The sequence below is a fragment of the Pezoporus wallicus genome, unplaced genomic scaffold (genome assembly GCF_028554395.1).
Source record: "Pezoporus wallicus isolate ANWC-B61680 ecotype Strahan unplaced genomic scaffold, APGP_CSIRO_Pwel_v1 contig_14074, whole genome shotgun sequence".
Classification (NCBI taxonomy): domain Eukaryota; kingdom Metazoa; phylum Chordata; class Aves; order Psittaciformes; family Psittacidae; genus Pezoporus; species Pezoporus wallicus.
Window position 1 is genome coordinate 256 of NW_026641436.1, and position 72,089 is coordinate 72,344.

Consider the following 72,089-nt stretch of genomic DNA (forward strand, 5'->3'; position numbering starts at 1 on the left):
AGGATCAGAAGAAGTTGGATTCAAATGCCGTTTTAGGCATGAAAGTGAGGAGCGACCGCAATGACGATGATACCGTTGGAAAGGTGTTTTTTTGCAGAAGACGAGGAGCACGAGCTTTTCCTCCTGGCTCTTGGTTGGGGGAGCAGAGGGGAAATGTTAGTGCTTTACACTAGGTTCTGATGCGCAGCCTAGAGGAAGCTCGGAGAGGTTGCTTTGGAATGGACTGTAAGGTATGAAACCGAAGTGGGACAGCAATAATTTAGACACTGTTGCAAAGATGACTGTGTGCTGAAGAGAAGCAACAAAAGCTTTCCCTCCTGGCTCTTCGGCTGTGAAAGCAGAAGCCAAATGTTCCTGCTTTGCTCACCTGCTGCTTGGCAGGCGAGGGAAGACTCCGGAGACGTTGGATTCAAATGCACTTTCAGGCGAGAAAGTGAGGGGCCACAGCAATGGTCGTGATGGCGTTGCAAACGTGTTTTTTCTGCAGAAGACAAGGAGCACAATCTTTCCCTCCTGGCTCTAATGCTGTGGGAACAGTAGCCAAGCATTCAGGCTGCACTGACCTGCTGCTTGACAGCCGAGAGTCGTCTCCGGAGAGGTTGTATTCAAATGCACCTTTTGGCCCTGACATTCAGGAGCTACGGCAATGAGGGTGACACGGTTGCAAAGGTGACTGTGTGCTGAAGAGGAGTAATACCAGCTTTTCTTCCTGGCTTATCGGTTGTGGCAGCACAGAGGAAATGTTAGCGCTCTACTCTTTGTGCTGATGTGCATCTAGTGGGAGCTCGGAGAGGGTCCATTCCAATGGACTTTCAGGTATTGAAACCGAAGTGGGAAAACATGATAGTGACACCTTTGCAAAGATGACTGTGTGCTCAAGAGAAGCAACAAAAACTTTCCCTCCTGGCTCTTCGGCTGCGAGAACAGAAGATAAAGGTTCCTGCTCTACTGACCTGCTGCTTGGCAGCCGAGAGAAGACTCCGGAGACGTTGGATTCAAAAGCACTTTCAGGCATGAAAGTGAGGGGCCACAGCCATGATCGTCATAGCGTTGCAAACGTGTTTTTTCTGCCGAAGACGAGAAACACCATCTTTCCCTCCTGGCTCTTCGGCTGTGGGAACAGTAGCCAAACGTTCAGGCTGTACTGACCTGCTGCTTGGCAGCGGAGCGATGTCTCCGGAGAGGGTGGATTCAAATGCACTTTTTTGGCCCTGACATTCAGGAGCTACGGCAATTATGGTGACACGGTTGCAAAGGTGACTCTGGGCTGAAGAATAGCAACAAAAGCTTTCCCTCCTGCTTCTTCGTCTGTGGGAGCAGAATCCAAAGGTTCTTGCACTCAACACTATGCTACTTGTCAGAAAAGAGTAAGCTCCGGACAGTTTGGACTCAAAAGCGCTTTGGGGAATGAAATGAGCAGCGACATGAATGTGGGTGATGCAAAGGTGATTGTGTGCTGAAGAGGAGCAGCACTAGCTTTCCCTCCTGCCTCTTCGGCTGTGGGAGCACAGACGAAATGCTGGGGCTTCACTCACTGGGCATAGGAAAGCAAGCTCCGGAGAGGTTGCATTCAAATGCACTTTTAGGCTTGAAAGTGAGGAGCGACGATGATGAAACCATTGCAAAGGTGATTGTGTAGGTAAGAGGAGCAGAGCCAGCTTTCCGTCCTTTCTCTTCTGTTGTAGGAGCAGAGGGGAAATTTAACTGCTTTAGTCACTGTTATTCTGCGCTGATGAGACCAAGCTCCGGAGATTTTGCATTCAAATGGACTTTTAGGTGTGAAACCGAGGAGCGACACCGTTGAAAAGATAAGTGTGTGCTGAAGAGTCCTAGCACCATCTTTCCTCCCCGGCTGTGGGAGCAGGGGCCAACAGTCTGTGCTGTACTCACTGTGCTGCTTCGTAGCCAAGACAGACTACCATTTATTCAAATGGAGTTTTTTGTATGAAGCCAAGGAGAGACTCCAATGACGGTGACACTTGATAGCTGACTGTGTGCTGAAGAGGCCCAGCAGCAGCTTTCATTCCTTTCTCTTCTGCTGTGGGAGCAGAGCCAAACATTCTCTCTCTACTCACTGTGCTGCTGAGCAGCCTAGAGCAAGATCCGGAGATGTTGCATTCAAATGGACTTTAAGGCATGAATCCAAGGATCGATATCACTAATGTTGGAATCTCTACAAAGCTGACTGTATGCTGAAGAGGCCAGGTACCTTCTTTCCCTCTTGGCTCATTGGCTGTGCAAGAGCAGAATGCTGTTCCTGGACTTTCAAAGGAAGGAAGGCTCCATCCTCTTCTCCCACAGTTGAGGTGGCAGGGCAGAAACCTGGAGTGGTCATCACCTTCACAGAGTGATCTCGGCCCATTTTCAAGCAATATGGCAATGTTTATGACCTTTGTAATATAAAGTACATCTTTTTATAGTTGATGTTCTCTCGCCAGATCCAGGGACAGGTCTCACAGACTCAGAACGTCCAGGTAATGCATACAGAAACAAAGAGCCAGAACAGATAGATGCTGTTCATAGTCATAAGAAATCAGGGATCTCTGCAGCAGTGTCACCAGCATGTCAAGGAACACCAGGTTTCCTTCTCAAAAGGGTAGAGAGAATCTCTTACACAGTGAGCTGTGCTCCTGTTTCAACTACATGCAATGTGCACTACCTTTTTTATGTAAAGAGTTAAACCTTGATTTTCCATCACCCGATCCAGTCGCAGTACTCACAGACTAAAAATGTCCAGGTAATGCAGACAGATCCGAAGATCCCGAGCAGAAAGATGCTGTTCATAGTCAGAAGCAAGAACGGATCTCTGAAGCAGTGTCACCATCATGTCAAGGGACACCAGGTTTCCTTCTCAAAACACTAGAGAGAGGCTCTCAGAGTGCCAACATACAGCTCTGCTGTTTCAGTGCTTGAGCCAGAGCAGAAAGCTTCTCCTGGTCCTTAAACTGAAAGCTCCATCCCCTGTTCCTAAAGTGGAAGTGGCATGGCAGAAACCTGGTGCTGGGAATCACGTGCACAAAGTGAGCTGTTCTCCAGTTTCAGAAACATGGCAATGTGCAAAATATTTATAATATAAAGTCAATCTTCTTAATGTTCCTCTTTGATGTTCCCTCGCCAGATGCAGGGGCAGTGCTCACAGACTCAGAGTGTCCAGCTAATGCATACATATCCGAGGATCCACTGCAGAAAGATGCTGTTCATAGTCAGAAGCAAGCAGGGATCTCTACAGCAGAGTCAACAGCATGTCAATGTACCTCAGCTTCTGCTAAAAAGTTTAAACTCTAGGCTCTCAAAGTGCAAACATACAGATCTGCTTCTCCAGTGGAGGAGCCAGAACAGAAAGCTGCTGCTGGACACTCAAAGGAAGGAAGGTTTCATCCCCTACTCCCACAGTGGAGGTGGCTGTGCAGAAAGCTGGTGCTGGGAAACACCTGCACAGAGTGAGCTGTGCTCCAGTCTGAGCAACATGGAATTGCGCATTACCTTTTTAATGTAAAGTCCATTTTCTTACAGTTTTTTGATGTTCCCTTGCCAGATCCAGGCGCAGTGCTCACAGATTCAGTACTTCCAGCTAATGCATACAGATGTGAAGGTCCACTGCACATAGATGCTGCTTATCGTCAGAAGCAAGCAGATTGTTCTGCAGCAGAGTCACCATTATGTCAATGCTCCTCAGCTTTCTACAAAAAGTGTAGAAACTAGGTTCTCAAAGTGCAAAAATACAGGTCTTCTCCAGTGGTGGATCCAGAACAGATAACTGTTTCTGGGCATTGAATAGAAGGCTCCATCCCCTGCTCCCACATTGGAGGTGGGAGGCCAGAAAGCTGGTGCTGGGAATCAGCTGCACAGAGTGCGCTTTGTTCCCGTGTATGCAAAATGCCATGTGTCTACTTTTTCAATGTAAAGACCATCGCCTTACAGTTCCTCTTCGGTGTTCCCTCGTCAGATCCGTTCACAGTGCTCACACACTCAGAAGTTCCATGTAATGCATACAGATTCGAGCATCTGTTGCAGAAAGCTGCTGGTGATCATCAGAAGTAACCAGGGAGCTCTGCAGCAGAGTCACCAGCATTTCAAAGCTCCTCAGCTTCCAGCCAAAAAGTGTAGAAGCAAGGCTCTCAGAGTTTGCACAGACAGCATCTGCTTCTCCAGTGTAGGAGCAAGAGCAGAAAGCTGCTGCTGGACATTCAACAGAAGGTTCCATCCCCTGCTCCCACGTTGGAGGTATCAGGGCATAAAGTTGGTGCTGGGAATCACCTGCACAGAGTGAGCTTTTCTCCAGTGTCAGCAATATGGCAATGTGCATGCCCTTTGTACTGTAAAGTCCATCTTCCTACAGAGATTGGTGTTGCTTTGCAAGATCCAGGCTCAGTGCTCACAGGCTCAGAACTTCCAGCTAATGCATACACATCGGAGGAGACTGATTAGGAAGATGCTGTTCGTAGTCAGAAGCAAACAGGCACCTCTGCAGCAGTGTCACCAAAATTTCAATGCACCTCAGCTTCCTGTCTAAAATGGTAGAAGCAAGGCACCCTACGTGCCTACATACAGCTTCTGTGTGTCCTGTGGAGGAGAATGCTGCTGGGCATTCAGCTGAAGGCTCCATCCCTTGCTCCCACAGTGCAGCTGTCAGGACAGAAAGCTGGTGCTGGGAATCACCTACACAGAGTGAGCTGTTCTGCAGTGTCAGCAACATGGCAATGTACACTACCTTTTTGATGTAAAGTCAATCTTCCTACACTTCCTCTTTGAGGTTCCGTTGCCAGATCTATTCGCAGTGCTCAAAGACTCCAAAAAGCCAGCTAATGCATATCGAGCCGAGGAGCCAGAGCACAGATCTGCTCCTGGCTATCAGAAGAAACCAGGGAGCTCTGCAGCAGTTACCAGCATGTATTTAGAGCTGAGGAGCCAGAGCAGAAATCATCTGTTGTGTCTCAGCAGCAACCAGGGAACTTTGTAGCTGTGTCATTAGCACGTCAATGCTCTTCAGCTTCCTGCCTATAACAGTTTTAACAAGCTCTCAAAATGGGAACATACAGCTTCTATTTCTCCAGAGAAGGAAACTCTTCAGAAGGCTTCTGCTGGGCATTCAGCTGAAAGCTCCATCCCCTGCTCCCACAGTGGAGGTGGCCGGGCAGAATTCTCATCATGCGAATCACCTGCACAAAGTGAGCTGTGTTCCCGTGGCAGACCAATGCAATATACACTACCTTTTCATATAAGGTCCATCTTCCTACAGTTCCTCTTTTATGTTCACTGTCCCCACCCAGGCGCAGGACTCATAGACTCCGTACGACCAGCTAATGCATATACAGCCTAGAAGCCAGAGTAGAAGGAGCTGGAGGGCAGCAGCAGCCAGGGAGCTCTGCAGCAGTATCACCAGCATTTCAACCCACCCCAACTTTCCTGCCTTAAACGGTAAAAGCAAGCCTTTCAAAGTGTGAACGTATGGCTTCTGTTTCTCCATAGTTGGTGCAAGACCAGAAAGCTGCTGCTGGGCTTTCAGCTGAAGGCTCCATCTCCTGCTCCCCCAGTGGACTTGGGAGGCCGGAAAGCTGGTGCTGGCAATCACCTGAAGGCAGTGAACTGTACTCCAGGGTCAGCAACATGGAAATCTTCACTGCCTTTGGCATGTAAAGTCCATCTTCCCACTGTGATTCTTTAATGTTCCCTCACCTGATCCAGGCACAGTGCTTATAGACTCATAATGTCCAGCTAGTGCATATAGATCTGAAAAGTCAGAGCAAAAAGCTCCTGCTGATTGTAAGCAGCAACCAAGAAGCTCTGCAGCAGTGTCACCAGCATGTGAATACACATCAGCTTACAGCCTTAAACGGTAGGACCAAGGCTCTCAAAGTGCGAACATACAGCTTCTGCTTCTCCAGTGGAGGATCCAGAGCAAAAAGCTGCTGCTGGGCATTCAGCTATAAACTGAGAGCTTCTCAACTACAGCAGAGCACCCTGGATGTAGGTGATTGCTAGCAGCACCTTTCTGACCTGGCATCTCCACTGTGGAAGCAAGGGATGGAGCCCTCACTTTGTGAACAGGAAGCCTGAGAGAGGGCCACAAAAAGAGAGTATGCAGAACAGTGTTTAATTAAAAAAAGGGAAAGTGTACTGCACTTTTGGTGAGACCCTGGTGGAGCTAACAGGTTAAATCTTTATGCAAAGCAGCAGCTTTCTGATCAGAATCCTTCATAGTATAAGCTAGAGCTCTATGCTCTCACTGAGACATGCCCCTATATCCTTAGGCGGAAAAGTGACATGTTGGTGATGCCATTGCAAAGCTCACTGGTTTTTAGTGATGGCCATCACAAGCTTTGTGCTTTGGCACATCGGTAGTATATGCATTAGCTGGAGGCATTAGTCTGTGAGCATTGCTCCTGGAACTCACAAGGGATCACCAAAGAGGCACTGTAGGAAGATGTTCTTTACTTTGCAAAGTAGAGCACACTGCCATTTTGCTGACACTACATCAGAGTTCCTTGTGTGTAGGTGATGGTTAGCACCAGATTTCTGTCCTGGCTCCTAATATGTGGGAGCAGGGGATGAAGCCCTCACTCTGTGAAGAAGATACCTGAGAGAGTGCCCTAGAAATGTATGCAAACTAGCTTTTTATTTTAAAAAGCTAAGGTGAGCTGTCCTGTTGGTGGGAACCTGGTGGAGCTCACAGTGTAAAGCCGAATGCAAAGCAGCAGCTTTCTGATCTGGCTCCTCCCTATTGTAAGCCGTTTTATGTTCACACTGAGAGCCATGCTTCTACTTTAGGCAGGAAAGCTAGGGTAGAGTGACATAGTGAGCTCACTGGTTGTTGGTGATGCCCAGAACCAGCTTTCTGCTCTGGATCCTCAGTTTTATATGCATTAGCTGGAGGTTGACAGTCTGAATATTGCTGCTGGATGTGGCGAGGGAACATCTAAGAGGCACTGAAGGAAGATGGACATTACATTGCAAAGGTAGTGAGCATTGCCATGCTGCTGGCACTACAGCAGATCTCCCTGCTTCTAGGTTTTTGTATCAACTTTCACTCCTGGCACCTCCACTGCGGGAGCAGGGGATGGAGCCCTCACATTGTGAACAGGACGCCTAAGAGAGGGCCCCAGAAAAACAGTGTGCAAAATAGCGTTTAGTTAAAAAAGTGAAAGTGTATTGCCCTGTTGGTGGTACCATTACGGAGGTCACATTGTACAGTTGAATGCCCAACAGCAGCTTTCTGGTCTGGCTCTTACACAGTCACACTGGGAGCCTTGCATCTACATTCTTAGGCAGGAAAGCTAGGGTGGGCTGACATGTTGGTCATACTGTTGCAAAGATCACTCATTGTTGGTGATGCCCAGATGCAGCTTTCTGCTCTGGCTCCTGTATATGCTTTAGCTGGACGTCTGCAGTCTGTAAGCGTTGTTCCTGGATCTCACAGGGAAAAAAGAGGCCCTGTAGGGAGGTAGATTTTGTGTTGCAAAGTAGTACACTTTGCCATGTTGCTGACACTACAGCAGAGCTCCATGTGAGCAGGTGATCGCCAGTACCAGATTTCCATCCTGGCACTTCCACTGTGGGAGAAGGGGATGGAAATTTCACTTTGTAAACCGGATGCCTGAGAGAGTGCACCAGAAAGAGAATAGGATGAATAGCGGCTTAGTTAAAGACGTGAAGCCTGATTGCCCTGTTGGTGGGACCCTGGCAAAGCTCACAATATACAGCCGAAAGCCCAGCAGCAGCTTTTTGATTTGGCTATTCCTCCGTATAAGCAGGAGCTGTACGTTCACACTGTGAGCCTTGCTTCTACGCTTTTAGGCAGAAAAGCTAAGGAGGGATGACATGTTGGTGACACTGTTGCAGAGGTCACTCTTTGTTGGTGAATCTTTTGCTTTGTCAAGTTACAAAGGATGCACAGGTTGCTACCAGAGTCAGACCCACAGCCTGGGATGCACCATGAACCAACAATAAGGCTGACTGTGAACAGCTGTCCTGGCCACCCATTTCATGGCTCCAGACATTCTAGTTATAGTAATGTGATGAGCATGTGCAATCCCCTGGTCTGTGTTTGAGGAAGGGAGGGAAGCACTGTAGACATTACTCCATCACACGGCATTTACTCTGCTGTGCAACCCCTGACATCCAGAAGCAAGGTCTGACTCCTGCAAGTGAGAGAACACATAAGTAGAACTTACTGCTGACAAGTCACTAGCTTCAGATGCACAATGCCATGTAGAATACACAGCTGGTGAACATGTACACATGTACTCTCATATCCAGCAAGTGAATCATCCAGTACAGATCCCACACTGATCTTTTGCCCTTACATTACTTACAATTAGCATTTGAATTAACAGAATCATTATTTTTATTCACTACAATCTGGACAAGAAAAAAGGGCTCTCTGCTGTAGAGAGTAACCTGTGATCACAGTCATCACTCCAGTTCACTAATTCCCTTTCATAAGGTAAAAATAACCCAAAAAAAACTCGTCAAAACCAAACAAAATAAAAACCCCAAAATAAAACACAAATTGTGCTTATTCCTCAAAACAGCTACTGAACAGACAGATGTTACCATTTGCTAACATTAATGAAGTTCACTGAATAGAGGCAGCACTCATCTTGAATCATGGGACAAGGGACAAGCACCGAAGGGAAAACTGTCACAAGCTCAGGTATTGCCACACCCACTCTGAGCAGTCCTATTAATGGACATCATTCAGACTCTACATCTTGATGGAAAATATTGTGAATTTCTGGCAGGAACATGGGGCCTCTCCAGGGTCATTTTGCAGCCCAGTGTGGAAGACAGTGTTCTCATGGGAGAATGGATAATTAGTACATAAACTCTGAATAATCCTGAAAGATACAGCAAGGCCGTGAGAGGCCCAAGGAAGCTTAAGCAAGCAAGATAAGAAGAAGCTAGATTTCACTGAGGTAATGAGAACTTTGGACTGTTGTCAAGCTTTCGAGGTCAAGTTCCCACACTTGTGCTTAACCAATTATATGCTAGTTGCAAAGGGTCTTCAAGACATGTATCCAATCATAATATGCCAAATCACTGGAAGTGCATGTAAGAAATAGTATTTAAGGGGTTAAGGCTTTGTAATAAACGGCTTTTTGTCTGATCATATTGATCTCTGACTGAGTCCATATATTTTCTGTGGCAGCCAGGTAAAGGGACGGAAAACATGCTGAAGCAAGCTTTTTAATTTTTTTTTAATTTTTTTTTTTTTTTTTTTTTTACTTTTTATTTGATTAATGCAAAACAAGCAAGTTAGATAACCCCACCTCTGAGACCTAGAGTCTAAACAAGAGAAAGCCGGTTCTATACAGAGAATGAAATGCCTGGAATAGTAAATAATAATGTGATGGCTTTCAGGCTAGGATACTGTATGCCTGGAGATGAATAGTTTAACAGGGCAAGGCTGATGCTTCTGCCATGTTTGTGGAGCCTAAGAGATAAAGAATAAGAAACATGCCTGCCAAATGAAGTTGAAAGTGTGATTTACTTCCAGCTTTCCTTACCAAAGCCTGTTTCTCAAATATCAGTTGAATTTATCCCAAGCACTGGCGTACACAGCTCCAGTTGGATATGTCATTTATTTCTTCCAAAGACAGGAACCCAGGATGTGTTTTCACCTCTTTGCAGGTATATTAAGTTCTACTGGGTTTAGACCTAGCTTAAAGTCTCACTCTGTTTCTTTCCTTTCTGCCCCCAGTCTCAGTCACAGACCTAAGAATGCCTCAGTGCACAGTTTTTACCTACAGAAACCTGAACTCTGTGCAAAAAGATTTAAACACATGTAATGGACACCCCTAATACAAGTGATATTGTTAGCAGAACCACTGTTCTTCTAGTAATTCTGTTTCACTCACCAGCTCTAAGACCCCCATTATGTATCTATCTGGCCAGAGTTCCTTTATCCAAAGTGTCTTCTTAATTCGCTACTCCATTTAAACTTTAGTATCTCAAGTGCAAGAAGCCCCTGACCACTGCATGCAATTTATATTTTCCATCCATTCCCGCTTCCCTCTCAACCTAACATCCTGCCCTTCAGAGAAGGGTGCAATCATCATGCACATTCACCCAAATTCTGACCAGCCTGTTTCTTGTGAGATCACAATTTATGGCCTCCACATGTTCCTAAATACTGGCATACTTCTTTTAAACAAACCCGGATGGGGATGTTTTTACAGTCGGTCCTCTCCCTGTTAGAAATATTTGGTCAGTCTGGCTCAAGTTTTCACCTCCCCCAAACACCATTCATAAAGCATTCCCATGTCAGATGGGCAAATGAATAACCCCATTTTCAGATACCATTTTCCACTTATGACTCTCCATAGGGCTTTACAAAGGAGATAGAGGTGTTTATCTCATTTAATGAGTGATGGAGACAAATACATTCAGTCCACAGCAAGATAGTAATGACTCCTTCAGATGACTGGGAACTCTGTTCACTAACACTACTGGTGTGGGATTTCACTTTCACACACAGTACTTTTCACGTGAGGAAAACCTACACAAAGATCACCTGGTTCTTCACAAAGAAATTTGAACTAACATAAGAAAACCATTTGACACAATACGTTATTGTGTAAAAGTATGCTATTTTAGTGGGCTACCCAGCCCTCAACAGTTTTGGCCAGGTAGTTGTTAATTACCATAAATTTCTTTTCTCTGTATAAGCAACAGTTTCCAGAAACAGAGAAATTAAAACATACGAAGGATGATAATGACTATCTCCATAGCTGGAAACTTACAGCTAAAGCTGCTGGTTATGAAGTAGTAATTACATTAATGGAATTTCTGTGGTTGTCTTTACAAGTAAATTAAAATAGATTATCTGAATTTACTTATCTCCAGACTGGGATATAAATCTCCAGAGTTTATTGACCTCCATTAAAGACCAGTAAAACTATACCTATATTGATTTATCCCATATATTGAAAGCTCTAACCAAACTGAGTTAAAAATTCCAGTTCCGTTTTCATCTTTGTAGAATGAAGTCACTAAAAGCAAGTACACAAAACTGTAAAAATTTGACAGGAGGAGGAACAGTTCAGACAATGCATTTGTTCTGAAATATTTCAAACAATTTTATTAATCATGTTTTACATGTAATCAGACCTAACCCCTGAAGTGCAAAAATGTTTCTGAGGTATTAAGACTGGAGGAAAACAGGCACAGTGTTGGTCATAAGGGATACCACAACGCAGTGGACTTTGTGAACAATAGGCATTTGCAGGATCAGAGAAAATTGAGAACAAGTCTGCATTTATCTTTAGCCTCGAGAGACAAAATCCCTGATCAATAGCCAGTAGCATCACATCAATGAAATTACAGACATGGTTAACACGGAATGATAAATATCAATGAGGTGTTCCTAGGCACATATGTACAGTATATGAAAAACGAAATTAAACTGGTGTAAGTGTAGCCAAAATCCCAGTCATCTAGACAGTCCAGCTTAATATATGTTGTATCTACAGCAGCCTCTAATACCAGTATTTTTGTCTGTTCTACATAGAACTGACTGCCCTGTTTTCCTGTTTGAGGGACCTGGTCACTCACTCCAGTTAAGTGTGCTTTATTAGATTAACGAGTCAATAGTACAGTACTGCTTACGACTTGTTATCCCTCTAGTTGCTTTCTCCCCCTCATCCATGCAGTGAAGTCTAATTCATGCAGGAAATCTGCTAAAGAAATAAGCACTGATTTACATCTCTACATGTAGAAAGCAAAGCCTTATCCAAAAACTGCAAAGCTCATGGGGCAGAAGTGGCCCTTACAGATTAGGATATTGAGACTTTTTCTCAACTGCCAAGTTTTGCTCCAAAAATAGTTGTGTATGAGGAAAGTACAGGCATTACTTGCTTGTATTAGCTTGCCTGCTCAAGGAGTTGAGTAGGGGAAGGAATACTTTTCCCCTTGAAGCAGTTCCTGAGGTTAGAATTTGACTGAAGGCTGTAGATGTGGCAGTTCTTTGCAGAAGTAACTTGATGCTAAACATCATTTAGATTTAAAGTCCTCACTGAGTCTCACTCAATGATTTTGCTGGGAAAAGATTTTTCCACCTCAAGAACTGCAGCATTGTTCCCTGGGACCAACTGCAGTTTGTCTCAAACTATGTGACTTAAAGATACCCAACCAAATTATGCCCTTCATATGATATCATCACAATTCAGTGGAAGATACATCTAAGAAAACATTTCTAAATGAACAATAAGCAAAAATCACTTGGTTCTAACTCTCTCTCGAGATACTTTTAGCCAAGATAAACTAAAACAAAGTCCTCTTGAGACATAAGTGCCTTCAGATCTGTGAAAAATACCATGACAAAATAAAAGTTATCCTTTTAGTAGGTGTGTATGGACTTAAGAAAGTTTCTGAATGTGTCAGCTTTATTGCAAGCATGACATGCTCGTAAAGATTCTCACCTTGAGTATTTTCAGCTTTGAGACCTCACTGGGAAGCTGGAGACACAAGCTTTATTGTCAGCACACCCATGGGCATGATGTTATACAGTCTGATCACAAACACAGTTGAGATTCTCGTAATTTTCTAGGATTGTTACCAATGTTACTGCTGCTTACCTACACATCATCTAGCAAAACAAAAATACAGAATAGCTGGAATAGAAGCTGGATACAGCTGGACTATTGCCTTAATATTATTTTTTAATGGAATGATATTTCATGGACAAGAAAGGCAGCCCCAAAGAAAAAGTGCAAGTAAATCATCAGTTTCAGTTGAAAACTGGGTTTTGGATGCCAGTCAAGACTGAAAGGTTGGGCCACTTTCTGTGCAGAAGGGTTACGGAGCATACAAAAAAGAAAATGCTTGTGATTCCTAGGATGACAATGCCTGAAATCAGTGCAGTGGTGATTGAGTTCAGCTGGAAAGGAAGTCCATCTGGATGAGCTGCAAGGAGAACAGAAAGGCACAGGTAAATTCTGGTTACAATCCCTCAGCAGTGCCAAACACTCCTGTCTCTTCATCACCACACCCTACATACAGAAGAATTACAATGAAGGGAATAAAACTGTACTTCAGAATGAGCAAATGTTGAAAGTAGTTATTAGTTCTTTCAATATCCATGATATTGAGTTATAAAGAGAGTAAGGGTACTTATAAAACATAATCCTTGGTATGCTAGTGACTGACCTTAATCTGCACTATTTAAGACAAGACTACTGGCGTCCAAGAACTATCAAAACAGAGGTATAAGGATCTGTGGCCTAAACAAGTTAATGAAAGGGTTTCTTCCCTCATTATCAGTATTCGCATCTCAATTCAAATTGTGTATAAACCCTAAACAAGCATATCTAGCAGCAAATAGCTGAGATACTTCAAGTTAATCTGTATACCTTCACAGAAGGCTTCTAAACACATCAATTCTCAGAAGAAGTAACGTATTTACTATTCAGCATAGCTCAGCAGGCTATGAACCAATCCTGGGATGCTGGAATACACACATTCAGCCTGTACCATCTTTTCCAACAGGAGGCGAAAAACACATGTGAGTGGTATGTGCTACCTGAAGCACCAATGTGCATTTGCCTAAGAGAGCAATTACCAGTGCTGGACAGTGAGAAGAAACAACAACACAGCTTCTCCATGGGAAACCAGACTGCTTCTCCCAGAAACATCAACTTCCCCTCAGCGTCATCAAGGATGATGGTAAGGAAAGGTAGCAGCCAGTAACACAGCAAGCTGTGTGCAGCAAATGAAGAGTTTGGGTTTTATTATTTTAATGATATCCATGGGTAGGAGCACATCATGTAGCAGCTCATTATAGGGAGAACTTTGTTTCTATGCCAGGAAAGAAAGGTAGCTGCTTTTATGCAGTCTAAGTTGAGAAAAGAAGGGAATAAATAGTATTGCAGTTCACAGGACAGGATAGGTTGGTTGGACCAGTCCTGTTATGAACAAGTGAAAGGTGGAATGGTCCAACGAACCACCTGGTTACCTTGACTATCTTTTCTTGCTGTCAGCTACTCCTTGTTATGAGCAGAGAAGAGTAGCAGGATGAAACAAGTCATCAAAGTGCCCAAAGGAAAAGCAACCTAAAAAAAGACCTGATCTCCCCTACAGCCTATTTCCTTCATTGCCCTAGCAGACAGCAAGTTGCAAACAAGCTTCTCCATAGGCTCTTTGTGTGGTTAAATGCTAGGAAAACAGAAGCTGAAACAGGGGTTTTCTTACTTTGAACTCTAAACTGAGCTAGACTGCACCAGTTTGCTGCTCTACTCCTGCATGACATGAGCAGAATTTACTGTTTAAGTCTGATATTCCACCTGGCAGTTGCAATGTTCCCTCACCATCATATGTCCTAGCAGAAGATTTTCAATTCAATTCCATCATAAGAATTACAAATTTCTATGTTGGTGGGGCTAGGTACACAAATCAAACTGAGCATTTCAAATTCACCAATTGATTTCTTTACAGCATGTCATTATTGACTCATTAAACTGAAGGAAAAAAAAAAAGCAGATAGAAAAGCATTCCAGCTAAGTACATAGAGCTCAATCAAAATGGTTTATTTCCTCAGTTCTGTTTCAGTCATAAACCCTCTTTTATGTTTCTTGAAGTCTGGTTAACTTACCAAGCTGTGAATTGTTGGTTGTTGTCTCATCTACAGAAAACAAAAACAGGATGCATTATATTTTACAAATACCTCTGCCTACTGCTCCCCTCCTTGCAATACAAAAGCCAATAGTCCTAGCTATACTTGCAACACTGACTAGTAGTTTTTAGCATCTCTCGTAGAGTAAGGAGAACTCCACCAAATACATGAAATTGCTTTGTTTGTAATGTGAGCACACCCATGTGAAGTTGCTTAATAGTCTGTTGAGGAAAAAAACCCAAATTACCAGCCACCAAAGAAAATTCACCTGGCTAACCTAAGGTGCCTCTGCAGACACTGATGTGCATGGCACCAGCCCCAGACAGATGCAGCACTAGGCTATGAGGGAAGTGAAGAGTCCATGGAACTGCAGACTTAACACTGGCACAAATACCATGGTGAGTGAGGTGCAGCATTGATGGGCTCTGTACAAATGTATTTGTACTAAAGTTGGACCAGAGCTGGCCTTGAAAATAGTATAAGTATCTCCATTCAACACTGCACCAGAGTAAGCCAGCACTCCTCATTCAAAAATCAGATCATCCTGTTTAAGTTCTCTCGTGACCTTTCCTCTTTTCTTTTCTTGACTATAATATTCATGAACCTCATGTCTTCACAATGGGAAGGGAAAATGTGAAGAAATATTAATTCCCTCTTTCTGCTCCAGAAGGAAAAGTGAAGTGCAAGTCAGATTAAGGGACTTCCATAATGCCACTCAGGAAATTTGTGATAGAGTTCAGAACTGCATCCCATTTTTTAAAGATTTCTTTCCATCAAACCATCCTCCTGACACCAGTAGTGGGATGCTCCAAGAGCATAACATGGAGATGCAGAAATATGTTTAACCTAAAAAGCTTTAGCCACATACCTCAAGTAGGTGACACCTAAAAAAAATTATTTTCCTTTTCCAGCCTTATTCATGTTTTCATTTAAAAAAACCTCAACAGTTATAATTAAATCATTTACCCTTTCTTTGGGTAATTAAAGAGCCACAGACAGATTTTTCTTGAAATTATGCAGAATTTTAAGGTAATTGATAAATAACCTTATTTTTTTCCAATTGTAAAAATAGAATTCACAGCCTTTGAATCATAAGCTATATTATCTAATAAGGTTACTCATATAACAAGCCTTATCTGGTTTCCATTCCTCACCCAAGGCAACATTTCTCTAGCATACATGTTTGAGCAAATCTCTCATTGATTTCCCATAAATATTCATGCATGCAACTCTGAAGTTAGTTCTTTTCACTTTTTCCTTGACTAATCAGATGGCAGCAACTAATTGGGTCTACATGTAATGCAGAACACCCCACCCCTTTTTTTCATTGCAGAAATGTTTCTTATAACAAGGGGTATTTGTTCTAAAAATGGTCTTTTGCTAAGATGGTTCCCTATTCTGAAAGGTCAGTTGTTCTCTTTGTATATGTGGGCACAACCACTTTGCGTGTGAAGAAGGATTTTATTTCTCAAGTGTTTAAATTATTTCCATCTAATTATTTCAGATGAAATGCATTCCTTCTCTCAGCTTCCTGAATCTAAGACTGCTGAAATCAGTTTCTTAACTGCAATTACTTTTACATGTCTGTAAACTTAATTTTTTAAACTTTTTCAAATATTTGATTATTTTGTCAACAGCAGTCTCAAATTCTTTTCAGAGACTGCAGGTTGCATTTAAAGCTGCCTTTTTAAACCAAACAATGCTTTGGCAGTAAAAATGGAAGTCAATGGGATTTAAAAGAGCAGATTCTGGCTGACTCTGTTTAGAATTTACAGTGTGTTTGTCTTGTTTCTGCCTTATACCTGAAGGCAAAGCAAAGCGTGTATTAATTTTTTGCAACACTTAGGTAAACACCCAGAGGTGAAGCTGGAAGAAACAGTGAATAGAAAGTGACAGTGAATACTCATTAGCTGTCCAAATTAAATTGCAACACTGAACACAGTACCTTAAATTCCATTATTGGCAGTGAAATCTGACCAAAAAAAAAAAAAGAGTCATCAGCCCACTGAGTTTAGGCTTTTATAATGGCCTTATGCACATAATGATATCCCACAGTGATTTGACTGGAAGCATGTGAGAGACAAACAGAAATATTGGCTCAAATTTTCGACCAAAGACTGCAACAGTAAGGGAAAAAAATAGCGCCACAATCTCATGGAGAATCCACCCTTTCCTTAAGTCACTGAAAATTTATATTAAACTGCAAAATATTTCTCCAGATTTCTGGAATTTCTGCAGTCTATAGGAAAAGTTTGTTCATTCCTACCACTCCTTGTAATGATGGGGCCAGCAGAGATTACAGCATTGCCAGAGGTGCTCTGACGGCTCCAAGTTGTCCTCCCACCAGTGTCTCTTCTTTCTCTGTTACTGCAAATCTGAGCGGTTAATCAAAACAATCACAATTTCAGAGTGGAATGGAATTATTGCCCTTCTGTGCTTCATGCTTTAATGCAAACTCTTTTATAAGCAATACTACAACTTTGATTTTATTTCTTAGCATGCATTACATTACTTTGCAATAAAAACAGCTACAATATTCCCTGGAAGTGTATCTTATAAATGCCTTGCTTCCTGTTGATTTTTTCCTTTATTTACAGAGCTCCATTGCTGTTGTGCACAAGATCCATCCTATAGTATATTAAATTGTCAATAGGTAATTTCTCAAAGCTTTGTTTACAGACAGTTTTTCCCAACAAACATATTTTTCTTGACTAGGGATAGAATACATGCTACAATCATCCCAGAAAGCTTCTTGAGTTAAAATTTACACATTTTCCATAGAGTTCTATATAGCAATGACATATTAAAACAATCCCCAGCATTCTGTCATCTGGAATCCACCTTTACCTTCTCTAACTTATCTACCATTATCTTAAGTATTCAAGTATGCTTCAACCAAGAGTTTTTCTTTAATTTCAACTTCATGTGAAGGATCTTGGACAAACTCAGCACATCAATTCAATAGAAACAATTATTTTAAAGTGTAACATAAAAGTATAAACATTGTACAAAATGTCAGAAGTATAGTGAACTGATAGCATTTTAAAATTCTAAATGGGAAGTCATTCAGTAGGAAATGATACTGTATTCTGAAGACACCACAGAATATTCTGTGTTTATATGTTTATTTAGATGTTTCAGTTTCCAAAATATATTTCTTGTTCCTGACACTCCTAAACTGAAATAATTTTTAATTGTCATAACTTCATGAACTTCAACAAAACAGCAGTTTCCAAACTATAGGGAATGTAATTCCACCCCCCCCCCCCCCCCAGCCCCCATCAGAAACTTTCAAATTTTCCTTGACGGTATAATGGCACTTTACTATAGGTTTAAGTTTTCCATAACTTCCATTCTAAGATATTCCTATTCATCCACTGCAATTGTGGATATTTTTTTTTTTTTAGATGCAGTACTAAGAATATCAGCTCTGAAGCTATCTGTTTTCAACTTTTACAAATGAATTAAGGACCAAAAAGCAAACAGGTAATGTCGCATGTGTTCAACAACCTGCATTTTGCAGGTCTAGTAGTATTCTGTGTCTGGATGACAATATTCATTGCTCTGTTCATCAATTTTATGTTTCTTCAGACACAAAGACATTCTTCAGATTACAAGTCACCTTAATTCTGTGCCATTGAAACTTCCATAGCATTTGTATGCAGAATAACTCCAGTGTGCCTAGTTTAATTAACAGCAGCTTCCCTTCACTGAAACTTACTGGCACAAGAAAGGGACAGTCATCTGCTCTGCACAGCTTTGTCACGCAGTGAAGGAAGACCGTAGACATCTTCTGGTTCTTGTGCTTCACAAAGCGAAACACCTCAAAGGAAAACCGGCCCATTTGGCTCTTGCCATTTTCAATTATAGTTGTCTGTGGGTCCTTGTCACAGCTAGTTTTTGTAGAGAAGATTGAAACTGGGATAAGCAGCTGTATTAGCATTCTGAAGTTCTAAACTGAGAATAAGGTCACTTAGTAAGTTCAATGCTTCAGCTCCTTGGAAAAGAGCACAGCAACCTAATGTGAAACATGGGAAGCCACAATCTGCCTGTTAGGCTGCACCGTCCTGTGCTGAAATACATTTCTACAAAAACCAATGTTTTGTTTTGAAACACCACAGCTATAACCAAGGTACTATTTAATTCAAGTCCCCAGAGAAACCTGAGACTTGAAGCAAAGAGTAATCAGGTGAGCACCTCCCATATGAAGACAGGCTGAGAAAGTTGGGGCTGTTCAGCCTGGAGAAGAGAAGGCTGCGTGGAGACCTCATAGCAGCTTTCCAGTATCCAAAGGGGGCCTATAGGGATGCTGGAGAGGGACTCTTCATTAGAGACTGGAGTGACAGGACAAGGGGTAGCGGGTAAAAACTCAAACAGGGGAAGTTTAGGTTGGATATAAGAAGGAAATTCTTTCCTGTTAGGGTGGTGAGGCACTGGAATGGATTGCCCAGGGAGGTTGTGAGTGCTCCATCACTGGCAGTGTTCAAGACCAGGTTGGACGAGGCCTTGGGTGATACAATTTAGCATAAGGTGTCCCTGCCCACGGCGGGGGGGGGGGTTGGAACTAGATGATCTTAAGGTCCTTTCCAACCCTAACGATTCTATGATTCTATGATTCTATGCTAACAGGCAACTCAAAAACATAGACAATATCCCTCTAGCAACTGTCACTGCTAAGATTTAATCTGAGATATGCCAAGATGTTTTTCAAAGTTCCAATTCAAATAAATGTTACTGCTAGGAGTAGAAGCAGGAGCATTTGTCTTTAATCATTTGCTTAACTGCTTTCCTGAACTGGAGTCTGTGATGTTTTACATCACTGTCATTCACCACAATGGTGCCTTTAGTAAAATAAAGGCCAGTTTAGCTATTCAGTTTGTGTGCTTACGGTATCTCTAGTAGAGCCATTTTGGATATATGCTTCTCTACCTTCATAATTCTTATGACGTTGCTCTTGCTTCTGTGTTCATGTTCACCAACCAGATAAGTCCTGACATGTTATCTGTAAGCCTAGCCTTTGTTTCTCCCTGCTATTATTGCTTAAACTTTCCAGGTAGTTTGGAGCACTGCTATTGGAAAGATTTATAACTGTATTTTAAAGAAAAGACCCATGAAATACTGAGTGTGCACAGGACCTACCTGAAAAAAAGATCATATCGGAGATCATCGCTAGGATTACCAGATGGTGTGGTGTAACAGTAGTCCATCAAAACATTCCACCTGCACAGGAAGCAAAGTGATAGACGAGGTGAACTAGCAATGTAAGAGTAGGGTTAGAAAGCAAATGAGGTAAGATTAAGAGCAGTAAGGCAAGCATACAAACTGATAATGCAGGCTGTTACACTGAAGCTGAGCTGCTGTACTTAACAGGTCACATAGAAGTGATCTTGCATTCTCAATATATTACCTGTTTCTTCCCACTACTTAAAAAGTTAAACAGCACAGTATAGCAGCAGAATTGTATAAATCAAATGATTTGGTTTCATGCAAGTCAGCTGTCACACCAACGCAGGTTGTGTACTTCGTGTCAGAAGTCATGGTTTCATAGGACTAGAAATAAAAACCATCCCACTTTTAAAAGCCCTAGAATTTCTCACTTGATCAAGTTCCTTTCTTAAATAAGAGCAATATACAATTTAAATTACTATTCAGGAGAACTTTTATCATGAGGACAGCAGCAAGATATGCATTCAATTCACAATCAAGGACCTGATACCCCAGAGCTGAGGGCAGTGATTATCAAACAACAACCAATATTTTGACATATAAAAGTCTATGAAGAAAGATAGCTGCTTCTAAATCAGAAAAATTTGCAACACCAAAAGCTAAATAGCAAGCAAGACAAGAAATAACATCCTTCATGGTACCTGCCATCAAGGTTGGTTGCTCTTACAGCTGCATATATTTTGGTTTTCAAAGGTAAACCTGTACTTGGAATAAGGAGCTGATGGCTGTAGGTTGAATCCTGAAAAACAAACATTGCCTCAGTGTACCAGAAATTCTACTGTAACAGTCCACCTGCAGCCACAGGCTGAGCTTCCATCTAATTTTTCTGACTGAAAAATGTGGGACAGTCATTTACTTTGTCCTCCTTAAACGGAAGAAGTAAAAAGCAGTGCCAGAGCATTTGGCTACAAGTTTGTAAAGATGAGAAACGCTTAATTGGCCTTATCCTATGCAATTATTTTAGGGAAACTGCTTATGATTTTATGAAGTGGTTGGATTCTTAATTAAAGAAAATGTAGCAATCATTAACATCTCATTAAGCCTCGCAGCACCTATAGGCAAATATATCAGCTACTGTAGTTTTCTAAAAGAGGAGCTTGACTAGATTGTAACAGTGCCGCAGGAGATAGCGTTTATATATCTTAAGCTGTAGTTTGGGAAAACAGACACATTCTATTTTGCAAAGTGTAGTTTTGATGGAAGTTGGCTTGTTGATAACTACAAGTAAACATTTTCATTTAAATTCCAGTATTTAAAAAAGCTGTTTCAAGAAAGCTGTATATAACATAAAAACTGGGAATGCCCCATATACTGCTACATAGATATAGCAGTTTTACTGGTTTCTTGTTCAAAGGCTGAGCCATTCATGTCAGCACAGCCGCAAAGCTACAAAGCGGATGTGAGTGACGGATGTTAATTCAGCATATCAAAATGCACATACTGGTAACATCACCTACGTCAAATTGGTTGCTAACTCCGAAAGCACAGGGGCTTAGTACTTTTGAGACCTGGTCAAGGTCAAAACACTCAATACATAGAAAAAGTTTTGTTATAAGCAGGATTTTGACCAGGTTCAGTGTGGCAGGCAAGGCCAAGACCAGCAGCTGACAGCAACAAGGATTAAGCACAAAATCACCTATGTTTTCCAAAAAGAACAATGCCAAAATTCAGAGCATGCCAATATTAAATCTCTGCAGCATCAGGGCCCTTGGGAAGTGTACATGCACACACAGACCAGCTCTGTGACATACACAAGCAAGTCCTTGACAAACCATTTAAGTAAGTTCAGGTAAGTTTCCTTTCTTTAAAATTAACCTTACATTTCTCTAATAGGTAGCTCTGTCACATTTTGCAACTGATTAAAAAGTGCACAGAAAGTCCCTCACTCTTGCATTCCACGGTTCTTATTTTCTTAAAGAGTAGGTTTATTCAGTTAGACAGATATTTACAGGAAAACCTAAAAGCACACAACCACTTAGGATCTGTGAAAGCCCAATAAATATCTTGCTATTAAACTCTTTAGTCTATCATGTCTCCTCTTGTCTTTCCTAACAATAACATGCTAACAACATAAACGTAAACATCACCTTTTGAGGGAATATGGAAGCGAGCTGAAAGATGAAGAATCAATGTTAGGAAATAACATTACAGCTAAAATTTAAAAGTATGGCTGCTTTCAGTCAAGAGCCAAATCTGTACACAACCCCTCACCAATGCCAAGTGTGGACAAGAGCCTTGAGGTCCCTCCTAAATCCAGAACTCCCTAACAGGGACCAAGTGAGGCTGCAGAATTTTCCCTAAAAATGATGCTTGATAGATTGAAAATTTGATATTTAAATCAGGTATATAAATGGATGAGTAAAAATTTTAATCAACATAAAAAATATCATTTTGGGGATATTAAGTAAAGGTACAAGAATTTTTCATCTTTTACTGTCACCATCCACATTTACGTAGTAAAAGCTTTTACAATAATGCATATCAAAGTTAAATTATCTAAAACATATGGGAGTAGTGTTAGAAAATGTTAAAATTATTAACCCTTCAAATCTTGGAAGTCCATGCAATGAGGTCACAAGTGCAGTGGGCTTTTTTGAACAAATTCCACAGCCCTCAATTCAATTACAGGTGACCAAAACATTCTGATGAAGCATGAACATAAAAATACCCCAGCAAGAGTGCTCCAGGTTATTACTAAGGGAACAGGTCTGGAATATTTTTACGGAATTCTACAGAGCACTCCCTGTGTCAGTACAATATACACATACACAGACATACATATATAGTAACATAATAAATGCAAATTTACACTTTGGAGTACGATCATTATTACTACAACTGATTAGTCATGTGGCACTACAACCTGAAAGCCAGAGCTCTAAACTGGGGAACTGTATAAATACAGGACAAAAAAAGACTCTGTCTGTCCTCAAAGACCTGCCATACAAATACAGAACAGGTACATGCAAACAAAAAGGACAAGGAAATTCAGAGATAAAAGGTGCCTGGATGAATGTCCTGGTTCATGGGAGCAGTGGGAAGGGAATAGCAAATAATAAGGAAGAGTCTATACTTTGTTCTGCTAATCTAGCTTGTACCCACATAGTGCGCAGCAATGGTTTTAATTCAGGTCATACTACTGTGTTTTTTACTCACATTGTAAAGCAACAAATTCAAAGTGCTGATAAATGTACCATTGTTCTCTCTTACAGAAATAGCAGCTGATGACCTACAACAGAAGCAGAAACCAAAAAATATCATGAAGATATCTTCGTGTGTGTTTACGTACTTCATTGGTTTTTATCATTAAAAAAAAGCCAATGAGTCATATTGCAAGAAGTTATAAACTTCAGAAATAGGAATTTATAGTTGGAACATTGACAGAACCTTAACTATGAAGAAAATAATGGATACTGTTGAAAAAAACACATCAGAAAAATAATCAGTAGAAAGGCAAAGTGACAAAAGGGTCATGATGTACAAGGTATAGTCATGGAAATATTTTATTTTGAACTCTATATTCAAATGCTTTCAAACTTTCATCAAGAATTTTAATTATTCTGCTGCCTCCGTTTTGTCATCAGGCAACCTGAGTTTTAAAGGAAACTTTACATTATTTAAGGCAGGCAGGCAGCTCCTCATAAACTGTTCTCTCATACAGTGATGTTATAGTATTTTCTTTTCCTTTGCATCACCTCTTCTTTCAGTGCTTTTCCCTTCCTCTTTACTCTTGCACAGCTAAAAATTACTAGGTTGACAATACTGCTATGGCATGCATATGCTTAGGTGTATGTGCATGTGTGTGCATACACATGGGCTTACACAAACATGGGAATGAAACATATAGAAATAAAAAACACACTTACGAAGCAAGCTGGGTATTGTTAACCAAGTACTCCAGTGGATAGCTACAGCTAAATTTGTACAGCAACCCAGGCAAATAGCTGATAATCGTTGGTGGGTCTGGTGTATCAATATAGCCTGAAACATTACCTATCTGTACCACTGAGGTATTTCCATAAGCATTGATACCTTGAACTGAGGATACCTATTGAGGGAGATAAAAATTCCTATTACCAGAAAGTTAACAATGGAACAAAAATTACCTAAGGACACTGATGCTTTGGCCCATAATTCAGCCAGAGATACCTTCAGAAAAGCCTTCAAAAATTAATTGAGCTCAATAATATGTTCCCTGTGTTTTGTTTTTCACCTACCCAAAATAATGCATATACACTTCATGAGAAATATCCCTGTTCTTGAAACAGACTTGAGCAACACTAAAAAAAACCTCACGACTTACTGAGAAAAAAAGCTGAAGAAACATTTTGAGTACAGTTAAAATATATTTGCTTAAAATGAATTTCCATATTCAGTAAAGCCAATACACAAGACATTTCGTTCATAGAAACAATACTCTGTCACTCTTGAGCTTTGTTTTCGACACATCAAAAGGAGTGTACTTTGTAAGCAGATACAAGCCAAACAGCTGAACTTCAAGTCTGGTTTTGTTTACGTTCGACACCTCTAAATTTAAATTATAAACTATGTGCAAAGAAACATTGTCAGAAATGCCAGAGCTGAAAAGTAATACAATCTTAATGCCAATGCAATCTTAATTCTGTCGCTGAATGTCTGCTATCCTGTACTGCTCAGGCTCACAGAGTGAGCTGAGCCAGAAATAACATGCAGGCCTCTCAGTAGGGCCCTGTCTCAGTAGGCATGTACACAATAAGGCGGATTAACAGGGCATTGGACATCCACTGTAGCATTCCTTTTGCATCACAGTATTAGCAAAAGAGATGCTTTCAATAGTTTTAGAATTTGCAGTTTCTTAAAAAGACATTTCATTATGGAGGAATCATCCTGAGATGCACATGTATTTCAACATTTTGCATAAAGTAGCACAGGAGCTATTTTTATTTCTTTGGCTACAAAAGAAATGACTACAAGACAGATGCAGTCTTATACTTTGTCAGTTGTATACCTAGTTATTTGCTAAATGGCAGGAAAGTGATGAAAATCAAATTTCCTAGGATTTGTTTGTTGACTGAAAAACACAGGCTAGAGTATTAAAGTAGTATAGCCAACTACAGCTTCCTCACCTTCCCACCTCCCAAATTTAAAAAGTTGCATCTGATGTATTACAGACAGACCTGGGGTTTACCTGAGTGCTGCCTCAACTGTTGTATATCCTACAAAAAATGAGTTTGAAGGTCATTACTGTGAAACACAGCCAAGAAATGCGTAGGATTGTATCACTCCACTGTGGGGAACATGATAACGAACGCTCCTAGCTCCTCTAGCCTCCTTCTTTGTGGCATAGTATTCAAAGCTTAGAGGATGAAAGGGGTTTCTGGTTACATTTTTAGCAGTTGCTACTTTGTATCTTGTGCACCCTGGTTGGGGAGCTTCATGGAAAGATCCAATTAGAATCATAAAAACATAGAATAGTTAGGATTGGATAGGACAATAAGTTAATCTAATATCAAACCCCCTACCTTGGGCAGGGACATCTCGCACTAAACCATGTCACCCAAGAACTCCATCCAACCTGGCCTTGAATGCTGCCAGGGATGGAGCATTCAGACAGCCTGTGCCTCGCAGTAAAGAACTTATTCCTTATATCTAACCTCAACTTCCCCTGTTTAAATTTGAGCCCATTATCCCTTGACCTATCACGACAGTCTCTAATGGAGAGTCCCTCCCCAGCATGCTTGTAGGCACCCTTCAAACACTGGAAAGCTGCTATGGGGTCTCTACACAGATTGTCTTCTCCAGAATGAACAGCCCCGACTTACTCAACCTGTCAATTTTTTTTTCTGTGCTCTCCCTGGCATGCCTTTGGCAGCATCAATATCCCTCCAGCTGTAGGCTTTGTGGCTCCCTAAACCATAAATACATCCCTAACCAGACCGCTAATTTGTGTGACATCTTCAAGCTGAGGCTTACATCCTCCAGCTGAGTAATTGTCCCAGATGAAAAAGGTGTTGATGGAACAATGTTGGTGCAGTGCCATGCTCCCATTGGCATGATTTTTCCAGCCCTAGTATTCTAAGAGCTGTAGGCTTTGTGGCTCTCCAAATGCTGACTCTAACCCCGATTTGCGTGGCATCATGGATCTGAGGCTGACATCTTCCAGTTGAGTGGGTGTCCCAGATGAAAAAGGTGTTGAAGAAGCAATGCTGGTGCAGTGCCATGCTCCCCTTGGCATGCCTTTGGGAGCCCAATTTATTAGGACTCCAAATACTGGAACCAGTGTTCGTTTGGGTTTTGTGGAGTTTTGTTTGTTTCAATTTTTCCTTTCCTTAAAAAAATCAAACTTTTGCAGTTAGACTCAAATAGGAAGTTCAGGGAATTTACTGTGATCAACTCTATGGGAACAGCAAGATGTTTTTTCCTGTCAAATTCTTCTACTCCAAGTCATGGAGATGCTACAGCGTTTTAGGGAAAATGGTAGAAGATAATCTTGAACTTGGTGAACAGTTCTTGTTGAAATATTAAAAGAAAATCTGAGGCAAATAGGTCACAGAGTATATTGGACATTCCAGCCCGGTTTTGCAAAGTTATTAGCAACGAAAGAGGGGGTTTGTTTTAAAAACTGACAGGTATCATCAAATGCAAGTATGAATTCCAGATACAATATAAGCCTTAAAAATAATACATTTTTACATTTGCTTTTCTAAATTATTCATAGATACTTTAATACAAGTCATCACTGCTTGTACATTGTGATATACACAAATGGTACAACTCTTCTCCCTCCGTTTAGAAGGTTTGAGACCTCATGGGTCCTTCTCTCCCTGTTCCAAGTAAGATAGCTTTATTGAATAAAATGAAATTACAGTGGTACAAAACAGACTTCCAAGTCAGCTCCTGGTTCCAATTCTGGTTCCAGAAACTCACCCACAGCTAAAGATTAGTCATTAGCTGCACAAAGATGAACTAAGATGGCTAAACCAGCATCCATCATATTTGAGAAATTGCAGCAGTCCAGTGAAATTTCCACTGACTGGAAAAGGGGAAATATAGCCCCCATGTTTAAAAAGGGTAAAAAAAGTAAGACCAGGAGAACTACAGGCTGCTTATTCTCACTTCTGTGCCCTTCAAGATGATGAAGCAGGTCCTCCTAGAAACTATGCTAAGGCACAGAGAACATGAGGAGGTGATTGGTGGCAGGCAGCATGGCTTCACTAAGGGCAAATCATGCCTGACTAATCTGGTGGCCTTCTACCACAGGGTTACGGATTTGGAGAGGGAAGAGCAACTGACATCGTCTACATGGACTTGTACAAAGCATTTGACAATGCCTTGCACAGCTTCCTTGTCTCTAAACTGAAAAGCATGGATTTGACAGATGAACCACTCGATGGATAAGGAATTGGCTGGATAGTTGCCTTAAGGTATACTTTCTAATCAGAAGACAAATGTGCGTCCCAACACATTTTCTTTTTACTAATCATGATTACAAATTACCAAACTTTCTCTAGATTTTTTTGGTATATGCAATATATTACTAACTGGGTAAGACAAAGTAAACATCATGTTTAAGAGATACAATGCTGTTAAGGCCATTCACTTGATTCTATTCATAAACAGCCATGCTACAATTTCACTTTGACTTTGTCTTACCACTAGAGTGTTTCCACAGGATTCTAAAGTACTCAGATTGATGATGAAAATGACCATTGCTGGAAAGGTGTTGTTATTGATGAAACCCCTGCAGTGGGCATCACCATGTTTCCCGTTCAGCGCCAGATCTGTCTCAGAATAGCCAGAGAAAAGAACTGTGCAAAAATTTATCTTCATAGTAATTGTCTGTACTCCACAGAAAACATTGATATCTCGTTCAGCTGTGATAAAAATACAGGAAAAGGCATTGTAAGATGTATTTCAAGTAATCACCATGTAATTATTGTAGCAGTTACTCTACTGTTGTAACTTCTGATCAAATAAATTTTTAGACCCCAGTTAAGGCAAAATATTGGAATATAAAGGTCAGAATAGAATTATTCAAAAAAAAAAGATTTGACCCTACAACTTCAGTAAAGAAAGCACAAGAATTAATATAGTAAAAGAGTCTACCACACAAAACATAATTTCAAATTTCCCTGGCAAATCATTTAGTAGCATATTCATAAGCCAAAGCACTGCAGTGTAGCAGGAAACTGCAAGTGAATAAATATTTGGAGTCCAGTTAACCCCCTTTACCTGAAGAGGCTCTCTCACCTGTGTTCTGGAGCTCTTCAACCCAGGAAACAGAGCTGCAGCAGCTTCACTCAGCTCCAGCAGCTTCACTCAGCTCCAGAGCCCTAGCCCATTACATGGCATTCCCTTTTGCCTACTGAGAATAATGCCTGTCAAATTCTGGGACAAAAGGTTTTAACTTTTTTTTTTACTTCTATCTATCTCAAATGCAGAGTTACTTTTCTTTTCTAGCTCTCAAAATCAGCACTAAAAAATTCCAAGCATTGAATCTTCACTGCCTGACATCACAAGCAAGAAAGAGCAGGACTCTACTCTCAGCAACTATGGGCAGTGTGGGGTGATTAGCACTTACTTGTAACACAATTTTCTCCCAAGTCCCTGAGATTTGGCAGACATGGAATCTGAGATGACTTTTTTTTTTTTTCTTGGGGCGGGGGGGGGGAGGTGAGGCAGAACTGCAGGAGGCCCCTAAACACCCACAGAAAGAGCTGTATTCAATTCATCGGTATCACATTGCGAATATAAAACTATGGCACAGGGCTGGTGCAAAAAAATGACCAGAGAAAAATTGAAAAAGAACAGAAAGAGGAATCTAAATTTCCGTCCAGTTGTTGCAATCCTCTCAAGAACAGAAAAACAGTTACATGAAAAGCTACAAAAGCTAGATCTGAGAAGGGTGGGCACTATTCACACAAACATTTGAAGCAAGCCTGTATAACTCTTACTTTTAAGAAGGGGAATATATAAGCAGTTTGTGAAATACTCAGTTAAACAGAGATTTTGTCAAGGATGGGGACAACGTATTTGATCTTCTTTGCATGTCTTATTTCTCTGCTCTTCATATTCACGTTAAGTGAAAAAGAATCAAATCCACTGCCAACAAAGTACCTAAAAGTATGGTGGCAACACAGGACACAATAAACAGACTGTAGGCTTTCTGCTGAATTAAGTTTAATAAGAGAGCTGCCCCTTTCTAGAAAAAATGAAACAAAACAATAAAAAGTGAAAACTATTCTAATTCAGAAAGCAACTACATTGAATGGTATTACAGGGTAATCCTATACTGAGAGTTCATCACTATACTGTTCAGTTCAATTGCTGTCTCAGAATACAAGATGTGAGCAAGACACTATTCACAGCCATTATTATTATTATTATTGTTCTGCCTAAGAAACAGCAGAGGCAGGAAGGATAAGCAATGTAACAGTGAGTAAAAGTTCTCTTTAGCTGAGTGAACCCTGAGACATGTTACTAAAACTGACATTTCTTTCCTCACTGTATTAACAGGTCTGGACACCTAGTGTTCTCAAAACATCATTCCTATTTTCTCAGAGGCATGAGTGTACATCATACATAGATACATGCAATTTAATATTGAAATGCAGCACTAAATTCTGCCATCAACTTCATTTTGCTCAAAAATAGATATTTCTTTATTTCAATAAAAGGACATTAGAATATTCTCTTACCCAGATAAAACATGAAAGAATACCCAACTAGATGTTTCTGACCCAAATCTATAGAAAATATTTACAATAACATGATTTTCTGGTGAATACCTTGGTCACGAAAGAGGTGTGGCAAAAGCAGGTAAAAGTCCACTGATATCAGGGGGGGTGTTCTGATTACTACTAATTTGAACCATTGTGCAAGTAAGAAGTAAAGCAAAGCACATTAGAGGAGTTTCATTTTCACCAAGATAGTTAATCCTCACTTAATGTGGAGTCTTGCCCCCAGGCTTCAGACAGATTTAAAGCTCTGCATTTAAAATCAAGCACTGCTTTGAACCAAGGAAATAAAGAAGCCATTAGTAAAAGAGGGCTATTAAACACTTACCGGGAAACCTGCTATGGAGGTTAGCATCACAGTTGTATCCATTGAATTGAGCAGTCACTGAAAGCACTTTAATCGTCAGCAGGAGCACTAACCATATCTGTTCCATTGCAAAACCTAGCAAAACATTAGGTGGTTACTACATACATCTGTTCATTGCATTAAAGATGCTTACTGCAGACATTTAACCACCTGAGAGGTGATGGCCTCCTGCAAATGGACTGAGGATAAAGCTCAAAATCTTATGCGAAAGAGGCCACGAGCAGCAGGGCCCATTTCTCTACTTCTGAGTAATGTACAATTTCTATTCAGTTCTACATCTTCTAATCAACACTTGTGGCAATAAAAGCACTTAATGATGATATAAAAGGAAAAAAAATCTGTAAAATATATCAATAGATTTGGATCGCTTAAACTCCAACAGCTTTTATTTTTTTTTTGTCATTTCAGTGTAAAAATTCTTTGAGAAAGGCACCTTGGAACATTAGATTTGTTGTAGCCAAGTCCTTGAAAACCATACAGATAAACGGCTTGCTGACAAATTCTCAGGCTCAAGGTCCTAGAATAAAAATCAGTTCATAAATACTTGCCAAAAATCTGTTCTTTTAAGCATGCATGCAATTGCAGTGAACTTATGTACAGAGTCTGCACATACTTGAATTGTATCTGGCAAATGGACCATGACATCAGAACACTGCTTACTAGTGTCTTGAGTAACTATTCCTCTTGGAAGGAAAACTCCAAGGTGTAATACGTGTGGTATTCAGTGCAACCAAAAACCAAAATGTAATTCATGCTTTTGTGAAAAATATCCCAAAATATTGAGATTTTTGTCCATGAATCGAAGTGTCTATTAATTATTATTATAAGACTTTGGAATCTTATGAAATATTTCTGCTAATGTAGACCTCAAATGCAGCAATGCATTTGCCTAGACAGAAACTGAGCAATTCTAAGATTTAGGAGTCTTGCTTTCTCTAAGACTACAGACACAGATAATGATCACCACCTTTCTCCAAATGGACAAAAACCATTCATAAACTCCATAAATGCAGCACAGCTAACACAGCCATACCCTGCATGGCAAGAAGCTGTTACGCATTGCAGAGAAGAGCTGACAACAGCACACTCTTATCTGTACCTTTTATAGCTACACAGCAGTCTGAGCTCATCTGCTCAAATTAATAGAAAGGCGTACGCTAGCTTTCAAAACAGGCTCAGAGTTCACACACCTGGAATTTAAAGGCTTGTGTTGAAAGATGACCCATAGAAGACACTCCCAAGTGCTTCTTGTCAGCAAACAAGCCAACTACAGCAAAAAAGTCAAAGGCATGTGCAAATTCTTGGCCATTTACTCCTGCATAATTCTGCTTGGAAGCCCACAGAATAAAAATAAGAAAATTGGAAATGCCAGCTTCCTGCTAAGCCTGCATGTTTTCTAAATCAGGTATAACTTCTAATACCATATTCAAAAGCTGTTTTGCTACCAAGGCCTGCACAGCTTCCCCAAAGTGTGATCTATGGCAACAGTGCAACCTCCTTTCAGTTTCAGGTAGATATAAAACTCTAAATGAAAGCACTCTTTGACCTTCTAATCCTTTTCCATTAGACTCTTGTGGCATTTGACAGCACTTACAGCTAAAGCTGGTGAAGAACTGTGGAGACATAAGAAAATAAATTTTCTAACTGTGTTGCTATGAAACTTCTATATTTTCATGATCTCACCTTCTCAATTACTCTTAAGTGAAGTACGGTGGTGTTTTGTTTACTATGAAAATTCATACTTTATTTTGAAAGAAATATTTTTTCCTTTGGAAAACTGGCATTTCTCCAGTGTACTGGATCCTTATCTCTGCTTGTACAACAGTTATATCGATAAAGTGGCTATTATTGTTCTGTTGTACATGAGCTGGTTCCTGATGTCCATCACAATGGTATAAATAAAGAGCAATTTACCAAGATCTAAGCTGACTTCAATTTTCTAACTGCCACAGTAATATTTACTATCAAATAAACACTGTTTGAAAAAATAATAATGAAAGATGACACTGAGAAAGCTGTAGCTGTTGTTTTAGATGAAAAGAAGAACTTAAATTCTAAAATTTTAGTTATTAAACAACTTCTGCTGCTGTGTTTCAGAGAAAGAAGAGATGACTACGAAGATACAAAGCTGAATGAAAACATTAAGTATGTATAAGATTAGTTCTCTAGCTGTATTCTGAACAAGACCAATTTTAACACAACCAGTAATGCCCTACTTGCTTCCTGTCTATTGACTTGTCTGCACATGGATCAACATGACCAGTTGAGCTGAATACTCCTGATTTCAGTTAAATAAGTTAGGAATATACATTATTTTTCATTTCTCAAGAGAAATGAAATAGGGCTAGAAAGCACTATGAGAGGCCAATCTCACCTATCTGCCCACCCCAGCAGGAGTCAAGGCAGCCATTCCTGGTTTTCCAGCCTGTTTTTAGAGGCCTCTGGCAATCTATTTCTCAATGGAAATTTCTAAAACTTCAGTTCCCCAAACATAAAAGGCATCTTAACCAAAAGGTTTATACTATATTGATATTGCTGAAAATTTCATCTGAGCAGCACAAAAGTCTTATCAAACTAGTGACAGAAACATCATAACCTTATTGTCTGTACATGAATATGAAATTAAAATTTCATGTAAAAAAAAAAGAAAAGGAAGATAATATACAAGTGTCAGGAATAGGGTGATTTATAATCCATGAGTCAAAATCATATGGAAGTTACCTACATATTCAGCATTGAGTTGCCCCTGCACATCTTACTGTTCTGTGCAGTGTATCATTGAAGAGTACAAAGGCTCGAGTTGCATCACAGTCTTTAAACTTAATCATTACCATTTTACAAAGCCATGACCCTTGTTTTCACAAACTTCACTATGTCAGAAAACTCCCACAAGATTCCAAAGACGCTTATGATTTAAACAAAAGCCATTTTTCAGTCAATTTAGGAACTTAGTTTTATGAAGAAACAGTGGTTTGGCCTATCTAGATTCCCTGTTCCTTCCTCTCTCACCACCCATTTATTTCTCTTCTTTACCCACCCTCTTTAAAAAAGATCTTCAAAAATTTTCCATTGTAAAAAGCATTCACTGTTTCCATTATACATTTTTATTGAAAATCATTTGTGAGACAGTTCTAAGTATTATATCAAATATTCATCCTGTTATCATGGTTATAGGATGTTCTACGAGAGCATCCTGTAATCTTCTGCTTGTTCTTTATTTTTCATTCACAGGGTGTGGCAGTTTAAAAAACAAACAAACAAACAAACCCACCAAAAAAACCAAAAGAAAAAAACATTTAATAGTAAAAATGAAAACTTCTGAGAGAAAATTATATATGCAAGAAGTATGTGTCGTGGTTTAAACCCAGTCAGGTAATTCGGTCGCTCACTTCCCCCCCTTTCTTGCCCTCCCCCTGCTCTCGGAGGGACAGAGAGGAGAATCAAAAGAATGCAACTCCCACGGGTTGAGATAAGAACAGTTTAGTAACTAAGGTATAACACAAATCACTACTGCTACCACCAATGATAATAATGATAAAGGAAATAACAAGGGAAGAGAATACAACACCTCAGCACCAGCTGACCGATAACTCGCCCCCCAAGCCCGACCAAGCACCGACCGATACCTCCTCCAACCCTGCAGTCTCCCAGCCCTTCCGGCTAACTCCCAGTTACATCCTGGGCATGACGTGCTGTGGTATGGAATACCTCTTTGGTCAGTTTGGGTCAGGTGTCCTGTCTCTGCTTCCTCCTGGCTTCCCCTCCTCCCTGGCAGAGCATGAGGCTCACAAAGTCCTTGGCCAAACCAAAACATCCTTGTTATCAGCTCTGTTCCCGAGCTGAAAGTCAAAACACTGCACTGCACCAGCTACCAAGAAGGAGAAAAATGACTGCTACTGCTGAACCCAGGACATTATGTAACAAAGCTAGTGAAGAATGTGTTTTTATACATGTATTTTACATGCCTAAAATAGTTTCTTCTGTTGTTGATTTACATTTGTCTTACTGCCACATTTGCTTTGGTACCTGCACTCAAGTTGTGAATAGTTGTGAAGTACATTAAATGTACTGCTGTCAGGTCTTCTAGAGCCTCTTGTTTCTAGATGCATATTAGATCATTTGCTATCACTTAAAAGTAACTTGGTGAACAAAACCAGAAGACTACCTCTCTCTACCTCAGATTCTTCTGTTGAACTTTTTTTAACTTGTACATGCAAAATATTCAGATAACATTTTCACTATTGCCTTCTACTTCATCGCCTTGGCTCTTCTGAAACAGATAAAATAGGACTTGGAACTTCACAGTATCTGTCTTGAAGACAAGCTTACCAAATGGTGATAACTGGCTGTTTTCAAAAGGATAATTACAGAGTAAAGGGCACCCAAGAGAAGAAGAATTTGAAGACACTTTTCAATTACAAAGTTTCCCTCTGGTTGTGGATTATCTTTGGAGCTGAGACTTTGAAACATAGCTTTCCTCTTCTTACACATTTCTGATTTCAGACTCTATAGTGCCATCCCATTTCTGACACCAAGCAAAACCTGCAAAGCTGAAAAAATACATACATGCAGACAAGCACACGCATGTATATACATGACATATATACATGACACAGAGGTACACATATGTATCTTGAAGGTCAGCAATTTCCTAAGCAGAGGACTAAAGCTGATGACAGAGGAAAGCTATGAACAAACTGTATGTTCCCAAAAATACAGCATTTGAAGGTACACAACCCAGACGTATACATGTTAAATTATTACATTTGTTGTAATGAAATAATAAAACTAAGAACAGAGTTCAGTTCACCCTAGAAAAACAGCTGCTTTTTTATTTTTGCCCCACCAAAAATAGTTTTGGTTCTATAGGTAAGCTAATACCTTTCTCTTACAGCTATTCAGAATGCAAAGATTTGCAGTTGCAGACTATGCAAGACAGACACATACACATAGTCAGGCATAAAAATCGTTTTCAGCATCAATTATTTGGTCCTAGAATGACTGGTGTTTATTCACTAGTCACATATTTTTCTCCATTACTGAGATTTAAAAACAAGAGTCCTGAACTAGCTCCATATTACATCAGCTTTGTAATTAAATGTTGGGTCAAAGCTTGGAACCCCTCCTTAATCAAACTTCCATCAGAATCAAACAGGAGCTTTACACGATGAAGACTAAATCATAGCTAAAGTCTCAAATGCAAAGACATTCTGTGAATCAAGCAGGTGCTTACACTGTCCAAAGAAAATGAGAGATGGGGGAACAAACTTTTGCTCAGTTTTGTAAAAGCAATACACAATGGTTTTGCTTTGGTTCTAAAATTTAAAAAATTCTGGTTCAAATTTCCACAACAGGAAGCCACACCAAAATCACTAGTATCACTAGTGAAATACAAAGACTAAATTTTCACCAACATGGGACACAGCAACTAAAATTCAAGACCATAAATTATTTATATGGAAACAATCTATAGCTTGCTTATGAATTTAAATGAAATAACCATTCTAAACCCTGCTGAACACCAAAATGCTTGAAAATCTAGATCCCAAAGACACTGCTCAGTGAATCTTACCACTGGTAGTGAGAATTAAATATGTATGTTGGGTAATTAATAGAAGCCTTACAGGCATGCTGTTGTTTTCATCCTACAAAATCAGTGAAAGGTGTGCTTCGAGAGACATGCACTAGTATAGGTCCATCTGGTGCTTCATCTCATAGCCTTGGATAGGCAAAAGCTCCAGCTGAGGCTGGCTTTTTGCCTGCTCAGAGACTAGGGAAATTTAACTGGTGTACCATACTGACAAAAAAAACCAAAACAAAACCTCACAAAATAAAACCCCACCCTCCCCCAAAAAAACCCAAACAAAAAACCCCACAACCCCAAAAAAACCTCCAAAACCATTCATAATAATCTTTGAAACATTATACTTGTAATGATGCAGACACGCATACACAACAAAAACTTGTCTGCACTGGGATTAAAAGAAATCTGGTCTGAAAAGAAATTAAGTTAACCACATATTTACAAGGTAAGAATATATGACTATATTAAGTATTTCCAAGGGATTTACATAAAGTAACATAATACCTTCTCTTCTAAGGAGAAAAACTGTTAACTGTTAGGGAAATACAGTTATTAAAGCATAAAAATACTGAACAACTAGTTGTTGAACAAGCCAGAGATCTTGACTTACTAGATCTATTTAAACTTACTCACTTAAGACTGTTGAAGTCATGGAGTAAACTGTTTACCTGTTACTCTGTGCTAAATATCAGAGTTATTCTAACTTTGCCTATATCCACTAGTGAAATACTAATATTCTTCAAATGCACCCCTTCCACTCACCCTGGTCCATAGTAATTTTACTTTAGTTATGCTTAGTAATGGAACAGCTAGATTTTACTTTAAATATTGCCAGAATACTTGCTTTGCTTTCCAACAAAGATGACTTCAGTAGGATATTTAGATCTTTCTTCCTGCATTTCACAGAAAATATTACTGAAACTTTTCCAGATATTTATTTTAACCTAGGAAATGATAGCATTTTCCAAATCTTGCCCATCTTATCATACAACGAATGTTCCTAAATATGTATTTGACAGATAAGCTAAAAATTTAGAGGTTTTGTTCGAAATTATGTTTCTGACTCCATGGTTCCCAGATACCGCAATTAAATGTGAAAGCACAAATAAGTTTAATATTCCTGATACAAAAATGCACAAAAATCACATCTCCTAAGCCTCACAGGAAAGACAGATTTTTATTGTGTTTTTCTAACCTGCGTGAGCTAGCCACTGTTTCCCACAGGACATTCATACAGATATGAAGTGGAGAATATTGTCAGTGAGAACAGATTTGAAAGGAAAGCATGCTTGAAGGAAGTGCTTTATGGTCAAAACTTTGAACCATAATTAAAGAATTTTGGAAAAAGTCTCCTCTCATTCACACTCTTCAGACTACATCAGAAAAACTTTGACATCAGGAGACCTAATTAAAAATAAAGGAAATTCAGGATAAGATTTTGAGGTTATTGCAGTGATCCGAAAAGATCATTCTAGCCCAAATTCAGAAGTTCTTGACAAAAAAAGACCTCTTTTTAACCATTAGAATCCACATAATTTGACTTTTTGCACTTAGCTCTGCATTTCTTTAATCTTGTGTTTTAGAAGTTAGAATCTTTAGTGCAACTTAACTGGAATCAAGATGAAATGCTAAGAATACAAACCTCCTGAAAACATAGATTTTTCTGTTAAAGCCACTGCATATCTGACATCATAAATACTAAAACATAAATTATATTGGATTTTCCACTTTTCACTTAAAAGAATATTTATAGTAAAGAGTTTAAGCAGCCTAATTACAAAGAAAGTATCATCAGGTAACCACCAGCCATGCCGCACCCACCTACAAACTGGCTAATTCATATAGAAGTATCTGTAACGAACACTACTAGAGTGTTTTTAAGACATTGGCTAATTAATTTAATACTGAGACAAAATGGGCCAATTTTTCTCTGTTGCGGTTGCATTACATTGCATTCCTTTTTCACTTTCAGTGGAGACAGTGCAATTTCAAAATCACTGAGAGACTAACACAAGTCCAGGTTCATCTTGGACTGAAACACAAAAGCAATAATTACTTAAGTCCCTTGGACGGGAAATGTACAGAGAGTGTCCCTAAATCCTCGAACAAAGAGGTTGCTCCTAGGCTGAAACACATTCTCCAGACATGCACATTCAGTCTACAGATTTTCTTATCAGACCATTGATCATTATGGGGGTTCTATAGCTGAGCAAATATGCAGAGACTATCAAATCATTTGATATAGGCCACTGAAGAGTCATCGTATGCTAATGGCCTTCAGTTGCCTATAACCATGGTCTGGATTCAAACACACTGATCTAGTGGTGAGATGCTCTTAATCCTATATGCCTGCACCCCAGAGTCCAGCAGTCACATGGGCAGATAAAGATCTAAATGAGTATGACTCTAATTGATTACCCTTTTTATGCTTTTGAAGAGAGCAATATAAATATGAATCTTCAGTAAATAATGCTCGATGTCACTAGCAAGTAGATTATACTGTAGCTATCTGTTTGCAGCTTAAAAGTTACCAGTAAAATAAGACTTTCCTGGCAAAAAACAGCAACAGTTTATGACATCATGATTACTTCAATTTCCTTACTTTTAGGAACAGAAATCAAGCAGCAAAGTTGTAGAATCCTGCTGCAGTACAGTACAACCTTATCTAATCCTTAAAAGTTAAATAAATATGCAGTCAATAATGCTGCTAATATCTTGGTCTAAGAAAGCATGTAATATCACAGATTTCATAGATGCTGTGAAATCAGAGAGCTGTTACCAGATTTTTTTAAAGAAAAATATATTTTAAAAAAGAAAGAAAAATCACTTCAATTGTGAAATAGAAAGATTCACTTGTGAATATTTCTTTTGCCATGTTTCAAGTTCCTCTAATAGCCATTTTAGACTTAAAAGAAGTTTTGAGGTCCTTTTCAATTGAGGGGTACTGCCAAGACCTGGCTGAAAGAAAACAAGACATCACACATTGGTAAAAACATTCTTTGATCAAGATCTTGCAAGAATGGCTAACACTCATATCTTCTGTTTCTCTTAGACCATGACAGAGTTTTCCTCTGAAGTACACAAAGCAATTATATTAACTATGTCAATTTGGACTGTGTAAGTTCGTCAGTTTAACTGAAGACTTGATTTCAAATCCCCACTATTTTCATTCAAGAATATAGTCATTATTACTACTTTAAAAATAAACAAAGGTGGTGCAATTATTATGTCCTTTGTGACACCTTTGTGACAGGAGACAATGTAATTTCCAGTCAGCAATCCCATGCAATTCAATTGCAGTGGAGCCATGTAAGAAGTCTCACCAAACTTTTCCTCCATCAATGCAGTGACTGTGGGAATAGGCTGACTGACACCATAAGTTGGATAACATTGCCTCCTTCAAGCAACTGATTGTTTCCATTCTGAGAGCAACATGAGTGGGCTTGACATACATTGATAGCCTCAGCACTGCAAGGGGTTTGTAACCTTCTTCCTCTCACATTAATAGTGTGAATCTGGCCTGTGTACCTGTAGGTAAAAGCCAAGTTCCGCACACAAAAAAACCCAAAAGACAAAAAACAAACAACAAACCCAAAAACAAATGAACAAACAAAAATAACCTAAAACCAAAACCACAACTCTTCACAGCTGGATGCCAATTTGCTAATTAATGTTTTCATTAGCCATTCCTTGCATTTGTCTTCCCTGACAAGCTATTCCTACTAAGATTTCCAAGTGAGATTAAATTTGTCTGACAAGTGATAAACTAAGAATTTTCTTTAAAAGGTCACAAATAATTTGATACTTACCAATATTTTAGTAAGTTCTATTGGCTGACATGGTGGGCACTTACCCAAATCCCCTGTAGCTGTTGAGTCAGCTGTACTCCATCTATCTTGTGCTGCTGCATGTGATCAAATGTTTGAATCCTCAGCATTGCAGAACTTCTTCAGAAAATACTCTGAGCCTGTGGATGGGGGGAAAAGGCACATTCATTATGAAAATTCTTTTTAAAATAGGTCTGGATTTTAGATGGGAAAATTTGACAGGTCTCAGAATACTTTATGAGCCTGTTCATCATTAGACTGAAACCTGAGCAGCCTTTATGATGGATTTTTTCAATCCTCTGCCTCTTTTTCTTGCAGCCTTTTGATCTGCTTCCCTCTACTTGTATGATGATCTTCAGAGGGCCATGTGGGGCAAACAATCAACCTAGAGAAATTATTCTGTCATCAACTTGTTGAAAGAAAACCTTGTCTGTTTGAAGAGAGGGGTGGGAGGAAGGAGACAGATGGAAGTACTGAGATAGGATCAGTAACTAAGCTGCAAGGTTATCAATGGCCCATTGTTCATTGTGAGAAGTGTCTTTTTTCTTTTTTTCCGATTCTGGGCTAAATTCTTAGCACTAAACAAAACAAAAGCAAAAATAGTGACATTTCACACTGGGATGAAAATGCGATATAGGGGTGTCATTATGAATACAGGTGTCAACAGAAGTATAATTACCAACAGGACATGAATGCTCACAAAGCCAAGCGCACACAAAAGCAAAGATCAAGCTGCTAGAAACCAAACCTGCCTCGTAATATCTACTCCCTTGTCTCTGGGATTTGGAGGAGGCTACGGGAGAGGTGTTTAACTCCCTTTTGTTGCATGAGTTTTTAATTCTTCTTTCTTCTTTTGCCCTCTCCCTTCAGGGGAGGGTTTTCTATTGCAGCCATCAGTATCTGGAAGTTTTTGTTACACCTTTGGTGAGGATAACAGTAGTTTTGGCTCCATGAAGATAGCTTTAAGGTGGCCGGATCTGCTGGGGCTCAGAGCTGGCTTTTGAACAGAAAAGCCCTGCCTCTGCCATGCCATCACTTCAGCCAGCTTCTCTTATACATCAAAGCACTGCAGAGCACATCGCGCACATTCATGGTAATCGTGGCAGCCACAGATGAGCAGCCATGCCAGAACCAGTGTGACATTATGTACTAACATCCACTCCTCATGTTCCTACCCTGTCAGGGCACTGACAGAAGAAAGCAAATTTGACACTGAAGCATCCTACAGAGGCACAGTCCTTGATGAAGGAGCTCCTAGATGAACCCTCGCAGGCTCATGGGTCTGTATATCCCCTGCCTGCTCTTGGTTTCTCTGGAGGCAGTGGGTCGCTCCACTCCCATTCCCTGAGCTACCCCTACCAGTCACCTCCTTATGTGGGAGGTCAATAGCCTCACTGCCCAGTGGCACTGCATGCAGCTCCAGCAGAGCTGGGCAAGATCCATTTCACCTCCCTCTCAGTGATGAAAGGAGGTGACCACTGCACACACAACCTCTGCACTAATGAATTGCAGGCCCCACCTGGCCACTCCAGACACAGTGAGGAGAACCCAGTGACCCCTTACTCAGCCAGGCAGAGTTTTTGCCATTCCCAGCCAGAGTTTTGCTCTAGGAAAGATCAGTCTGTAAGAGTTATACTTTGAAGTCATCAAGCACCAAAAGGCCCTTTACATCTGCAAATTTCTAGTCCTTTATATGATTTTAATGCTGCTTTGGCTGGGTAAAGACTTGAAACCTAAATCCAACTTATGAATAATGTAATAAGTCTTGGATAGGGCAGCCTTGAACTAATATAAAGATAAACCGAGAGATATGCAGCAATGACATGTTCCAGTCTTTTACTTCATATTAAGTGTTCAGATGGTTTTGACACCTCATCACAAAAATCCACAATGAAATATCTTAGTGTAATATCAGTTTCACAAACAAGAGTGTTTAAAGCACGGTCTGCCCTTGAGTAGGTTTTCAAAATGGGAATATCAATTTATTTTTGCAAAACTCTTATAATATCAAAAGTCACCCCTTGCCTCTAGGTCTTCAGATGAGATTATTAAAACCATCAAATCATCCTAAAACAGCGTGTGTAATTTCTGTTTCCACTGACAGCGAGTACAGCTTCTGCACATCTCTTTCTTCCCTCCATAAGGATATACACACAATGAAATCCTGATTCAGCATCACAACTGTCATCCCATCTTTCTCTTGCTGCAGACTATGCTTTTCAGTAACTAAAGGGGCAAAGCACCAGGCTGCAGGACAGATAATTATACCCCGAAACTCACAGAAGCAGCTGGCCATCTGTGCTGGGTTCAGCAGTAGCAGTCATTTTTCTCCTTCTTAGTAGATACTTCAGTGCTGTGTTTTCAACTTTGGGAACAGCGCTGATAACACCAATGGTTTTAGTACTTGCTAAGTAATGTTTACTCCGATGAAGGACTTCTTCAGTCTCATACTCTGCCAGGGAGGAGGGGAAGCTGGGAGGAAGGAGAGGCGGGACACCTGACCCAAACTAGCCAAAGGCATATTCCATACCAGAGCGCTTCATGTCCAGTGTATAAACTGGGAAGAGTTACCCGGACATCCCAGATCGCTGCTCAGGTGAGGCTGGGTATCAGTCAGCTGGTGGTGAGCAGCTGTATTCTCTCCCCTTGTTATTTCCCTTATCATTATTATTATTGGTGGTAGCAGTAGTGGTTTTGTGTTATACCTTAGTTTCTGGACTGTTCTTATCTCAACCCATGGGAATGATGTTCTTTTGGTTCTCCTTCCCAGAGTGGCGAGGGGGGAGGAAGAAGGGAGAGAATGAGAAAGCAGCTGGGTGGTTATCAGTTACCGGCTGGGCTTAAACCACACCATCTCAGCAGCTCTCTCCCCACAGGCAATAAGAGCAGCTTGGCTGAGGTGAATGCATGTCCACCTGCACATGTGTGAGCAGAAGCAGGTTAAAAGCTGACTGGGCAGTACAGTGCACAGTGGCTGCATCATAGCTGTAAGTAGCCAGCAAGACCAGCCTTCATCCCAGCAGGTGACATCAGGTACCCCTATGGAAATTATTGCTGACATACCTCTCTCACTGTACGCTTCTCCGAGAAAGAGCAATTAACTAGATGTTCCCAACCTCAAACAGCTTTCACAAGCACAGCAGTTACCCCCTCAATATACCAAAAATCCGTAGATAAGGGGGAAAATAGCCTCAATGTCCTATCAGTAAGTGTTTCTTAGAGAAAACAATCAAACAACATATCTCAGTATTTAGTAAAAACAGGCACTTCACTGCTATCCCACCATACTTATAAGTGATCTGAAAGCTATGCCACACGCACCCAAAAATCCAAAGTTCCGCTTCAAGTTCTGTATAAATAATAGAGAATTCAGTAATTCCACTGCTTTATAATGTACTATTTATCTACTCTTTGCATTTAAAATAAAACTGTGAATTCATTAGCATGGAAAAACAAAACAAACCCAAGTATTTCACCATTAATCCTTGATGTAACATGTTCCCAACTATTTAATTTTCTAATCTTACACAGTTTATGCATAAAAAAATATTTTTAGTCTGTGTAATGTTCAAGTTTTTCAAATTTCAGTATGTTTTCAAACAGTTATTTTGCCCAGAATAAATGTAAGAACACAGTGTTATGAATAGATGACAAGGAGGTTTCCAAATGTCTCTTAATCACAGTGAGATTAACCTTGCTCATTTCCAAATTCAAACCTGTCTCCAACCCACAAATCCCTCTGCCTGTCTCACTATTTTGTGTATTATTTGAGATCAGATAAGCCGATTCTTCTAAACAGTAATTTTAGAGACGTTTAGACACAGTCTAATTACAACTTTTTTGCAATTAGCATCTAAGGAGCTTTCTGTTTTCATACAGAAAGACAGACAAAAACTATAAATAAAACTATTTCTCCTCTCCTCCAGGATTTGGAAAGCCCCCCACTCACCCACAATTTCTTGTTACCTAAATACCTGTAAGGAGACATAGTGGTTGTAGGAGAATAAAAAACTCAATAGAAGAGAAGAAATTCCAAGGGCAAAGTCAAAGATTATTAACCAGTTCCTACACAACCCAAATTCTACTACTTTGCCCATGACATTACTTCAGAGTTTGACAGACTTCTCCTAATAATAAAAATAATAAAAAAGATAAACAAGATTATAATTATTTATGAACTAGAAAAAAAAAGAAAAATATTTTCCTTCTGTTTTCATCACTATTATACTCATATAGAAAGCTCTGGAGCTATCTTAGACTTGCTTTTACCAAATTTAAGCCAATATCAGAACTTCACCATTAATACCAAATTACACAAAGCTCAGCTAGATTGCTAGGGTTTTTTAAACACAGAGGAGGAATAAGGTTATTTCAAAATAAGACATTGTTCAACTTTATAAGTTATATAAAATTTCTATGCTTGGTTCAAAAGTGAAATGCTTTCCTCTCTTATATAGGGACTCTGCCTTTTGGAGAATGATTTCTGAAGATTCAGCGTGATTGCTGGAGAGTCCACGAAATGGATTCCACAGCCTAAACAGCCTTTTAAGAAAAGAATTCAACCAAAGTGCATTTCCATTGTTTAGGAAAATAGGGAGTCTCACAGGTGATAAGAGTAGTTTAATCTTGCCATATATCTTATCTAGAATATACCTTAAATATTTCAAGAAGTTCAAGAAAAAAGGATGCCTAAAAACATTTCTGCAAGATAAAACACACCCCAGCAAGCCTTTCCCACAAAATAACATGTCAGGAGTCAGTTTATATTTGGGACATATATAGGCTTATATGTCGGAGGGATCACAGGAATTTTTTCTTTAGATATTATCATCATCCACATACAGCTTTTATGTCCCCTCTTCCCTGCTGCTTTCCCAATCCAACCTACGCTAGTTCTTTCTTACTAGTTCTTTCAATGAGACATTGGAAACCTCCAAACCCTCCCCACCCCTTCTCCAGTGGCTTTTTATTTCTCATACCTGTATTTATCTGCATTTAAAAAAATCCACACTTTACTTTTTAGCTGTTTCTTAGTATTAAGCCTGTATTAAGCCCACATTAAGCCCCTTAGTATAAGCAATTCATGCTAGTACTCAGGTTTCTTTTCTGAAAGATTCAGAACCCATCTACTATATATTGGCAATTTATATCAGTCTTCCTTTACCTCAATGTGTGCTGTACCCAGAAGGAAAAAAAAAAATAAAAATCAATACTGCAGAAAAAATTTGTCCCTTGTTATAATCAAATATACTCACACAAACTCACAGCTTAAAAATGGTCATGGCTATTTACATTACTGGCATCTAGAAAGAGTGCACACCAGTATTAAATAACTGAACAGTATTCAGCCTCAGAACCAACTAGTTCACTTTCCACCTTGCCAGGGCAATTGTAATTTAAATCTCTCTAATGCAAACTGTTAGCAGAAAAGGGAGCACAAGTGATAAAAATTATCATGAAGTTGTGCTTGCGCTGAAACATCACTCAACCTAAATCCAGTTTATGCAGAGTTTTACCAAAGGCAAAACCATGACCTGAACAGATTGTAAATAACCCTGGTATCAGTTTCATCTGAGTACAGACTATAGAATTGTGATATGTAAATCCCTGTAAGTCATAGTAGCACACAACGACATACATGGAAGGACTAACGTGTCAGTATTAGCAGAAATAAACTTCAATGAGAAATGGCTGCGGTAACAAAATTGTGAACTGGACTAAAATCCACACACTATTACTTCAGCTTCTCTGGCTTTATGAAAACCTGCCTGTTCCATAGCAACAAATATATTCTCCTAGTACTTTAGAGCAGCACTAAAACCAGCTCATTTCTTGTTTTAAAAGTGCTTCTTGTTTCACAACTTGTCTGATTCTTAGTTTTAGGGGTTTAAGCTCCTACAGGCTCCTCCTGAATCTGTATCTGCTATTATGAATTTCAGCTCACCTGGGGGTGTTTTGAAGGAGTTGACCATAACACACCTGAAAACCTGCTGTGAAAACAAATTGGGAATTAAATTTCCTCTTGGATTATACAGAGAATTTTTATTTTCCTCCAAATCTAAAAAAAAAAGTAAAAAACAGTTACCACTTGTCATCTTCAGTCATAGAAAATTAACACTGTCCAAAAACAAGATACAAAGTTTGTTTTTAAGACCCCTATTTCAAAAACATACACTTCAGTAGCAGTAGATGAATCCTTAACCTTATATGCTCCTAAGTATAATCAGACACTCCTTTATGAGCTCATTCCCACCTCCTAGCCAAACCCACAGTCCTTATTCCTTTAACAACTAGATTATCCTTAGTCTTTCAGTACTTCAAGCATCTGTCTTCTGCTGAGGCCTGCAGATTTTCAGGTGAGAAAGAGAGGATGGTTTTGAACTGAAAGGAACATTAGTCTTGTCCTCTTGCTTTACAGCACAGTCTTCCCTTGTCTCCCCCAGCCTTTAGCTTCAACTAAATACAGATGTCACCAGTCTTTCTTTAGCAAAGGGAAATAAGTGTCCCATTAAGTACTTACGGGAGTGGACAGATTCTCCCATTCAGCTGTTTCTCTACACACTTGCTGGTGATGAACATCAAATCTTGTGTTTCTGAGAAAGGGCCATCACAGAGAGGTTATTTTCCTCTAAGTGGTTTACTTATTTCAGCTGTTCTCAAATTTAGTATTAAGTTGCTGAAAGATTACCTCATTCATATGATTGGGAGCCTGTTAGCCTCCACAGTGTAGGGGAAAGCAGTAATTATTTGTTTGAAAAATACAGGTAGTTTACCTTGCATTGCAAAGAAATATGCCTGAATTTGCCATTATTCCAGGGATGAATCCTGAAGTCTTTATTTCCTTTTCAGAGACTCAGGCCCTGCTCACAATGTTGAAAAATTATATGCAGATAGTCCCAGCTGCTGATCGCATTCAGTAAGAGCCCAAAGTGAACTGAAGCAATGGGGCTGCCTGAACAAGGCTACTGTGGACCATGTGTGAGTGCCCACAGCCCAGGGCTTCTCAAAGGATGAAAGCTATCTCCACATAAGGTAGGATGAGAGTTTAATGTACTTTAATACACCAGTGAATTTCACCAATGCAACTGGGCTTCCCCCAACTTTGGTGTAAGAGGGTTTTTCAGTTTTACAACTTGGCTTACATTGTACTTCTTCTTTTGGAGGCTTTTTATTTGTGGGGTTGAGGGCGGAAGCTTATAACTACTTTTACTGAACAAAAAAGCAAGTGAAGAGCTAGTGCAATAAATGCAGAGCTTCCTATATTTATTCAGGCCACAAACAGATTTCCAAGACCACTTTCCATGAGCAAATTTTTCCTATATAAATACAGCAATAGCTTTGGTTACTAGGAAAATTTCTGGTAACTTAATGTGGGATTAAAATTCCCAAACAAGAAGACCATTAGGTGTCAGGAAAATCTAATCAAGAAGTAAGAAAGTGAAAGAGCAGGAAGATTTTTCCACAGAACAGCCTGAACCATTCCTCCTAGGTTGTACCTGCTATCAGAATACAGAACCAGCAGAATAATTCCTAGGTGTAAAAAAATCACTACATAACCTCAGTGAACTGGATTTAAGATGCTTCTTCATTATTTTGCAGAAGGAATGTTCAGCAGAATCAATATCCTATCAAGGTAAAACTATAGTATAAATTGTCCTAAAAGTTGGTAAGAGTTTTCTTTACTGTCAGTGAGGGAATTAAAAACACAGCAGGAGGCATATTAAAATTGTGCTTTTATGAGCTTCATCAGTAGGCTGTAAAATCATTTTCACAAAGGAATAAAGAGCTCCCAAATCATAATTTGTCAATGGTGCATCAATTTTCACTGGTCTTCAGATCATTTATGAGCATTCAGCACAAGAACAACTTTCTGCCCCAGGGTCCCCCCTCAGGGGCATGTACCAGAACAGGCAGGCACCAACTATGCAGAGAAGAGTTACCAGTTTAATGGCCTTTTTAGGTGCTGAATTTGGATCCACTCAAGTGGGATACTTCATGGTCATTACCAAAGCTGAGAACAAAATGGTTTCCATACCCTTGATTCTTCCATTCACCCTATTCTTCAATCCCCCCCTTTTCTTGTCCTATTGCAAATTCTATCACAACTGAGTTATTCCATTCTTATTTAAAGTTTCCTAAAGTATTCCCCTGTTTCTACTTGATGCTTAATTTTGTTTCTCTTCCATTCATCATAGTTCATCATGAATTGTTTGCAACACCACAAGGAGCATTGGACCGTTATACATATAATCAAAACCATTCCTATTATTACCAATACAGTAAAATAAAACTATCTCAACTAGGAGAGATTGGGTACCTGTGATGTTAATTTTTCCCAGATTTCCTCAAGTACCCAGGAGGTGTTGTCCTGCACCACCTCATGAAATATTTTAACTTGTTTCCACATCTCATCTATTCCAGTTTGTCTTAAATGGGATAGGGAGGCCAATTATAATTGGTATTATTCTTAATAATATAATAATTATTATACCAATATATTATATTGGTATATAATATTGGTATTATATGTTGGCAAAGGAATGCCCAGTCTCTCTCCTGATTTAGGTAGCTGAGTACAGATCCAACAATCACTCTTGTTCAAGACGCTGGTAACATTTTGTATCAATCTCAGATATAGATTTTGATTCCCTGCTTCTACACCTATTATTATACAAGTCCAAATTATGATCGATGTAGTCTCATAAGTGTGGGTCCTAAAGACTCAACGCACCATACTCTTTCTCAGTTCTGGTGTTTATCCGGTTCTGGTGCCTTCTTGATTCTTGAGCAATGTATCCAAGCAGACTGTTCCTTTATCTTCATTGCTGTAAAGGTAGTCAGTAATACCTGGTATGGTCCGCTCCACTTCTCTTCTAGGGGATCACCTGCAAAATTCTTAATAAAAACCCAATCTCCTGGTTTAAAAGGATGGATAGGATAATCTAAACCTCTGGCCCTGGTCCCTAACACTCTGCCATTTATTTCTTCTAACTGTTTTCCCAAGTTTACCAAGAACCGTTTAAGGTATCCTTCTACTTCCTGAAGGCCTTCTCCTTTAAATTGAGATTGATATGGCCTTCCATATAGAATCTCAAATGGGCTAATTCCTTCCTTTGACTGAGGTTTTGTTCTGATTCTCAATAAGGCCAATGGTAATGCTTGATACCAATATAACTTAGTCTCTTGACAAATCTTCCCAAGCTGTTGCTTGATTAAGTGATTCATTTTTTCCACTTCCCACTGGCCTGAGGCCTATATGGGACATGTAATTGCCAATTTATTTCCAATTTCTTGCTGATTTCTTGTAGTAATTTTGCACTGAAATGTGTACCGTGGTCAGAGGAAATAGTTGTTGGTACTCCCAAAATGAGATATTATTTCATTTAATAGCTTAATCACTTGTTTTGCATTATTTGCCCTGCAAGGGAACGCTTCTGGCCACCCTGAAAAAGTATCTGTCAATACCAACAAATATCGATAACCTCATTTTCTAGGTAATTCAGAAAAATCTATTTGCCACTGTTGTCCCTGATAATTCCTTTTTCCAATTGTCCCTACCTGATTCCTGTTTTCAGTCATAGGGTTATTTTTCAGACATAGTTGACATTGTTTTGTCACTAATTCCACTATGGTACAGAAATTTCTTCCTATGATTTGCTTGTTTAAATGCTTATACAAGGCATTTCTTCCCCAATGATTTTTGTTATGTTATTCTTGTATGAACTTCCATAATTGATTATAGGGGATCACTACTTTCCCATCAGGTATTTTTATCCAATCCTTTTCATTTTCCTGTCCTTCTAAGTCTTCAATTAGTTTCATACCTTCTTTAGAGTACCTAGGTTTATTTTGCTCAATTACCAGTTTACCATCAGAAATTAAGGACATCACCTCAACCCTTTCTGTTTCTGCTGCCATTTAGCCTCACGATCAGCCAAATTATTTCCAATCTCTTGATCAGAGTTACCTTTTTGATGTCCTTTCTAACGTATGATAGCCACTTCATTAGGTCATTGTACAGCTTCTAACAATCGTAGAATTTCTGTTGCATGTTAATTTGTCTTCCCTGGGTATTTAAAAGTCCTCTTTCTTTCCAAATCACTCCATGTGCATGACCTACACCAAAGGCATATTTGGAATTAGTCAATATGTTTATCCGTTTGTCCTTTGCCAACTCCAAGGCTCTAGTCAGAGCTATTATTTCTGTGTTTTGTGCTGAGGTGTTAGAGGGTAATAGTTTAGCTTCTGTTACCTTTGAAGTTGTAGTTATGATGTATCCTGCTTGTTGTTTACTGTCGTTAACAAAGCTGCTGCCATCAGTAAACCAGGAATCTGCACCCTCCAGAGGTTCCTCCTTCAGGTCTGGTCAGCTGGAGTATACTGTCTCTGTAGTGGCCAAGCAATCAAGAACCAATGGTTAGGTGAGAACTTCCTGAAGGAAAGATGCTGGATTCATAACATTAGTGACCACAATTTCCACATCATCCAGTTCTACCAGGATGGCCTGATATTTCAAGAAACGTGATGACGATAGACAATAAGTACCTTTTTTGTTCTAGGACAGTTGATACTGTGTGTGTCACTAACACGGTAATCTTTTGTCCCAGTGTAAATTTTCAGGCCTCTTGGGTGTTTAAGATAACTGCTGCCACTGCTCTCAGGCATCCAGGCCAGACTTAACTTGGTTCATCCAGCTGTTTTGAAAAACAGGCCACTGTTCTTTTATAAGGTCCCAAATTTTGAGCCAAAACCCACAAGGCTATTCCCTGTTTCTCATAGGAATATAGCCAAAAGTGTTTGGTTATGTCCAGGAGCCCAAGAGCTGGAGCTCTCCTGAATTCTGTCTTTAAACTTTTTAACACGTCTTCAGCTTGATCTGTCCATTTTTAGAATGGTTGGATTTTCTTTTAGCAGCTCATATAGGGGTCTTACCAGAACACCATAATCATGGATCCAGAGTCGACACCACCTTGTTATTCCCAGAAATGTCCAGAGATCTTTAACCAGAGATGGTCGTGGTGTTTGACAGATTGCTTCCTTCCGAGCTGCTCCAAGTTCTCTTGTCCTCCTGTTATTTCGTATCCTAAATAAGATACTCAAGTTCAAATTAGTCAAGCCTTTGATTTAGATACCCAGTATCCCTTTAGTCCTAGAAAGTTTAACAATTCTACAGTCCATTGAATACATTCTTTCTGAGTTTCAGTAGCAATTAACAGGTCGTCAGCATATTGTAGTAAAGTGCCTGTCTGGGTGGGTGCTTCCCAGGATTCCAATTCTCCTGCCAATTGATTTCCGGAAATGGTTGGACTGTTCTTAAATCCCTGAGGTAACATCGTCCAAGTGACCTGTGTCCTCCTTCCTGTTTCTGTTTTCCCATTTGAAAGCAAATAAATTTTGACTTTCTTTGGCAGGGGCAGACAGGAAAATGCATCCTTTAAGTCCAGAATGGTAAACCACTTCTGATTATTATTCAATTTAGTCAGTAAGGTATATGGATTAGCTACTACTGGATGAATATCCTCCACAATTTTGTTGATTGCTCTGAGAACTTGAATTAACCTGTAACTTTCTCCACTGGATTTCTTTACTGGCAAGATAGGAGTATTATACTCCAATTTGCATTCAATTAATAATCCATATTTTAAAAATTTATCAGTGATTTCTTTGATTCCCTTTTGATCCTCCAGTTTTAAGGGATATTGTTTTATTCCAATTGGGCAGGCTCCCCTCTGATTGATTTCTGCTTTAATAGGCAAAGCATTTTCTCACCTTACCTGGAACTTCAGATGTGCATACTCCCAGATATACCTGATTAAGTATATCTATTATTTCAGGGAGGTTCTCCTGTTTGCTTTTCTGTTGAATTAAATATAAACTCAAAACTGCAAATAACTGATCATTTTTAACTCTTAATTCCTTTTTGCCTTCTTTAAATGTTGCTTCTCTCCCTAATACAGATTTGGGGATGTATAAAAATGTTGCTTCTCTCCCTAATACAGATTTTGGCATGTATAAAAATTTATGCATTCCTATTTGTTTTCCCAATTTATACTTTAGAGGTTTCAGAAGGAATGCTTTTTTTCTTGGTGGCCAGTAGCTCCCACATCTGTAACAAATTCTTTTTCTCTCCGATTAAACACTGAATATGTTGCTCCTTTATCCCCTAAAAAATCCACTTCATTTTCTCTAGTCCCTAACTTTAATTTAACCAGTGGATCTGCTAAGGTAGATTCCCCAGGTCCCCGTCAGTCTAGCTCTAATTCAGTCACTGGAGCTACTTTGTGGGCATTCCTTTTAGGGCGTGTCACTTCCAACATCCAGATTCCTTACCGTATGCACACTGATCCCATCCCACAGGAGAATTCACTCTTTCACCTCTGCCTGACATTCCTCCTCTACCTCTGCCTTGTTTTCTCACATTAGTCCCCTCCACCAGTTTCTACTTGCCCCAGAGCAGCCACCGTAGCTGTGGTTATAGCATGACCCAGCTTTTTCTTCTCTACCTGTTCCCAATTCCTATATGCTCTCCACAATTTGACTCTCAGGTCCTTCTGCTCTGTTGCCATTGACAGCAACCTCTTCCTCCTTATCAATAACAAATGGGGCAGATGCCGAGGGTGCTCCTCTCGAAGGTACCTGTGATGCATAATCCTCCAACCTACCTTCCTGATTACTCTTTTTTTTTTAACTTTAAACATCATTCCCCCAATATCACAGCCTGAACAACATCTCTCCAGCTTAGCTTTCTGTTTTTTTCCTCTCCTTTTCCAAAGCCAAAATTAGGAATCTGGCAGAGCTATATTAATTTTGCATTCCATCTGCCACTCCGTGTGGTTTGTTAAAGTGAAAAACATACCTACATACATCATTTCATCCCGTTTTCCTTGTACACGTTATACACATTCACACAGGATCCCAAAAATTCCACTCACTTGCTCACAGTTTTGAAAACAAAGACAAAAACATACACCAAGTACACAAATACTAATTAGCAACATGATAAAAATAAAAACAGTTTGCCATTCATTAATTACTCAAGCACAGCATCAAATACCGGTTTTCAGAAATTGGGTCAGATACCAGAAAAATACAACCGTGTTCCCTCATCTGATGTCTCCTATGCCTTATGAAACAATTCAGAATGTATACCTGTATACCAAAAGGACATTAGCAGCTGGGTATACCTACGAAATTTTTCAGTCCTGATTTATGGAAGACTTTCTTATTCCTGCATACATCTTAAGGAATATTAACCACGTTCCTGCATTAGATATCTCCTACACCTTATGGAACGCTAATTGGCATTCCTGCATAGGACATCTATGCCTTACGGAATGCTATAAAATAAAATAATCCAAAGAATACCTTTACAATAATGATGATGGCCCTTGTCTGCTCCCGCAGTGATCCGAATGAGTCAAGGGGTCCCTCTGGGGAAATTTGTCCCAGTGGCCCCAGGGAGCCCTGACCTCAGTGGGTCCTGCAGCTGAGCAGAGTGTCCCATCTGGGGTGCCAAATTGATTCAGAGAAATCTCTGGGAACTTGCCAACAAAGTTTAAGTTGACAAGCAGGTATTCTTCATTGTGGCGCCAGGAGACATGTGGGATTGCTCCTCCTAGAGTGTCTCATCCAAGCATCAACCAGACTGTGATTACATTGTCCTTAAACATACATATTCATTAGATTACATATATTACATCATACTTTTAGAGAATCCCTCCCACATGCACACTAAAATGTGGTAGTGAGCTTTGGGACCCCTGGTGGTTATTTCCTCACCACTTTGTTTTAAGATTGTTGTCGTATCAGTAACCACCATGGGGTTCTGGCAAAGTTTATCTTAGTAATATCCTTTTCTCTATAGTTGCTAACAAATCATAACATCCTTGAAGTTACTTATTTACAACCCTATTTTTCAATCAACGCCGTTCTTCAAGACACTGTATTCTTCACCCTGTTAAATAAATTTTTTCTTGCCCACTTGGGCATCTTCAGAGATAGCAAAGGGCTAGATGTAATAGTTGATCACAAAATGGGTTACGCTGCCACCACTGTGACTGACCCCACAGTCATTGCCCTCATCAGCTGTCACCCCAAGCAGCTATTGGGATATTTATCCAGTACACGGGAGAGCAGACTGAAAGTCCCACCTCCAGCTTAAGGGAGAACATCTTCCCTTGGGGTGTGCTCCATCGGGTCAAGGAATGAAACCTACTCCCAGGTTTGTGACAAGACTTTTTGTCCCCACCAACTCATACTGAGCTGTTTATACAAGGACTCTAATAATTATGGCAAATGAGAGAACAATCCAGTTTAGCATATGCTCTAGTTCAGTGTCTACAAGATTATCCTGAGAAACAGGACAAAGTTAAAATCCTCAGACTACAGGTAGAGTAGCCAGATCACAGGGCTAACAGAGGAGCTACTGCAGAGACAGGTTCCTGTCAGGGCATCCAAAATGTTATACATTACACAGCACATCTGTGCCAATCACAGATATTTAAAAAATATTTTCATTTTAGTTTATATTTGATTTCTTTTATGACAGCACACAGGAGCCATATATGCATATACATTCTTGTCACAGTGAATCAGGCTTAGTTTCCCCTCCCACCCATCACCAACAATCCACAAACACCCTTTGCTGAAAGGACTGATGGATTTTTTTTAGAAGGACAAAGGCTGGAATCTGAGGAACAGTCCTGTCATGAAACACCTCTGTGCATTATGTTCTTTTCATTCCTCTGTATATCAGAATTTACACTGATATGTACAAAATTCAATGTCAACCTCTTCAAACTTGTTTCACCCTCCAGTACTTTAATCTTATTTGGTCGCACCCTGTTCTTGCCAGGAAATCAGACTGAATAATGATCGTCTGATGTTCTGTACTCTCACTTCTTTACTGTGCAGTAGGCATAATTTTCTCTTGTTAGGAGCTATCCTCATCCCAGGCCCTGGTTGTGGTCCAAGTGAGCTATTGTGTTTGACAGGGCAAAATTCAATTTAAAACTGTTTGTTTTCTTTAGGAGTTATTTATCTTCTGCTAGGGAATAATCAACAAAAAGGTATAGGTTGGGCAGCTGACCAGGTTGAGGCGTTGTGTTTCTTGTTTTAAGGTAGTGTTGCACTCATAAGTTTATTATCACTAAACTTTTCCTATAGCAAAAGGAACAGAACCAAAAGGGTGGTGGCTCTGGTCTTTGCATATACATATTTTTTTATCCATTCTGTCACACCTCTGCAGAAGTCAGACGTTCTGTAAGTTGTTCATGTCATGGGAGAACAAGGATGAGGACCCTGGCCTTAGTAGTTGTGATTCGGAGAAATCTCCAGGAACTAGCCAACAAAGTTTAAGTTGACAAGCAGGTATTTATTGAAGCGCCAGGAGACACAGGGGATAGCTCCTCCTAGTGTGTCTCTCTGAATTGCTAAAAAAGCCATCTGCATATAGTCACTAAGTATACATATTCATTATGTACATACATGCATATTCATGAGGCTACTCATGTATTACATCATTCTTCTAGAAAGTTTCCCCACATGTGTACAAGAATGTGGTCTTTGGGGGTCGTTTATTTCTTCCAGCAATCTTCATTTCTGGCAGCCTTTGAAGCACGCACAGTAGATGTTTATACCAGCTTATTTGGTTTGTTAACACTACAGACATAGCAATCATCCTGTCCTTCTGCTTATCAGTTAGTTTAACTGCAGCCCATCCTGGACACCTGCCATTTCCAGATACTCCTTATCCCTATGTCCTTTTTTTCTATCCTGTTTTTCTTACTTATTTTGTACTGAGGTCATAAGGACCTAAAACTACATTAACTACAGCAGTTTATCTTATACAAGAATACTGTTTGTTCTCTAGTTGCACCCTATTTTTAATTTTTCTCTGTGAATGATGCACCCCAGTAATTTTCCATTGCTACTGTTACAAAGCCATCAAATTTAACATTACTTAAAACTGATTATACTTATTTACAAAGGTTTGTATTTCATTTGCTGCCTCCTTGTCTCAGTTGGGAAAATAAGACAGGTATTGAAGGCTACATGGCTGGGGGAAAAAAAAAGCCAAACCAATAAATCCTGTTACTTTCTTCCTTGTATTGTTTGAACATGTATGCTTAATACCACAGGTTTATCACATACAAGGAACAGCCTACTCCAGGTTTTGCACTGAGATAACTCAAAGAAGCTGTGCCTTTCTTCCTTTATTCATTAAGTAAATATGCCCATCCCCCAAAGCTTAGCAGATGTGTCTGAATTAGCATGACTACTTCTCCCTTTAAACTGCCATTCTCAGAAATATTTTGATTTTGTCCCATCTTTGTTGTTATGAGTGTCTGCAACACAACATCTCAGGACTGAAGATAGTAACATACTGTTGGTACAGCATTACAGACCTCTCCTCCATATAAAACAAGTACAAAGAGCTATGAATTTGAATCATTGAATTTCAGGCTTATTTTCTGGAGAAAATGTGGAGCAAACGAACATTTGCAAATCTTCTTTAGTCTGTATGTTATGGAAAGATACTGTAGGCTAAATATCAGGATCGCCTGTGAAGCATAATAACAGATCAAAGTAAATACTACTAAGTGAAAACATTACAAAACCCCACCGTGATTAGAGCTACTTCTTTTACATAATCCATAAAACAAAAAAGTGAGAAAAATATATCCTCTCGGGAATTACAACTCTATTTATTTTCTCCCTCAATGTTATGTCCACTACATTATTTATTCATTCAAGTGTTTTAATCAAGATAACTCAGAAGTCATTTGATTTAAAAGAATGCAGTGTTAAAGGTAGCAGTAACAGATCACAGCAATTCGCATCCCACAGTGATGTACAGCAGCAAAAGAAAATAATGTATTGAGGACACATCATATGGCTATAGCTGAGAGTCATTCTGTGGCAGAAAAATGAGATTTTGTTATTAATACATACTGTTGAGAGAGATAACTTTCCCTTTTATGCTTGACCCCAGGACCCATAGCAACCACACTGCACCACCAACCATCATTTGAAGGCTTATTCTACAAGACAAGACACTATTTAACTTTGTCATCTTTCAAGCATGAAGCCTTACCTGCGGAGGGCCAGGCTGCAGTAGCAGAAGTCTCCAAGCATTCTGAAAAGCCTAGCCAAGAATTAGGTAAATATGTGGCATATTAACATGGACAAAATACCACTCTGTTGTGGCGACACAATTCACACAAGTGCTGTCATTCTTTTCAATGCAGAGCAGCAGTGGCGAGCATGCTGAAATACAGTCCAAGACAGGTGTCATGGTTTAAACCCAGTCAGGTAACTCGTTCACTCACTCCCCCCCTTCTTTCCCTCCCCTTACTCCCAGAGGGACGGAGAGGAGAATTGAAAAGAATGCAACTCCCATGGGTTGAGATAAGAACAGTTTAGTAACTAAGGTATAACACAAATCACTACTGCTACTACCGATAATAACAATGATAAAGGTAATAACAAGGGAAGAGAATACATCACCTCACCACCAGCCAACCGATAACTCACCCCCCCCCAGCCCGACCAAGCACCGACTGATACCTCCTCCACCCCTGCAGACTCCCAGCCCTTCCGGGTAACTCTCAGTTACATCCTGGGCGTGATGTGCTGTGGTATGGAATACCTCTTTGGTCAGTTTGGGTCAGGTGTCCTGTCTCTGTTTCCTCCCGCCTTCCCCTCCTCCCTGGCAGAGCATGAGGTTCACAAAGTCCTTGGCCAAACCAAAACATCATTGTTACCAGCTCTGTTCCTGAGCCGAAAGTCAAAACACTGCACTGCACCAGCTACCAAGAAGGAGAAAAATGACTGCTACTGCTGAACCCAAGACAACAGGGTATTTTCCTCACATGGAAAGAATATCAAGACTCGTTTTAAATGTATTTGGCTTAAAAAATGTTGCCCGGTTAAGTGTTTTTGTTGCATTTTTCAGCCATTTTTAAACTTACTCAAAACTTACATTTTAATTGAAAGAAGTATTGGTAAAACCATGTTCAGGAAAAGTTCTACTTATTTCTCTTCATGTTCTCACATTGTGGCTGAAGAGTCTTCTGTACTTTATCATGTCTGAAGTTACCTACCCTTTTCTCTCCACTTTTCTTGAGCAGTGGAAAAAAAAAAAAAAAAAAAATCAGATTAAGGGACCAGAATATTAATATGTTGGCTGTCCAGACTCTCCCAAATAAAGTGTTAAACAAGTCAAGGGCAACAGCAGGTGGCATTTTTCCTTTTTTTTTTTTTTTTTTTTTTGGTTAATACATCAAAAACATTTATTTAGAACCTGAATTCCATGAAAAATTTTGAATTTCATTTCCATTTCAAATCATGGTGCTGGAGAAATAAAGCAATAATTTTCCTAAAACAAGAGTGCACGTGGTTTTCTTCTTCCTCCTGTGAAATAGAGAAATACATTTCTCAGATAGCTGGCTTCAGTAGATCTCTCTAAAGCCAAGCCACTAAGATATAAAAACTTCTAAGTAACATAAAATGAACACATTGAACACTCCAACTATATTTGAATACAGACAGATTTAAAATTAGAACAAAGAATGTACAAATAACAGTGGGTCACAAAACAGAAGTAACAAGAACTTCATTAATGTTATTCCTGAATAAAATAACAAGTGACAGCTTCAAGACCATCTTTGTTACAAAGGAGAGCTGCAGACCTACAATGAACCTAAGAAATACTGGAGACAACTAGAAACCTCATAGCAGATTGCAGAGCTACAGAGTAAAGATTATGTTTTAGAAGTGCCAGACATACATAAAAACTCCCTAAAATATAGCTTTAGCCTTGTGTAATAAATCTTTTTATACATAGAAATACTTTATTCTTCTCTCAACAGGACATGTGTACCACCTCTCAGACAGTCACATAAAAGAGAAAGAGTCACTCTCTCAATGTCAAATTAGGTGTAGGCTCGTGGCACCATTGCCAATAGTAAACAAAGGAATAAAAAAGAAAAGTACATGAAAACTCTTCATAAAATAAAGTACAACTCTAATCACTAATGATTATAGTCTCTGAACAAATGCATCGGGATGTGATCTTGTGTCTTTTTTAAGGCAGTATCTCCACAGACTACAACTATACTTGTAGTTTAAGTTAGTATACAGAAGGAAGATCATAAACAACGCTTACTGTTCTTATACTTCATGCAAGAACACATTTTTTCCACATCACCCAAATAATTTTTAGCTTTACTTCTAAACAAGAGTAATTACTATTGCTTTTTACTGTTCTATGCAAAAAGCTCCTCCTTCCTAGATGAAGGTGTGCTACATGCTATACAAATACATTTGGGAAAGCAATTGTGCTTTGGAGAGTTTACTGTCTAGTTTAATAACAAACACTTTAAGCAGGGATAAAAATAATTTATGAAAGGAATATGCAACATTTTGCATAAGATTAAAAAACCCACCTTGAAATATTTTTCTTAAAAACCACCCTTTCCAATTCTTTTAACATACCTTTGTTAGCAATTACTCCCATGATTCACTTATTTCTACTTGTACTCAAATTGTTTTTATTTACATAGTAAATTAAAGCACTTAATCACATTATTTCAAAAATCTACATTAATTAGTACCAGCCAAGGACTCTATGTTAGTAAATACCTCAAGTACTCATACCGAGCTTAGACAAGGTTCCATAATGATGTTTTTAGGAAAACAAAACAACCTATGAACTATGCACAAGAGAAGAACAAAACTGACTCTCAGCATAAATACCTAGATTTTATTTGTAAACCATAACTGTGCAAGCACAGCTGACCTTACGAGAAGATTCTTTTAAAGTAGTTTGTTCCAAGGATATGCAACACCATGCAATTAATGATGCAGACAGATTTAGCTTTCAATAACAGTTTCATGGGAGTTCATCTACTGACTTAAGTCAGCATGGTAAATTTATTAACAATTATTGGAGCATACGCTTCATGGGTTTCCACATGAAGTGTTTCAGATACCTTGCTGGTTGGCCTTGCCAGTACCTAAAATCATCATGTTTCACAAAATTTGTAGGAGGTTTACCATAACATCAGGACATTTCAGGTTTATAAAGGAGTATTCAGTAATTGAAATCAAGCTTTTTCTGTTTTGCCAGTCTTGCTGGACTTGTCAAGCAAATGCTGCATGTCTCTCAAAAGGAATAGAAGATGCACCTCATGTTTCAGACCCCACCCAGCAGAAAACCACAGTTACTACATTTCTAAAGATCTTAGGCAATCATGGCATTGTTTCATCATGCTGCACAAAAATGTTATTTTTTGACCTAAGGTACCATAAATACTAGCATTATTTACCCTGTAAAGCTAACGCCCCAGATAAACAAATAGGCAAGTCGAACACTGGTTTCAAGACCTGATACCTCAAGAAAGCACCAAAGTGGCATAGTATTGACAAACAAGAGTCACCTAGTGTCAGGGAGCAGCAAAGGGACAGCTTTGGTGAGTCAAGAGCCCTTGAGACCCTCACCAGTACGCACTGTCCCCCAGGATCTGTGGGTAACAAGCAGACCTTGGCCATAGGACCTATCAATGACCCAGAACAAGATAAACAAGGAACCATATCCAGGGCCTGTCTGGGGAGCCCAGGTGGGAGCCCTAGGCAGGGCCACACAGAATCCATCCAGAAGCCACCACGAGGACTGGAGACAAGCCACAGATGCCATCCAAGGTGTACTTTAGTAGAAGAGCTGCCCAAAGGAAAAAAGGGTTGCTTTAGGAAGTGGTAAATGACCCCATCCCTGGCAGTGTTCAAGCCCAGGCTGGACAGGGCTGGGCAACATGGTCTGGTGTGAGGTGTCCCTGCCAGCTGAAGCAGGACTGCTCCTACAATTAGGCTGCTTATTTGTTCCAGGACGGAAATATATAAAAGTGCATCGTTGAACACAGTTAATGTTTGGCTCCACCAATTATCCAAAAGTTTGGCTTTAGAATTAGCTACTCTTGATCTGGGACAGATCATTCAATAATCAAAATATTCTTACTTGTCATTTCATATCAGAAGGCTATAAATATGTCAGTGCCAAGGGCCCCTTGTCATGTTGATTAATTACTCTAGTTACCAGCCTCTAGATGAATCCTCCACTGAAAGTCTCTTACATGAAAACCAGCATTGCTCAAAATGAAAGGGCAGAACTAGCAATACAGTGGTGGAGAGAAAAGCAACCAACATCAGTTTTTACAAATGCCAGAAAGAGTTCAGTGTTCTCTGTATCATAGAATCATAGAATAGTTAGGGTTGGAAAGGACCTTAAGATCACCTAGTTCCAAACCCCTTCCGTGGGCAGGGAAACCTCACACTAAACCATGTCACCTGTCCAACCTGGCCTTGAACACTGCCAGGGATGAAGCATTCACAGCTTCTCTGGGCATGTTCATTTTCTCATCAACCAACACCCCCAAGTCCTTCTCCGCAGGGCTGCTCTGAATCTCTTCTCTGCCCAACCTGTAGCTGTGCCTGGATTGCTCCAACCCAGGTGTAGGACCTTGCACTTGACATGGTTAAACTTCATGAGGTTGGCATCTGCCCACTTCACAAGCGTGTCGAAGTCCCTCTGGATGGCATTCCTTCCCTCCAGCATAACAACCAAACCATGCTCCATAGCAGGAAATTACTGATATTTCTATCACAATCAGAAAAATTTGTATGTTCCCTCTTTAAGTTGCAATTCAGCCTCAGAACAGCATAAATCTTGTTTCTATCTTCAAATCAATATTGAAACAAATCAATATTGAATACCTGCCCCTCTGCATGATAAAGACCAGAAAGCCTCCCCAGCTCTTTCTTTAACTCCTGCTTGAGCAGTTGTTGGTTTTGGAGTTTCTGTTTTGGGTTTTTGAGGGGGTTGGGTTTGTTTTTTTTCTGTTTGTTTGTTTGTTTTTCTTTGGGGTTTTGTTTTTGTGGGGTTTTCTGTTCGTTTTAAGAATCAGATCTGATCTTGATTTGGAAGCAATAAATGCTGTCTCTAACCCTGATCAGTCAGCTGTGAACATGCTTGTCAGTAGCACAGGACTGTATATTGCCAACTAGTAGTAAAGTAAAATAGAATAAAATAAAAATAGAAATGCAGGTAGAAGTGCACCTTGTGGTTGGAAGACATAGTATATTTAAAAGAGAGGTTGAAAGAGGGAAGGAAAAACGTTTTCTTGGGACACCTAGGTTATTTTCAAACAGTAATCTTAATACTGGTGGGAAAATATATCAGTAATCAGAGTTCTGAGTCAAAGGCCAGAAGTGGCTTTGATTTACGCATTTCTATAGCACTTAGGAATTTATTCACATTATATATGATCAATGCATTTCCTTTAGCATTTGGGAATCTATTCACATTATATATATTGCATGTGTACAGAAACAAGTGTCCCTACGTTCATACAGTCTTTCACAATCTGCTTTGAGAACTACAGAATCCTAAAATTGTTACCCCAGTCAGTACAATGTTGAACAAATGCTCCAATGATCAATGTAGAATCTGTAATTAGATGGACACTGACAAACATGCAATGCTTAGTCATGTTAGTTAGTTACGGGTGTGACACACACAATGCTTAGTCATGACTAAGTGACTTATTACTGCTGTAAGTACATCTCCAGTGCAATTACCAAAGCAGCAGAAAACCTGAGCATAAGAGAAGATACCAAAGTGGTAGAACATAGCACATTTGATCATAGGAACACTCTCTATTCTGAAAGGACTGATCACAACACCGGCCAAAAAAAAACCAAACCTGACATCAACTAAGAGGGAAATGGAAATCTATGATGCAAATCAGGGGGAAATATTTTTTTCAAGACAAAAGTTAATACAACAAAGCTCAGTAATAAGAGAAAAGGAAAGACTTAGGCAGGGATCTCTCCCTCCGGTTTTCATACCTGCCTCAGAAACATTATAGAAGCATTCAATGTACAGCTTTATTTAGATTTACCATGCAAACTACAGCATCAGATTTTCAACATTTGAAGAACAGATTACAAAACTGACTGGTCCTTACAGCAATAAAATGGGAATCAAATAACTGCTGGAACTAGCTGCACGCACTTATTCCAAGCTTTTTTCACACATCAACTATAAACACTTTAGCATCATGGAAGAGATAAGAGTTCAGACACAAAAAGAAAGGAAATAAATACAAAAGGAAAACAAGTTTATGGTACTTGAAAATCAAAGACAATGAAATCTGTTTTAAAACATCCCCCAACTATGTACTTCATTTTGGAACACCAAGACATCTGAGGCTTAGACAACCTAAATATATTATAAATAAATATCTTGAATTAGGATACACTTCTATCTAGGAATAGGATTTGAAAAATGAACAAGAAAAATCTTTCTATACTTGTACCTCTTTAAACTCCATTAACTTCTAAGAAAAACTGTGATCAGACAGACTACACAAAACATACTAATTTATAAAACACAAAGTAATTCCAAGCTTCAAAATTAATGCTGTCAACCCATAAGCAGTTGTAGAAACATGCCTGATTCACAATGCTACACTATATGTCCATTTATAAAACTAGATTTAAAATACTTCCATGCGTTAGAAATACATGTTTGCACTAGTAGCCTCACAAGAGAAAGCAGACACTTAATCCAGTTTCTTAAAACAGTCTTCCAAACACCATTACAGTTGCACACATACAATACCACAGGCGCCATGAGCATCAATTCCAGACAGAATTCTAACAGGTGTATTAACTAGAAAGGTACTATTATTTCAAATTTAAACTCCTTGGGCAGAATCACTTTTCAAGAAGCTGAGATATTTTGAAAGCCAAAGCTGGCATATGCAGGTTCCTTACACAATATACTTTATTGAACAAAGACTCACCAAACTGCACTCAATAGAATGTGCATTTGTTAACTTACAATAATATACCTGCAAACAGCTAATTACATAAGTTGGCTAATTGCATATAACTGCAAAATATTAATATACATCAAATAAAAATTCGAACCAATTTCACAGTACATGGCAGCCGCTGCTCACACAGGCTTGCCATTTCATAAGGGTATTGCTTTCTGTTATTTCAAGAAAACACAGAATACATCCAGAGAAGCACCAGCCTGCCAGCATCAGCTGACATAGGACTAAGTAAAAGGGAAAATATCATTCAAGTAGAGAAACAAGCACAGAAATGTACACCCAAGTATTAAACTTCTGCTGAGAAACAGAACAGAGTGAGGTTCAGTAATCTGACATTCCTGAGCTCCACATCACCCAGCTGGACAGTCACTCCTCATCTCTGCCTCTCCACACTTACTTCACAGTCTTAAAGCCTTTAGAATGTAGCTGTCTGTTAGTGCTGTGAAAACAAGCATGTGTGCACTCAGCTGCACTAAGCACAAGATTCATATCCCAGATGAGAGACAGCTGAAAATTCCATTACCACTTTGTAATTACAGCACACATAAAATGGAACAAAACACGAAGCAACTGCCCACCCTAAGCAGAAAAATTACAATTCTATCGAAATGTATTCAAGGAAACAAAGCACCAAATGGACTGAAGTACATTTCCATATGTCAATATGCTTACAATGCACCCTCCACAGGAGGCTACAACATACTTTTATAACAAACCTGTTATTACAATTGGTTATTGTTATTACAGTACCTTTCTCCCAACCTATGCAAGCAGCACAGGCCCTGAGATTGATAAGACAGCCCTATCCAAGGGAGCTAACTACTGGGCGCACCTGTCCCAGACTCAGGCCCTGAATAATCAGGGCTGAGACTCACACCAGTGTCTAGTTTCCCATTAACTAACCCTACACTATATACAGGTCTTCAATCCACAGAGGCTCCCTGCAAAAGCCCTGTCAAGAAATAAGCTGGCAAGAGGGGCCCCTCCGCAAGCTCTTACACATAACACAAAGGGTAACAAGTGATCAGTGTTGCATCTCCAAGCAATATTGCAATATTGTAGTAGGGAAGCAGCAGGCAACTCCCGCACACCATGTTTCCACTCTGCTGCTGGTTTTCAAGGCATTTGGCTAGGATGTGATGGTCAAGCTTCAGCCTGAAGCATGGTCCTCAGGTTCACTGATTTCAGCAAACATTTGGGGAAAAAAGAAACCAACAAACCAACCACAAACACATAAATATCTGCCTTCATGCCTACCAAGAGGGGCTTACATAAGCAACATCTCAAAACAAAACTGGAAAAATCAAATTACAGCATGTCTGCCATACACTTACTCCCTATTTAAAGTATCGCTTCATAAAACCTAGTTACAAGGTAAAACCTTCACCAGCTGTACTTTAACTGTACCGGTACAGTCCTCATACAGTGGTTATCTAAACCACAGACTCTGCAGCACCGTGTGAAGTTTGCTGCTGAAGGCAGGGATATAGTTCAGCATAATGCTTTCAGGAAGGAAATAGATCTTTACATCTTCATTTCCTTGTTTCCAGAAAAATAACTAAAGGGTTATTTTCATTTCTCCATCTTAGGAGACAGAAGGTTCATGTAGAGTAAAATAATACTTCGTGACAGAAAAAGTATCTTTTTCTGTGGCTCAGGTTCATGCTCTTGAGCATGTTGTCGAGGGGAACAATTTACATACTTTAAATCCAAGCTCTTGCTGAAAGCCTTTGCTGAATGACCAAGGCTGCACACAACCTGATGGTTAACAAGCTTTTCTCTGCTGTAGCTGCTGCTTGGAAGGCCTGCTCAACATTGTGTTTCAGCTACCAAAGCACCAGCAGTGCATAAAGTGCTTTTACCAGCTGTGCCTCACCAGTGGTGGGTATGACGTGTAAATGTTATGTATTGACAGTTGTCAGTTATTTCACAACACCTGATTTGATTGCAAATCTCACTTGCCTCTTTTACTTCTGGAACGTGGTTGTCCAGGCTCTTGGGCTGTGTAACAAAGACCACCTTATCCAGCTCTCCCTGCCTTCATTAATGGAATTAGAACTAGTATGGGGTGGAATTGAGTAGGCTGGAATAAGGTTAGTAGCTTGCTCTAAATGAATTTGTTTTTCTTGTAAACTAGAAAGGTATGAGGAATTATATCTGCCTATCAGATATGATTCCTTTGATGTACACAAAGCAGTACTGATCTAGCTGAGGATCAGATATGGGAGTCTTTCTTCAGTGGAACAATAATACCATTAATTCACATTTCTGATGTCTATGTTGCGGGCTAATCTAACCTCCTATGAGATACTCAATTTTATGAATAATCTCATTGTGGTTCTTTTCCCCCACCTTGTTACCTTTTAATAGAGGATAATGACAAAAATTATATACTTTTGTATGAGATCACAGGTATGCACCATTAAGCTTGTACAGTGGTTGATTTGGGTGTTTTAGCTTTGCATAATTCACACCTATTTTATTTTCCTCATATGAAAGCTCAAATGGATATTGCTGGAGCACAGCAAGAAAAATTATTTGTCTATAACTTAGGAAAATTAATGACATTATAAAACTCCTGCAGTTATAAATGGAATGAAGTATTTTTGGTTTTCACACTTCTGTTCCCCTTTAGAAAAGCTCAGCAACTTCCATTCACATTGCATACATTAGTTGTATTGAGAAGAATTGGTGAACATGTTCCTCGGTGTAAAACTCACAAATGCTTTCCATAGGGAGGAATAAAATCACATGGTTTTGGGGAAAGCAGTTGGAAGAGCCTCTCAGACTCTTTTTCCTTTCTCCTGATGAGAATTCAGGCCATAAAGAAAAAGTACTTTTTGTTCTCAGGATAATAGAAGTCCCAAGAGAGCAAATGGTTTTGGACCTTTCAACTATACTTATCTCAGGCACCCTGGCAGCGTTTCTGCATGGGGCTGAGGGCAGCACATGCGCTGCTGTGGTGGTGGATGTTGCAACACCTCCAGCATCACAGGGAGGAGCAGACATACTGGAAAAGCTGAGCCATGCCCTGTGCTTTCCTTGTTCATCACAGAGGAGAGAAAGGCTTCTCTGCCAAAAACAAACAAGGTGCTGTGGGCTGAATCACGGTGGCTTGCAAGGAAACGAGGTGGGAGCGAGGCTCTATTTTAAATGTGTGTTTATTTAATTTATCCTACTGCATGCTGACTACATCCTTTTTCCTGGGGAAGCCCATGGGAAGGTGTCATGTCTCCTTCACATGCAGTGCCTGTCTGCCTGGCAGGGATGCATAGCATGGCTGGAGGGCTTGCTGCTGGCTCCCCCATCTCTGTGGCATTCACTTGGAAAGCAGGGATAAGAAGATTGATTCAGCTGTGGCTGTGTCTTTTTTGAGAGGGAAACCAGGACTGGGAAGTAGGGAGTGAAAGGAGTGTGGGGCTGGTGATGGGAGGCATGATTCTGGAGCCCAGGACCTCACAGCAGCTGATGCAGGCAATATCTCCAGTGTTCAACATTTCAGGCCTTTAAGTCAGTTTTTGTCCCTGCTTTGCAATTAGTGCTCATCACTGGCACTGCTCTAGGACTGGCTTTCCTTTCGCAGCTGCTGCTATTGTGAAGGGACGAGCTGAAGGAAGAAACAGGCTTAGGTTTATTGAACAGTGAGATTCACCTGTTCAACCACCACTATGCCAGTGAGCTGGGGAAAAAAGGTAATGATGAACTTGATTACCAGGTGAGGGTTTTTTTCTGAATCAAGACAGGAAAGTGTTGGTTTGTATCTACAGGCATTCTTCAATGAAGTATTTTATATACCTTTAGTTAATCGTAGTTAATCATGCTCCATAAGAATTACTTAATGAATGGGAAGAGGTGCTACTTGCTTGAGAACATCATGTCTTCCTTTGGAAAAACCATGAAAAGAAGCTGGCTTCTGGAACTGAAGATATTAATGATGAGTTGTGGTCAATGGCTCAATGTCCAGCTGGAGACCAGTAACGAGTGGTGTCCCTTGGGGATCGGTGTTGGGACTGGTCTTGTTTAACATCTTCGTCGCTGACATGGACAGTGGGATTGAGTGCGCCCTCAGCAAGTTTGCCGATGACACAAAGCTGTGTGGGTAAAGAGCTGAAAAAAGCAAGAGCAAGCTAAATAAGAGCTAAGATCAGTCCCTGAGTACCTCTGCATGCCTCTACTAAAATCACTGAGAGAGGTACTACTTAAGATTCAGCAGACCTAAGGTTTAACTAATGTCAGAACAGGATGAGTGTTACTGGACCAGGAAGCTATAAGGGAAATAAGACTCAAGACCAAATAGTTTCTTTCACACAAAAGCAAGCTTATTTAAAAATCCAAACTCAGAACCTTTTAAAATCATACAATAGAATAATTTTTGAGATTGGTTTTGCAGCTGTTTATTCAGAAAAAAAAGAAACCAAAGCAAAACAAAAAACACACTACAAGCTGATACTGTAGGAGCCTGGATGAACCTCCCCCACCCAGCTTCCAAAATCAGGGTATTAGTCCAATGTACAGAAGGTGCAAGGTTACCAACTACAAAAATGGGAAAAGGTGAGAGAGAAATAAATGCTGGCAATCATTTCTTTCTTTGCACTAGGATCTAGGCTTCATGTGCTATGCATGGCTATAATTCCTATGAAAAAAATCAAGTATAATAGAGTTGAGGAGAATTCCCTTCACAAATAAGCGCTACTCAAGCCTCCCTATATGAATTTAAAGGGGTGTGGCAAGTTCTCATGGACTTGCTTTCAATGGCTCTTATTTAATTACTTAGAGAGCTCCAGACATCCAAGAGATTAAGCAGGCAACAGCGCATCAGGACATAAGTGCTCTACTGGGGATCAGAATGAGCCCCACATATTTCCATTTTATCCATGTCATTTTATAGCAAGAAAGTCACAACTAGAAACTTGCAAATAGATGGTATTCAGCTTAAATGCGACTAGAACACCAATTTTAGTAACTCCAGCAAACTAGCACATAATTTAGGAAAAGTATTATCTTAACTCTGAAGTGCTCTGACAAAAGACAGCGCTAGCTGAGCAGTAGGAGATTGAGTTACCTCTATATTTCTAAACATTTGGTTTTTATATAATTGAGGACACCAATGCCACCTTGTTAGTTATGTCATTTATTTTACAAAGCAAAAGGGAAGAGTAAGAACAGTTTTACAGATAATTCAGATTGGAATTATCACACAACTCTTGGAGTGCTTTTGGACTAATACAGTGAAATATTTAGACAGCAAACTATTATCTCCTTATGACCACTGAGAGTAACTGGTGTTACATCAAACTGATAACTGTCACGTAACCTACAAAACCACTTAGAGTGGTCAAACCACAACAGTGCTGCAATCTAACTTCCTGAACAGCTCTAAGAGCGCTTGACAATTACAGGATTTTAGTACTAAGGAAATGGGAAGACAAATGTAGGGCTTTTCTTGTCAGCTTCACCCACTCATATGACCTTCAGTCACTACAACATATATGCATCAGGCCCCTACACTCCAATCTTTATATCTACATTAGCTTCAACCTACAGGAGGTTTGCTGATTTTTTCTGATCTTTCTTCTTCTGATCTTTCTCAGTGTTCTGCCCCCCCCCCCCCCCAAAAAAAAAAAAAAAGACAAACCAACACACAAACCCACAAAACCAAAACACTGGACAGCCAGCATGGCTTCAAGAAGGGGAAATCCTGCCTGAACAATTTGGTGGCCTTCTATGATGGGGCTACAGAACTGATGGACAGGGGTAGAGCAGTTGATGTCATCTACCTGGACTTGTGCAAAGCGTTAGATGCTATCCCACATGACATCCTTGTCTCTAAATTGAAGAGACACCAATTTGATGGATGGACCACTCAGTGGATAAAGAACTGGCTGGATGGCCGCACACAAAGAGTTGTGGTCAATGGCTCAATGTCCAGCTGGAGACCAGTAACGAGTGGTGTCCCTCAGGGATCGGTGTTGGGACCGGTCTTGTTTAACATCTTCATCGCTGACATGGACAGTGAGATTGAGTGCGCCCTCAGCAAGTTTGCCGATGACACCAAGCTGTGTTGTTCAGTTGATACACTGGAGGGAAGGAATGCCATCCAGAGGGAACTTGACACGCTTGTGAGGTGGGCTGATGCCAACCTCATGAAGTTTAACCATGACAAGTGCAAGGTCCTACACCTGGGTCGGAGCAATCCCAGGCACAGCTACAGGTTGGGCAGAGAAGAGATTCAGAGCAGCCCTGCAGAGAAGGACTTGGTGGTGATGGTCGATGAGAAGCTTAATATGAGCCAGCACTGTGCACTAGCAGCCCAGAAAGCCAACCGTATCCTGGGCTGCATCAAAAGGAGCGTGACCAGCAGGTCAAGGGAGGTGATCCTGCCCCTCTGCTCTGCTCTTGTGAGACCTCACTTGGAGTATTGTGTGCAGTTCTGGTGTCCTCAACATACAAAGGACATGGAAGTGTTGGAACAAGTCCAGAGGAGGGCCACGAGGATGATCAAGGGGCTGGAGCACCTCCCGTATGAAGATAGGCTGAGAAAGTTGTGTCTGTTCAGCCTGGAGAAGAGAAGGCTGCGTGGAGACCTCATAGCAGCCTTCCAGTATCTGAAGGGGGCCTATAGGGATGCTGGGGAGGGACTCTTCATTAGGGACTGTAGTGACAGGACAAGGGGTAACGGGTTAAAACTTGAACAGGGGAACTTTAGATGGCATATAAAGAGGAAATTCTTTCCTGTTAGGGTGGTGAGGCACTGGAATAGGTTGCCCAGGGAGGTTGTGAATGCTCCATCCCTGGTAGTGCTCAAGACCAGATTGAACAAGGCCTTGGGTGATATGGTTTAGTGTGGGGTGTCCCTGCCCATGGCAGGGGTTGGAACTTGATGATCTTAAGGTCCTTTCCAGCCCTAACTATTCTATGATTCTATTCTATGATTCTATGAAATACATATTTGGGAACAGAGAGAGGGCAAAAATCTCTGAGAGAGAAGTATTTAAGTTAAATGACACTACCAGCACAAACCCAGTTGGCTAAAAATGGGTCACAAGGAAGTCTAGGCTTGAACGATTTAAGTTTAGTATCAGTCTCTCAAGCAATTTAATGAAGGTAAGGACCTAAAAGCTTTTCAAAATGGAATGTAATAAATTCTTGAAGTGATTGTGCAACACAGGAGGAAAATTCTTAGTAAGAATCAAGATGTGCCCTCAGATAAAGATGAACTAGCATGTTCAAAGGGATTGGAAAGGAGACTAAATCACTGTTCATGTTGCCCTATATTAAATGCATGCTCGGGTGCCTCTGTAGCACGAATGTAGGAGCCAGAGAGGAAACCCTTTCCTTTCCCCATGACAGTACCCAGGGCGTTGGCTATGGATAGGTAGTGGCAGAATGTATGGCAAAATAAAAAACTGGTCCTGCTCAGCTCAGTGGTGGAGGAATGGTGCACCCTGCTTGTGCCGTTTGGTTTAGTCTCTGGCTTTAAAGCTGAATGGGAAATTTCCTACAAGCTGAATGAGCAACACTTTCTTCCTGCCCTCAGACCATGGGGGTAGGGTGTGGTCCACTTTGAAGGTCTGTGTAGAATGGAAGGTCCTTACAGTGTACTTTTTCTACTACAGGTAGAGAGAAAGATGCGTTTTGGGGGAGTGACCCATCTGTCCTATTATACACATTTACTTTGGGGATGAGACGAAGAGTGCCCCTCAACTACGTATCCCTTTCTGTTGTCTATCCTAGGAATCGAGATGGATAGTAACACCCAGGAGAATTCTTTTGTCCTGAGGACAGGGTATGGCAGGGAGCAGAAAGGAGTTCTTTCTCAGAATAGCTGCTCTGATGAGTTCCCAGGGAAACATGCATTTGTGTAATATTGGAGGAATTAAGTTCTTCAAGTCTTCAGTTTCCTTGGCTATTCAAACTTTCATCAGCTCTCACCTCATCAGTCCCTGACTTTGATGGACAGCAGGGAAGGCTTTACCACTAACCTTTATGGAAGGAGAACTGAGCAGTTTGCTATGTGTGTGTGTCTGCATGTGGTTAGTGCTGCAAAACAAGACACCAAGGCCTGCAGCTTTCCTGAGATACACTCATTTACATCATGATGTGGTGCCCAATTACTGAATTACTACAAGGTCTTTCTACGGCACTTTTCCTTTTAGACTGTGGTGGATTTTACACAGGTGAATGTTTATTTGTGTGTACGTGACATGCATGTGAAAGCCTTTACTGTGGTACAGGAAGAGGAAATGTATTTTGTTTGCCTATTTAAAGAGGAAAGTGTTGGGGTTTTTCTCATAGGAAGTAATCTTGCTTTGCAAGCATGTTTCTTCTAAGTACGCATGCTAGGAATGTTTACACTTCGCTTCCAAAAAAGTAAGCTACTAAGAATATAGTATCAGTTATACAACACCCGCATGACCACATTATCACTTGAAACAAAATGAAAACTAATAGAAACATCTTTGTCTTCTGGTGCAATAACTTCCTTTATGAGTTACCTGAGGGATGCAAGTCTGTGATCTGGCTTCAGTGAGGTTGAAAGTAATTGGAGTGGAAACAAGGAGATTATTTATATCTCAATTGCAGCACTGAGGTAGAATTATAATTAAAGCAACCTAGAAGCCTTCTGAGGTTCTTTCGTTGCTTCTTTGTGTTAGTTTCCTATCTCTTCTGGAATAGTGGTAAGCTGCGGAAAGTGGCCTCAGTCAACCATTAGGTTAGATGTGAACTTGTGAATCAGAGGCACAGACTGGCACATCACTCAATTCTGTTTGGAGGCAAGTCAGCGAATGTGGAATAATCTCCTGAGTGACACCACGTATGGATTTGTATGGGCAAAAGTGGGGGATCGTGTTTCTGCCCAG

General features: G+C 39.9%; 1 protein-coding gene and 1 long non-coding RNA gene across 3 annotated transcripts; both read right to left on the minus strand.

Moving 5' to 3' along the window:
* Nucleotides 1-12,249: 12,249 nt before the first annotated feature.
* On the minus strand, nucleotides 12,250-39,985 carry ZPLD1 (zona pellucida like domain containing 1). Of its 2 annotated transcripts, none has more exons than XM_057423983.1 (11): nucleotides 39,355-39,381; nucleotides 29,879-29,992; nucleotides 27,467-27,687; nucleotides 23,701-23,882; nucleotides 22,991-23,063; nucleotides 20,476-20,573; nucleotides 19,748-19,828; nucleotides 18,330-18,501; nucleotides 16,875-16,983; nucleotides 14,588-14,617; nucleotides 12,250-12,903 (listed from the first exon to the last, which is right to left on the minus strand). In XM_057423983.1, exons 2-11 carry the CDS (start codon nucleotides 29,982-29,984, stop codon nucleotides 12,728-12,730), a joined length of 1,248 nt encoding a protein of 415 aa, XP_057279966.1. In that variant the 5' UTR covers nucleotides 29,985-29,992; nucleotides 39,355-39,381; the 3' UTR covers nucleotides 12,250-12,727. The 2 variants fall into 2 exon arrangements, with proteins under 2 accessions (XP_057279966.1, XP_057279965.1); XM_057423982.1 differs by lacking the exon at nucleotides 12,250-12,903 and adding an exon at nucleotides 16,554-16,580 and having other exon boundaries at nucleotides 14,566-14,617; nucleotides 39,355-39,985.
* A 10,032-nt stretch (nucleotides 39,986-50,017) lies between these two features.
* Nucleotides 50,018-52,762, minus strand: LOC130607126 (uncharacterized). The gene is made up of 3 exons (XR_008974166.1): nucleotides 52,694-52,762; nucleotides 51,103-51,184; nucleotides 50,018-50,411 (listed from the first exon to the last, which is right to left on the minus strand). It is a non-coding gene; the product is annotated as an uncharacterized LOC130607126 (long non-coding RNA).
* Nucleotides 52,763-72,089: the final 19,327 nt, after the last annotated feature.

Excerpts from the sequence above, each read along its gene's own strand:
- ZPLD1 (XM_057423983.1), bottom strand. The coding sequence starts at position 29,984 with ATGGAACAGATATGGTTAGTGCTCCTGCTGACGATTAAAGTGCTTTCA. Across the intron at positions 23,064-23,700 it reads AACAATACCCAGCTTGCTTC|GTCATCAGCTGCTATTTCTG; the intron begins GTAAGTGTGTTT and ends CTTCTGTTGTAG. Across the intron at positions 20,574-22,990 it reads TGAATTTGTTGCTTTACAAT|GATTCAACCTACAGCCATCA; the intron begins GTGAGTAAAAAA and ends TTTGTTTTTCAG.